This window comes from Lissotriton vulgaris, chromosome 9 (assembly GCF_964263255.1).
Source record: "Lissotriton vulgaris chromosome 9, aLisVul1.2, whole genome shotgun sequence".
In the NCBI taxonomy this organism is placed as follows: domain Eukaryota; kingdom Metazoa; phylum Chordata; class Amphibia; order Caudata; family Salamandridae; genus Lissotriton; species Lissotriton vulgaris.
This window is the reverse complement of record NC_141697.1, coordinates 1,179,474,704-1,179,546,792: the sequence shown is the minus strand read 5'-3', so window position 1 is coordinate 1,179,546,792 and position 72,089 is coordinate 1,179,474,704. Positions and strand designations below refer to the sequence as shown.

The 72,089-nt window shown below is 42.4% G+C and overlaps 1 protein-coding gene across 1 annotated transcript; it reads left to right on the top strand.

The window, feature by feature from the left end:
• The first annotated feature begins 17,687 nt into the window (after positions 1 to 17,687).
• LOC147692980 (uncharacterized) lies at positions 17,688 to 36,987 on the top strand. The gene is made up of 5 exons (XM_086936862.1): positions 17,688 to 17,759; positions 25,006 to 25,076; positions 33,393 to 33,830; positions 35,216 to 35,431; positions 36,727 to 36,987. Exons 3-5 carry the CDS (start codon positions 33,393 to 33,395, stop codon positions 36,985 to 36,987), a joined length of 915 nt encoding a protein of 304 aa, XP_086792988.1. The 5' UTR covers positions 17,688 to 17,759; positions 25,006 to 25,076.
• Positions 36,988 to 72,089: the final 35,102 nt, after the last annotated feature.

Below are 72,089 nucleotides of genomic sequence, written 5' to 3'. Positions count from 1 at the left end.
CGGACCAACTTAAAATCCGCACTCTTGGGGTTCAGTGGAAATGAACTAGGACAACTTCCAAAGCCTTTCGCTTCGTAAATGAGGCACGTGGTCATTCTAACCACCTTATTGATTCTACGCTGTTATATAGCACGAACCTGAGGGCAGCGCCGAAATAGTTCCACGTTTTTAGGCGGAAAGGTTTCAGGGGCTTTCACAAGATCACAAAATGCTGAGCAGAGGCCGGGATTCGAACTTGGTTTTCGAGTTTCATAGGCGGGAGCTCTAACCACAAGGCCGTACATCTTTCCTCTCATATACCACAGTCTGCGCGTGCCCTGCAGTGTGAGAATGGGACGGGCACTACAGCATGAAAGTATATGAATCGGTGATAATTGATTACAGGTACGGGTTAACATGCGGGCCCTGTTCGTAAGGCATCTCATTGCCTCAGGGCAGATTGCGGGACACTTCGTGCCCAGTTTATTGTGATTGCGGGGTATATTGCTTGGCAGACTGCTTACATACAACAGGCGTGTGACAAATTGAAACTCCATGTACCCGACTGAGTCTTTAATGTATAAGTATCCCACGGAGTAGCGCGCGTTCTCCTTGTTTTCAAACTATCCAGCGCCTCGTCAGTGATAGCGCTATGTGAATGTAACTACAGAACAATTTTTAATTATAATCGCAGACCAGAGGCGTTTTGACTGGGAGGGCAGTGCGTGCATTGTCTTTGCGTTCGCCCATTAGGATACATTTCCTCCCTGAACGCCGTGCGCCAGCCTTTTGTCCATACGTGGAATCCGTAGGAAACTGGAACAGTGAATCGTGCCGTGTTATCAAATCTGGCCCTCGGCCGCCCGAACTAACAAAGTGTCTCTTGACCCTGCAGCTGGCAGCGCCGACATTGTTGCCATAACAAGAATGTCTGATGCTTCGACACACGTTGGGTTGGGCAAAGGCATTTGGGGAGGACTGCCAGCTCCACATGTGGTAACAGGCGAAGTTTTTGTGTCCACACTACATTCCTGCAGCAATTTCCAAGTAAAGTCGTCTTTGTAAGCCGGCTCTTGTGTAAGCCCTCCCGTTCAGAGCAGACTCGCTACAGTACAAGGTGAAACAGCCTGATGATTCTTCTTGTGATCTTGAGCAATTACTATGCGTGGACCAATAAATGGACTGGATTTTCACCGCTCTCCAGTGTTGCTGATATGGGGCACTGCATGGTAACTCTGGGGATACTAACATCCATCCATTTGCAAGTTGTGCACACAGGGTCCACTGAGGAATTAGATTTACCAGCGTAATTCCAAATTCGAATCGTCCGGTAATCCCCCTTTTTTAGGTTTCGCCTCGCCAAAGATGCGCTCTGCGCATCTTTTCGGCGCAGGCGAAAACCTGATGAGAACTGTAGTGTGGCTTTGTTCGGCCCTCGTCATTGATTGGCTGGCTCCGTAAACGGAGCCTTGCCATTGGACGAGGGGCCTGTCCGTCAATGCCGGACCAGACACGGGGGCGTTCCCGACATTCTTTGGCTTTTGGCGACGTCCCGGGACGCCGGGAACGCCCCCGTGTCTGGTCCGGCATTGCCGGCACTGTAGGGAACGGGACGGACATGGAGCTCTCGGCTGTTGGGGAGCGAGTGTTTGCAGGCGCTACTTAGTCTTGTGCATTGGCACTTGTGGGAAGGCGACAAGCCGCTAAGTCTACAATTGGTGCTATTTAATGGATTTGCGCCGTGTACTTTGAATAAAGACCCATCTGACACCACACAAAAAAAAAATCCGTTCGGGTGTGTCACGTGACCCGGAAATAGACGCATTGTAGACCGGAAATGACGCGCATGCTGGCCAGAGGCAGACACAACAAGACAGAGGAGCGGTCCCGGCCACAGCCTCCGGCGCGGAGTGGTGGAGGCGGCGCTGCGGGGTCTCCCGGGGGCGCTGCAGGGGCGCAAGGAGCTCGCGGGCTCGAGAGAGGTAACGGCGCGCGCGCGGGGGTTGCAGGCGGCTCGGTAGGGACGGGATGCCTTCAGACATTGTGAGTGGACCGTATCACAACCGGGGGAGGGTGACAGCCAATGGGGAGGGGCTGTCAGTGGGGCGTGCGGTCCACCTGCCAATGAGGAGCCGAGGGCCCATGAGTGTCTGCGGGCAGCAATAAATGACAGGAATTTATGGCCCCTCTATCAGCATGTTTGTTTTGCAGCTCCAGGAGGGAGGGCGCCCAACACCGTTCAGCTAGTCGCACTTGGGTTACTTTCTCCTTAAACCGTATATTCACTCCTTACTCTACTAATGTCCCCAATAACTCATTCACCCAGCATCCTTTTACTTTTCAATCCACCCCCGTAACCAGTCGGTTATTGTCCGGCCTTTGAGGCCTCATCTATTCCTCAGTGTTTCCCATACCCAGTGGTTTATCTCTGCATCCACCAGAGCCCCAGCCCAATCGTTAATCCTCTCGCCTATAAGAACATCTTTCACCTCTTTTCTTGCCATGAACACACAGGTTCATTATGTGTTTACACAACCATCAGTTCACCCACCTGTCCTTACGTCCTCCATTTCCTCTTCTCATGAATTTATTTATCAAACTTTCGAACTATAAATACCTGTTGAGGGCAATTCGTTCTATCAGTCCAGAAACTCATCGATTTATCCCTACGTGTGCGTGTATGCTCTTCCATCAGTTTAGCTGCATGTCAATCTGTCCAGCTGTCTGGTCTGCCCATTCGTCCATCCAATCACCGATTGTCCTGCCACATATTACCATAACCATGCAGCGCAAACCAGTCTCACCCACTCCTGTTGGTTAATTTGTCTATTAATCTGTCATTTTATTCGTCAGCCCATCTATTTCATTTGCTTCTTTGTGGAATTGCTTGCTGGATCAGCGCACTCATTGGTATGCCCAAAGGTGTCCTCCTCCTTGCACCAGTGCATTCATTGATTTTGTTGGCTGGTTGCCGGTTTGTTTGCGTGCTCCTTGATTTGTCCTTCTGCTGTTTGTCTCTTTGTCAATCACTTCCCTATTCTGTTTGCTGCCCCCCCCGCCCCCCAGTCTGTCAGGTGGTTTTCTTGTCTGTCCTTTCATTGATATACTTATGTTAGCTAGCTAGTATATACATTGATTCTCAGTGCTCTCTGATTTTTAACCTGCCACCTTTTTAGGTTTCGCTGGGGGGCGGAGCCGTTAGGCTCCTCCTCCAGAGAAATCTATTGAGTACAGTAAGGCACTATGGAACACGCCCCCCGTCCCATTGGCTAGCTCCATAAATGGAGCCTAGCCATTGGACGAGGGGCCTGTCCATCAATGCCGGACCAGACACGGGGGCGTTCCCGAGATTCTTTGGCTTTTGCCGACGTCACGCGACGCCGGGAACGCCCCGGAGTCTGTTCCGGCATTGCCGGCACCTCCCTTGCTGCTCGGGACGGGTCTCCTTATTATGCCCAAGTCTGCAGGTGAGTGACCTTCCCCCTCCCTCCCTTTCTCCCCCTCCCTCCCTCCCCCCCTCCCTCCCTCCCTCCCTGCTCGATCCCCGCCCGGGGGTTTCTTCAGCCGGCCGGCCAATCCTAGCGCGGCCGGCCGGAAGTGCCCGCCCCCCCCCCCCCCCCCCCCCCCCGCCGCCCGGGGGAAGAAGGAAGACGGCGGCCCAGCCTCTACCAGGTGTTGCTGGGAGGCTCGGTGGGGCTCGTCCCCGAGCTGGGCCGGCGGCGGTCCGACGACTTCTGCTTCCAAAACTTGTCCCGGAGCTCGGGGAGGGACGCCAGCTTTCTGCGGAGAGGTCTCAAGTTACTGGACGTGTCTTCCTCCCTCCGCAGGGAATGGGGAAATCACTCGCAGCCCAACATTATTGCATTTCGCCTCGTGCGGGGTGATGCCATGTTTGCAGAATGCCAAGAGCCGACACGCTACAAAATAAGCAACTTTAGACAAACCGGCTCAGTTTATCCCCCGCCCGCCAACGCCGTGGCCTCCGACTATCATTTACAATAAGTGCAAATGCTGGCGAAACACGCCCTGCATCATCTGGTCGCGGCGGCATAAACTCGGAACTGTCTGCACAATTTCTCGCTTGTCCCTTGTAGTAAACTTTTCAGAGCCAGATGAGTCATTTTCCAAAGCTGAGCGATTGAAGAAGGGCCCTGTGTTTAAATAAACCGTACATCAACGAGGCACTTTCAACCAGGGAGTTAGCTGTGAGAGCCGGAGAGCCAAGGGTTCGACACGAGGACACGCTAACCTCGAGGTCAGAGGGACAGAGCGGCCTGCCTGCTGCAGGTGAGTGGGCGTGATGGTGGCCAGGGGGTGTGGGAGCAAGGGCTGAGGCCCTGTGGCAGAACGGGAAGAGGACTGCTTGGAACACGGAATGGAAGAGACGGTCTGTCAACCTCTTCTATGTGACCCAGACACTCTCTCATTTAGACCCATTCCCATTTTTATTCATAAGCGGCCTGCTGTCTTCCTCAAAATATCTCTCCGTTCCAGTGTATTTCCCTGGAAAGTGTCATTATTTATGAATTTTGAGCGGTCTGGATCCCCCCTGCTTCTTCGGGGGGGAGGGGTTTACTTTTATGTTTCTAAGTTGTAGTAATATGTGCATGCTTTTGTGTCATGCAGCGGGAAAATGGGTCCATAACGTGCATGAAGTATTTTTTTAGTAGTATTTGATGCAATAGCCGTGTGTCAACAGGGGCCTCTCTCTTAAGATATGCATTTCTATAATTAACACTGCACCTCTTTGCATTCAGGCAGAATGCTTAGTTGTTTAATATAAAGGACATAGTTTCACCAACGTCTGAACAGATGTGTCAGGAGTGATTTGTGGGCGCTTTATATTTTATCTGTTTAGGTTGGTCCTTTCTTGGTGTGATGTACAATCCTGCAAGGGCTGCGCCAGTGTTTACTTGTATGTTGACAAGTTTGTGTATTTGACCAGTGGTGAAAATCATAGCAGTCACGTGGTCTTTACTTGTAGGCCAAAATAAAACAACGAATGGGCGGTGGCGCAAGGCCTTCATAAATATGGCCCCAAGGTTCTTTAGTAGGCGTGTATTTTTTTGCACTTTGACGTTTTGGGATTTCAGTGCTTCCTTCATTGGTAGTGGACTGGGTTTTCTCCTCCTTCCTGCTCTCTCTCTCCTGACATCCCTCTCTTTTCTGCCTTCTTACTCCCTCCTGGCCTCCCTTTCCACCTCTCTCTTCTGCTCTCTTTCACCTTCTTGTCCTCCATCTCTCTCCTGTTCTCTCTTTCCTGTCCTCTCCTCCTCTAGCCCTCCTTCTCCTTCCCGCCCTCTCCTACCTGCCGCCCTCTCCTTTCTGTCCTCTCTCACACACTCCTACCTTCCCTCCTGTCCTCCCACTCCTTCTTGCCCTCCCTCACCCTTCTGCCTATTTTCCTTCTTGCCTTCCCTTTCTCTCCTGCCCTCTCTTCCTTTTGACCTCTCTTCCTTCTTACTCCTGCCCTCCCTTTCCCTTCTGTCCTCTCTTGCTCTCCCACTATTTTCTGACCTCCCACTCCTTGCATTTTCGCCTTCCTACCCTACCTCTGTATCCTCCCCACTCTTCTTTGCATATGCCTTCTCAACATGCGCTATCACTGCACACAGCCTCTCAACACACGGCCTCTATGCACATGCCTCTCTCCATATGATCTCTCTGCACAGGGCTGTGTGTAGAGAGGGCAAGTGAAGATAAGGCATGTGTAAAGAGGGCGTGTGCAGAGAGGGTGTTTTCCAGAGAGGCACTCCATATTTCTGTGTAAAGTAAAACACATCAACTTTTTACACATAATTCAAAGAAGTTAGAAAAGACCATTTGTCAAAAGCAATACCAAAAGCACAAACTTTAACAAAGGCGAAACCATTGCATTGTAAATGCTTGTTGTTAGGTTTTGCCTAGCGAAAGCTGCGCTCTGCGCAGCTTTTTCGCGCAGGCGAAAACCTGATGAGAACTGTAGTGGGGTTTGGATCGGCCCTCGTCGTTGATTGGCTGGCTCCGTAAACGGAGCCTTGCCATTGGACGAGGGGCCTGTCCGTCAATGCCGGACCAGACACGGGGGCGTTCCTGACATTCTTTGGCTTTTGCCGACGTCACGCGACGCCGGGAACGCCCCCGAGTCTGGTCCGGCAATGCCGGGACCTGCGTTTGCTGACGTGTCGGGTTTCTTTGTCTGTGGCGGAACAAATTGCAGGTAAGCGATGGTGTCTTTTGTCATCTAAATGACTGTCTCTTTTGAATGCCCCAGCCGAAATTTTTAATGACGTATTTTTGTTTTTCTCTGCAGGTTGCCGGGACCTGCCTTTGCTGACGTGTCGCGTTTCTTTGTGTGTGGCGGAACAAATTGCAGGTAAGCGATGGTGTCTTTTGTAATATAAATGACTGTATTTTTTGAATGCCCCATCCGAAATGTTTAATCACGTATTTTTTTTGTTCTCTGCAGGTATTTTGCGACTGCCCGGTGGGGTGAACAATTTCCGGTCGGGATCCTTGGCTCGCTGTCTGTCTCCGTCTCCGTGCTCCAAGGGATTTCTTGCAGGTAAGCGATGGTGTCTTTTGTAATATAAATGACTGTATTTTTTGAATGCCCCATCCGAAATGTTTAATCACGTATTTTTTTTGTTCTCTGCAGGTATTTTGCGGCGGCCCGGTGGGGGGAACAATTTCCGGTCGGGATCCTTGGCTCGCTGTCTGTCTCCGTCTCCGTGCTCCAAGGGATTTCTTGCAGGTAAGCGATGGTGTCTTTTGTAATATAAATGACTGTATTTTTTGAATGCCCCATCCGAAATGTTTAATCACATATTTTTTTTTGTTCTCTGCAGGTATTTTGCGACGGCCCGGTGGGGGGAAGAATTACCGGTCGGGATCCTTGGCTCGCTGTCTGTCTCCGTCTTCGTGCTCCAAGGGATTTCTTGCAGGTAAGCGATGGTGTCTTTTGTTATATAAATGACTGTATTTTTTGAATGCCCCATCCGAAATGTTTAATCACATATTTTTTTTTGTTCTCTGCAGGTATTTTGCGACGGCCCGGTGGGGGGAAGAATTACCGGTCGGGATCCTTGGCTCGCTGTCTGTCTCCGTCTTCGTGCTCCAAGGGATTTCTTGCAGGTAAGCGATGTTTAATCACATATTTTTTTTTGTTCTCTGCAGGTATTTTGCGACGGCCCGGTGGGGGGAAGAATTTCCGGTCGGGATCCTTGGCTCGCTGTCTGTCTCCGTCTTCGTGCTCCAAGGGATTTCTTGCAGGTAAGCGATGGTGTCTTTTGTAATATAAATGACTGTATTTTTTGAATGCCCCATCCGAAATGTTTAATCACATATTTTTTTTTGTTCTCTGCAGGTATTTTGCGACGGCCCGGTGGGGGGAAGAATTACCGGTCGGGATCCTTGGCTCGCTGTCTGTCTCCGTCTTCGTGCTCCAAGGGATTTCTTGCAGGTAAGCGATGTTTAATCACATATTTTTTTTTGTTCTCTGCAGGTATTTTGCGACGGCCCGGTGGGGGGAAGAATTTCCGGTCGGGATCCTTGGCTCGCTGTCTGTCTCCGTCTTCGTGCTCCAAGGGATTTCTTGCAGGTAAGCGATGGTGTCTTTTGTAATATAAATGACTGTATTTTTTGAATGCCCCATCCGAAATGTTTAATCACATATTTTTTTTTGTTCTCTGCAGGTATTTTGCGACGGCCCGGTGGGGGGAAGAATTTCCGGTCGGGATCCTTGGCTCGCTGTCTGTCTCCGTCTTCGTGCTCCAAGGGATTTCTTGCAGGTAAGCGATGGTGTCTTTTGTAATATAAATGACTGTATTTTTTGAATGCCCCATCCGAAATGTTTAATCACATATTTTTTTTTGTTCTCTGCAGGTATTTTGCGACGGCCCGGTGGGGGGAACAATTTCCGGTCGGGATCCTTGGCTCGCTGTCTGTCTCCGTCTTCGTGCTCCAAGGGATTTCTTGCAGGTAAGCGATGGTGTCTTTTGTAATAGAAATGTTTTATGTGTTCTACTTTTTATAACTTTGCAAAGTGTTTTAGAAATTAATTTATCTCACTTTCGTTGCAGGTTTTTTTCGGCGTCGCTGCGTGGTCCTGGTATCTGGGCGTGGTCGCGGTTTCCGGTCGCCATTTTGCGCTCGGTGTCTGGCTTCGTGGTACGATGGATTTCAGGTACGCGATTTAAATTTGTAAATAATTGTAATTTGTTTTATGTGTTCTACAGTCTTTAGCCTATTTGTTTTATATATTTTGCGCCTGTTCTCTCTAATGTTTCCGTGTCGGGTCTCCTCCATGGCGTGACGACTTGCAGGTAAGCGATGGTGTGTTTTTTAATTTACATTTTTATGTCGCTGTAATTTCTTTTATGTCTTCAGCCTATTCGGTTTTTATTGTAATGTATTTATTTTTTGGGCCTGTTCTCTCTACTGTTTCCGTGTCGGGTCTCCTCCATGGCGTGACGACTTGCAGGTAAGCGATGGTGTGTTTTTTAATTTACGTTTTTATGTCGCTGTAATTTCTTTTATGTGTTCAGCCTATTCTGTTTTTATTGTAATGTATTTATTTTTTGGGCCTGTTCTCTGTACTGTTTCCGTGTCGGGTCGCCTTCGTGGCGTGACGACTTGCAGGTAAGCGATGGTGTGTGTTGTAATTAATAAATGACTGTCTCTTTTTAATGACTGTGAGTTTTTGTAACTTTGTAGAGCTTTTTTTAGAATTAATTTATCTCACTTCTTTTGCAGGTTTTTTTCGGCGTCGCTGCGTGGTCCCGGGATCTGGGCGTGGTCACGGTTTCCGGTCGCCATTTTGCGCTCGGTGTCTGGCTTCGTGGTACGGTGGATTTCAGGTACGCGATTTAAATTTGTATGTAATTGTAATTTGTTTTATGTGTTCTACTTTTTATAACTTAGCAAAGTGTTTTAGAAATTAATTTATCTCACTTTCGTTGCAGGTTTTTTTCGGCGTCGCTGCGTGGTCCCGGTATCTGGGCGTGGTCGCGGTTTCCGGTCGCCATTTTGCGCTCGGTGTCTGGCTTCGTGGTACGATGGATTTCAGGTACGCGATTTAAATTTGTATATAATTGTAATTTGTTTTATGTGTTCTACAGTCTTTAGCCTATTTGTTTTATATATTTTGCGCTTGTTCTCTCTAATGTTTCCGTGTTGGGTCTCCTCCATGGCGTGACGACTTGCAGGTAAGCGATGGTGTGTTTTTTAATTTACATTTTTATGTCGCTGTAATTATTTTGATGTGTTCAGCCTATTCTGTTTTTATTGTAATGTATTTATTTTTTGGGCCTGTTCTCTTTAATGTTTCCGGGTTGGGTCGCCTTCGTGGCGTGACGACTTGCAGGTAAGCGATGGTGTGTGTTGTAATTAATAAATGACTGTCTCTTTTTAATGACTGTGAGTTTTTGGAACTTTGTAAAGCTTTTTTTAGAATTAATTTATCTCACTTCTTTTGCAGGTTTTTTTCGGCGTCGCTGCGTGGTCCCGGGATCTGGGCGTGGTCACGGTTTCCGGTCGCCATTTTGCGCTCGGTGTCTGGCTTCGTGGTACGATGGATTTCAGGTACGCAATTTAAATTTGTATGTAATTGTAATTTGTTTTATGTGCTACTTTTTATAACTTTGGAAAGTGTTTTAGAAATTAATTTATCTCAATTTCGTTGCAGGTATTTTTCGGCGTCGCGGCGTGGTCCCGGTTTTGGGCGTGGTCACGGTTTCCGGTCGCCATTTTGTATTTGGATTCTTGGCTCGCTCGGTGTCTGTCTCCGTGGTACGATGGATTTCAGGTATGCGATTTACATTTTTATGGCATTGTAATTTCTTTTATATGTATTCAGTCTATTTTGTTTATATTGTTATGTATTTATTTTTGGGGCCTGTTCTCTCTAGTGTTTTTGTGTCGGGTCTCCTTCGTGGCGTGACGACTTGCAGGTAAGTGATGGTGTGTTTTTTAATTTTCATTTTTATGTCGCTGTAATTTCTTTTATGTGTTCAGCCTATTCTGTTTTTATTGTAAGGTATTTATTTTTTGGGCCTGTTCTCTCTACTGTTTCCGTGTCGGGTCGCCTTCGTGGCGTGACGACTTGCAGGTAAGCGATGGTGTGTGTTGTAATTTATAAATGACTGTCTCTTTTTAATGACTGAGTTTTTGTAACTTTGTAAAGCTTTTTTTAGAATTAATTTATCTCACTTTCGTTGCAGGTTTTTTTCGGCGTCGCTGCGTGGTCCCGGTATCTGGGCGTGGTCGCGGTTTCCGGTCGCCATTTTGCGCTCGGTGTCTGGCTTCGTGGTACGATGGATTTCAGGTACGCGATTTAAATTTGTATGTAATTGTAATTTGTTTTATGTGTTCTACAGTCTTTAGCCTATTTGTTTTATATATTTTGCGCCTGTTCTCTCTAATGTTTCCGTGTCGGGTCTCCTCCATGGCGTGACGACTTGCAGGTAAGCGATGGTGTGTTTTTTAATTTACATTTTTATGTCGCTGTAATTTCTTTTATGTGTTCAGCCTATTCTGTTTTTATTGTAATGTATTTATTTTTGGGGCCTGTTCTCTCTACTGTTTCCGTGTCGGGTCGCCTTCGTGGCGTGACGACTTGCAGGTAAGCGATGGTGTGTGTTGTAATTTATAAATGACTGTCTCTTTTTAATGACTGTGAGTTTTTGTAACTTTGTAAAGCGTTTTTTAGAATTAATTTATCTCACTTTTGCAGGTTTTTTTCGGCGTCGCTGCGTGGTCCCGGGATCTGGGCGTGGTCACTGTTTCCGATCGCCATTTTGCGCTCGGTGTCTGGCTTCGTGGTACGATGGATTTCAGGTACGCGATTTAAATTTGTATGTAATTGTAATTTGTTTTATGTGTTCTACTTTTTATAACTTTGCAAAGTGTTTTAGAAATTAATTTATCTCACTTTCGTTGCAGGTTTTTTTCGGCATCGCTGCGTGGTCCCGGTATCTGGGCGTGGTCGCGGTTTCCGGTCGCCATTTTGTATTTGGATTCTTGGCTCGCTCGGTGTCTGTCTCCGTGGTACGATGGATTTCAGGTATGCGATTTACATTTTTATGTCATTGTAATTTCTTTTATATGTATTCAGTCTATTTTGTTTATATTGTTATGTATTTATTTTTGGGGCCTGTTCTCTCTAGTGTTTTTGTGTCGGGTCTCCTTCGTGGCGTGACGACTTGCAGGTAAGCGATGGTGTGTTTTGGAATTAATAACTGACTGTCTCTTTTTAATGACTGTGAGTTTTTGTAACTTTGAAAAGCGTTTTTTAGAATTAATTTTTCTAACTTTCTTTGCAGGTATCTTTTGGCGTCGCGGTGTGGTCACGGTTTCCAGTCGCCATTTTGTCTTTAGATTCTTGGCTCGCTCGGTGTCTGTCTCCGTGGTACGATGGATTTCAGGTATGCGATTTGCATTTTTATGTCATTGTAATTTATTTTATATGTGTTCAGTGTATTTTGTTTATATTGTAATGTATTTATTTTTGGGGCCTGTTCTCTCTAGTGTTTTTGTGTCGGGTCTCCTCCGTTGCGTGACGACTTGCAGGTAAGCGATTGTGTGTTTTGTAATAGTGTTTTTGTGTCGGGTACGCAATTTACATTTTCATGTAATACTTATTTTGTTTACAAGTGTTTTTCCTATTGGTCTTATATATTTTGGGCCTGTTCTCTCTAATGTTTCCGTGCCGGGTCTCCTCCATGGCGTGACGACTTGCACGTAAGCGATGGTGTGTTGTGTAATTTACTTTTTTAGGTCATTGTAATTTCTTTTATGTGTTCAGCCTGTTTTGTTTATATTGTAATGTATTTCTTTTTTGGGACTGTTCTCTTTTGTGTTTTTGTGTAGGGTCTCATTCGTGGCGTGACGACTTGCAGGTAAGGGTAAGCCATGTTGTGTTTTGTAACAAATGACTGTCCCTTTTCAATGCCCGGGAGTTTTTTAACATGGAAAAGGTATTTTTGAGTTTATGTATCTTCCTTTCTTTGCAGGAATTGAATGGCGGCGGCGTGGGAACGATTTCCGGTCGCCATTTTGTCATGGGATCTTTGGCTGTCTGTCTCCGTCTCCTTGGTCCAAGGGATTTCAGGTACGCGATTTAAATTGTAATGTAATTAGTATTTCTTTTACATGTGTTCAGCCTTTTTTTTGTTTATATTCTTTTAATGTTTCTTTTTTGGGCTGTTCTCTCTAGTGTTTCCGTGTAGCCTGCGGTGACGTGTCGGGTTTCCTTCCCCGTGGACGAACGACTTTAAGGTAAGCGCTGTGGTCATGTCTTAGTGCGACTCGGTGTAGATAGATTCAAATGTAATTTGTATTTTCTTACAGGTGTTGTAGATTTAATGTAACAGGTGTTCGGGCTATTTGGTTTATGTTCTTCTGATGTTTCTTTTTTGGCCTGTTCTCTCTAGTGTTTCCGTGTCGGGGCTCATCCGTGGCGTGAAGACTTGCAGGTAAGCGATGTGTTTTGTAACTAAACAATTACTGTCACTTTCGAATACCCGGAGTGTTTTTTTACGTTTCAAAAGTAATTTCTAACTTCATTTCTTTTCCTTTATTTGCAGGAATCTGTCGGCGGCGTGGTGTCGTAATTCTATTATGCTTACTTTAATAGTCATTTTATATCGTGTGCTTTCTGTGTAGGGAATTATTGCAAAGAGCTATCGTGTTTTCCTACTTTAACAAAATGATATTCACCAGCACTTCTTTTTTTTGTATTTGCAGGCAGCGTGGCGCCAACTCGTCTACCACTAAGCTTTGATATTCAAGATCGGCAAAAGTCGCACATAGCCACTAAGTAGTCTAACGAGGCACAGCATCCACGACCTTTTCATTCGGCCAGACAGCCTCCTATCGCCAATTTACATATGTCGAGACAGCAACATCCTAAACAACATCTCACCTACATGTTCTTAACAACAAACTTTGCAAGTCTTTTGTTATTTAATGAACTAACTGCGTTTTTTTTGTCTTCCACAGTATGTAAAGGACTACAGCCACGGAAAGAAACATTTCTTCGAGCGAGCTCAGAAGGTATACTTCGTGACAGTGGACTGGAGCCTCTCGATTTCTCGACCGATCTCAGGAGGTATACTTCGAGACAGCGGACTGGAGCCTTTCGACATAAACTGTAAGTTCCTTCCTGTCTGTGAAAGTAATTTGTCCTTTTGAGCAGCGGTATTACGACCACAATTTTCAGTTTTACACGCGCAAACAAAGCAGTAATAATATGAATCACTTTAGAATTAAATTGTGTTGCCTATACGTTTGTCCAATTTCACCATGTTTTTGTTTAATGCGCTTGAGTTCTTTTTGGTACATCGCCAATAGGTACATTTACGATATAAATGTTGGCGCAGTCTCCTTTATTCATGAACTTTTCAAATTCAAACAAATGCTTACATTGTAAGGACCTCTGTTTATTCAAATTCGCCATTATGTACATTTTGGATGCCTTGTTTGTGCGATGCCACATTTTATTTAATATGCAGAAATCGTGGGGCTGAGTTAGCTGACCACAAGCATGTATTTGTCGCAACACTAGATTTAGTCAAAGCATGAAGGCCTGTTACATTTACTGAGAGCATAAAGAACAGTTAGGATAAGGTGAGACCGACGACTTTCAGTGCAAAGTTATACATCGGCAAACTGTGCATGTAGGAGGAAAATGTAGGTAGTTTTAAGATATAAATGTTTGCGCATGTCTACTTTATTGATGGGCTTTAAAAATTCGAACACATGCTTACTTTGTAAGGCCTTGCTGTTTAATCCAATTCGTCACTATGTACATTTTGGATGCCTTGTTAGTGCGATGCCAGATTTTATTTCATATGCTCAAATCGTAGAGCTGAGAGTTAACTGAACACAAGCATGTGTTTGTCGCAACACTCGATTTAGTCAGAGCATGAAGGCCCGTTACATTTACTGAGAGCATAAAGAACAGTTAGGATAAGGTGAGACACAACGACTTTCAGGGCTAAGTTATACATCGGCAAACTGCATTTAGGAGGAAAATGTTTGCGCATGTAAGTTTAGCCCTTTCTGTGAAAGTAATTTGTCCCCTTTTTTAGTTAATATGCTCAAATCGTAGGGCTGAGAGTTAGATGAGCACAAGCATGTGTTTGTCGCAACACTAGATTTAGTCAGAGCATGAAGGCCCGTTACATTTACTGAGAGCATAAAGAACAGCTAGGATAAGGTGAGACACGACGACTTTCAGTGCAAAGTTATACATCGGCAAACTGCATTTAGGAGGAAAATGTTTGCGCATGTAAGTTTCGCCCTTTCTGTGAAAGTCATTTGTCCCAGATTTTATACTGAGAGCATAAAGAACAGTTAGGATAAGGTGAGACCGACGAGTTTCAGTGCAAAGTTATACATCGGAAAACTGCATTTAGGAGAAAAATGTAGGTAGATTTACGATTTAAATGTTTGCGCATGTCTACTTTATTCATTGCCTTTGAAAATTCGAACACATGCTTACTTTGTAAGGCCTTGCTGTTTATTGCAATTCGTCATTATGTACATTTTGGATGCCTTGTTTGTGCGATGCCAGATTTTATTTCATATGCTCAAATCGTAGGGATGAGAGTTAGATGAGCACAAGCATGTGTTTGTCGCAACACTAAATTTAGTCATTGCATGAAGGCCCGTTACATTTACTGAGAGCATAAAGAACAGTTAGGATAAGGTGAGACACGACGACTTTCAGTGCAAAGTTATACATCGGCAAACTGCATAAAGGAGGAAAATGTTTGAGCATGTAAGTTTAGCCCTTTCTGTGAAAGTCATTTGTCCCAGATTTTATACTGAGAGCATAAAGAACAGTTAGGATAAGGTGAGACCGACGAGTTTCAGTGCAAAGTTACACATCGGAAAACTGCATTTAGGAGAAAAATGTAGGTAGATTTACGATTTAAATGTTTGCGCATGTCTACTTTATTCATTGCCTTTGAAAATTCGAACACATGCTTACTTTGTAAGGCCTTGCTGTTTAATGCAATTCGTCATTATGTACATTTTGGATGCCTTGTTTGTGCGATGCCACATTTTATTTCATATGCTCAAATCGTAGGGATGAGAGTTAGATGAGCACAAGCATGTGTTTGTCGCAACACTAAATTTAGTCATTGCATGAAGGCCCGTTACATTTACTGAGAGCATAAAGAACAGTTAGGATAAGGTGAGACACGACCACTTTCAGTGCAAAGTTATACATGGGCAAACTGCATTTACGATGGAAATGTTTGCGCATGTAAGTTCAGGCCTTTCTGTGAAACTAATCTGTTCTTTTGAGCAGCGGTATTACGAGCACATTTTTCAGTTTTTATACGCGCAAACAAATCAGTAATAATACGTATCACTTTAGATTTAAATTGTCTTGCATATACATTTGGCCAATTTCCCCATGTTTTTGTATAATGCCTTTGAGTTCTTTTTCATACATCGCCAATAGGTACATTTACGATATAAATGTTTGCAAACTGTGCATTTAGGATGAAAATGTTTGCGCATGTAAGTATGCCTTTCTGTGAAACTAATTTGCAGTAAGAATACGTATCACTTTACAATTCAATTGTGTTGCATATACATTTGGCCAATTTCACCATGTTTTTCGTTAATCCATTTCAGTGCTTTAGGTAAGACTAATCTTTCACACACACATATATATATATATATATATATATATATATATATATATATATATATATATATATATATATATATATATATATATGTTCAGTTACAACTTTAGTTCACAAACTGCTTTGCACAATGCGAGAAATTAAATAAAACACTGACAACATTGCTTCTTTTATTTTCACTACGTGCATGCGCGGATTTCTATATTTTTAAAGGCACATACAAACCAGTAACGTGACACAAATAATTGCCATACTATTACATTAGAACGCATTAATCGCTAATACGCAAAGCTTTAGCTAAGATTCAATTTGCACAGTTTGCATGAGAAAATCACTGCTTTTTTTGCCTGCACTCATAATATTTTGCTAATGCTATTTTTGTTTTGTAGGGTAAAAAAAGTACACGTTTGTTGCAACTGACCCATCGACTACACAATTTGAAATTCGTTATATAAACACGGTATGTTAATACTTTATTTATTTTACTTAATACATTTCTTTTTTTAATAATTGCTGTTTGAACTGAGCATTCTTTGCTGTATACTTATACAAAAAAAATTTCGCTCATAAAGCACATCTTATGCTTTTGTACAAGAGCGGCACTGGTAAAGTTGTAGTCAACAGAGAAGGAAAACTTATAACAAACACTTTTTTACAGGTCCCTGTAGGAAATGCTTTGACTCATTTACCACACGCAATATACATAGATCTCTTTCTTTCCTGCCTTCCCATTCAATTTCTTTCTTGCCTTTCCTTATGTCTCTCTTCTGCATTTACTCTGCATCTCCTTCACAATTTTACATTCACTGGCCTTTCTTTCACTCTCGCATTATTCTTCTCTCCTTTTCTCCTACTTTCTCTTTCTTTTGCTCTCCTTCTCTCTCCTGCATCCTCACTCTTCTGCCCTCACCCTATATATTCATCCCCACCTTCTTTACAGGTCCCGGCAGCAAATGCTTACATACTAAGCTAGCACATGCAACATACATACATTTCACTCTCTTGACTTCCATTTCAATTTTGCATTTTTGCCTTTATCTCTTTTGCATTTACTCTGCATCTCCTTTCCCATTTTGCCATCAGTCTTTCTCTTTTATTTACTCCTGCTCTATTCTTCCCTCACTATTACACCTACTTTCTTTCTTCTTCTCTTCTCCCTCTTTTTTTCATCCCCTCTCTTATACCTTCTCTCTCCTGTTTTAATCTTCTTTCCTTCTATCATGCACACTTTCTTTTACTCCCTCTCTATTCAGCTCTCACTTTTACCCATCCTTTTCTTCTCTCTCCTGCTCTCTATTTTTTGCGTCCTCCCCCTTCTGCTTGCTATCTCCCGACTTATCTATTATGCTTATCTCTTTTACCTTCTCTTTTCCTATTCCTTCTATCTTTATTTCTCTCACTCTCTTGATATCTTAACCTTTTGCCCCTCTCTTCTTCCATACACTTTCCACCACTCCTTCTTTCTCTCCTCCTTATATCTCGCTCTTTTGTATTCCTTCTTTATTTCTCTCAATTTTGCACACTCTACCCATCTTACTTTCACACTCTTGTGCTTTTCTTCTTTATATACCCTTTTTCACATTCTTTTGTCAAAATCAAGTTCCTCCCGTTCTCTCTTGCACTCTCTCTTCCTTTTTTCAATTACCAGCTGCTCTCTCCTTCCTTCTTGCTCCCTCTCTATTATGCTTCACTCTTTATCTATCTATCATACTTCTATTTCCTGCACTCTCTTACTTCTTTATTTTTGTCTTTATCTTTGTCGTCTTTTCACTTCTTTGCGTTCTCTCCTTATCAAGCTTCTTTTTAACTTGCACTGTTCATCATCCTTCTCCTTTTTTATTTTCACTCCTTTTCTTTTTGCCTATCCTCCCCTCTTTCTATCCATCTCTCTCTTCTTCCTGACCTCTATCTCTTTCCACCTTGCTACTTTATAGTCTTTACTACTATACTAGTTACTCTATAATACATAGTGCTTCTAATTCTCTATTTACAACTTCTAATATACTTCACACAAATGTCCTCACTCTTTTCAATCTTTTGCTAACAGTATATTTTACTTTTACAGGACAAAAAAATTGCCATTTGGTGCAACTGCCCCATCGAGGACACATCTTTCAAATTCGTTCATTCAACACGGTACGTTCATACTTGAAACTTATTTTACTTTAGACTTTTTTGGGTAGTACTTCCTGTCTGTACTGGGCATTCTTTGCTAGATAGTTATACACAAAAGTTTGCCTCATAAACAACATTTAATTTAGTTTGGAGATGAAAGCAGCACTGGTGAGGTCGTAATCAGGAGAGAGGTCAAAGGTAAAGGAAAACTTATAACTAAGACTTTGTTCTTTCTGTCTGTACTGGGCATTCTTTGCTGGATATACACAAAAGTTTGCCTCATAAACAACATTTGATTTAGTTTGGAGATGAGCAAATGCTTAGATACTGAGACAGCACATGCAACATATATACATCTCCTTCTCTTGCCTTCCCTTTCAATTTTGCATCTTTGCCTTTCCTCTCTCTTGCATCTCCTTCATGATTTTGCCAGCACTCTTTCTATTTCATTTACTCCTGCTCTATTCTTTCCTCACTTTCTCCTACTTTCCTTCTTTTTTTCCTCTCCCTCTTTTGCATCCTTTCTCTTCTACACTCTCTCCTGTATTCCCCTCTTCTCTTTCTTTCTATCATGCACTTTCTTTTACTCACTCTTTTTGCTCTCACTTTTACTCCTCCTTACCTTCTCTCTGATGCTCTTTCTATCTTGCGTCTCGGCTTGCTCTCTCTACTTATGCTTGCTCTCTCCCTACTTATCTATTATGCTTATCTCTCCTTCCCTCTCTTTTCCTATTCCTTCTATCTTTATCTCTCTCCCTCTTGCTCTCTTACCTTTTGCCCCTCTCTTCTTGCATACCCTTTCCATCTCTCTCCTTTCTTTCTCTACTTCCTAAATGTAGCTGTCTCTTGAATTCATTCTTTATCTCTCTATTTCCTGAGTCCTTTCTCCTTTCTGCTTCCTCTCTCCCTTTTCTATCATGCTTATCTCTCCTGCCATCTCTTTTCCTATTCCTATCTTTATCTCTCTCCCGCATGCTCTTACCTTTTGCCCCTCTCTTCTTCTTGCATACTCTTTCCATCTCTCTCCTTTCTTTCTCTCCTCCTTATGTCGCTATCTTGTATTCCTTCTTTATTTCTCTTTATTTTGCCCACTCCATCTTACATTCACACTCTTGTGCTTTTTTCATCTATACTCTCACCTTCTTTCTTCCATCACAATCTGTTCCCTCCTGCTCTCTTTATCGCTCTCCTATATATATCTCTCCTTTCTGCTCTCTCCTTCTCCCTACTACCCCCTATTTCAACTGCTCTCTCTTTCCTTCTTGCTCCCACTCGATTATGCTTCTCTTTTTATCTCCCTCCTTTCTGCTCTTTTCTCTTTGTCATCAATCTCCCTCTTGCACCCTCTTCCAACTGCTCCATTCTTACTTATTTCTTGCTCATGCCCTCCTTCCCACCCTCTCTTTACCTCATGCATTTTCTCTCTCTCCCTTGCTCTCCCTTTTGCCCTCTCTTTTACTTTCACTTTCTATCTCCTTCCCTATGTTGTTCTCCATTTCCATCTTGCACTCCTTCTCTTTCTTGTCCTCTGACTCCATTCTGCACTCTCTTCTCTCTCCTTTTTGCTCTTTTTTCTCTCTCCTGCACCCTATTCCATCTCCTCTCTCTCCTTCCTTCTTCCTCCCTCTCTATCATGATTATTTTTGTATCTCCCTTCTGCTATTTTCCCTTTGCCATCACTCTCCCTCTTGCCCCCTCTTCCAACTGCTCCCTTCTTAATTCTTTCTTGCTCATGCACACCCTCCCTTTAACTCCTGCTTTCTCTCTTTCTTGCTCTTCCTTTTGCACTCTGTGACTTTCACTTTCTATCTCCTTCCCTATCTTGTTCTGGCTTTCCATCTTGCACTCCTTCTATTTTTTGCCCTATGCCTCCATTCTGCAGTCTTTTCCCCTTTCTACGTTCTCTCTCATGATCTCCATTATCTTGCATCCTCTTTACTTCCTTATCTATCATACTTCTATCTCCTGCACTCTCTTCCTCTTTCTCTATCTTCTTTTTACCTCCTCTCTGCGTACTCCGTTCTTTTTTTTGCACTCTCTCTTCTTTTTTTAAATTACTTCTTTATTCTTTCTTCTCTATATATCTCTCCTTTCTGCTCTCTTCCTTCTTCTTCCTGCCCCCTATTCCATCTGCTCTCTCCTTTCTTCTTGCTCCTTTTCTATCTATCATGCTTCTCTGTCCTGCACTCTCCTTCTTTTCTAATACTCTCCGTGCTCCTCTTCCTCCCTATCTTTCATTCTTCTCTCTATCTCTTTTATGCTTTCTTTTCTCTCTACCATCCCTCTCTCCTGCACCCTCTTCCATCTGCTCTCCCTCCCTCCTTGCTCATGCCCTACTTCTTACTCTTCCTTTACCTTCTGCCTTTCTTCTTACTCCTGCGTATTATCTGCTTCCTGCCTTCACTCTCCATCTCTGTCCTTAAAAGATACCATCTCTTACCTGCAAGAAATCCCTTGTACCATGGAGACGGAGACAGACAGCGAGCCAAGGATCCCAACCGGAAATTCTTCCCCCCACCGGGCCGTCGCAAAATACCTGCAGAGAACAAAAAAAAATATGTGATTAAACATTTCGGATGGGGCATTCAAAAAATACAGTCATTTATATTACAAAAGACACCATCGCTTACCTGCAATTTGTTCCGCCACAGACAAAGAAACCTGATACGTCATCAAAGGCAGGTCTCGGCAATGCCGGGCCAGAATCGGGGGCGTTCCCGGCGTCGTTTTGTCGGCAAAAGCCAAAGAATCTTGAACGCCCCTGAGTCTGCTTTAAATTGACGGACAGGCCCCTCGTCCAATGGCTAGGCTCAATTTATGGAGCCAGACAATGAATGACGAGGGCCGACCCAAACTCACACTACAGTTCTCATTAGGTTTTGGCCTGCGCAAAAAAGCTGCTCCCTTTGCGCCCTGCGTCCTTTCTCCTTTCTGCTTGCTCTCTCCATCCTTTTCTATCATGCTTATCTCTCCTGCCCTCTCTTCCTATTCCTTCGATCTTTATCTCTCTGCCTGTTGCTCTCTTACCTTTTGCCCCTCTCTTCTTCTTGCATACCCTTTCCATCTCTCTCCTTTCTTTCTCTGCTCCTTATGTCACTATCTTGTATTCCTTCTTTATTTCCCTTTATTTTGCCCACTCCATCTTATATTCACACTCTTGTGCTTTTCTTCATCTACCCTCTCACCTTCTTTATTCCATCCCTCTCTTTACATCATGCTTTTTCTCTCTCTCCCTTGCTCTCCCTTTTGCCCTCTCTCTTACTTTCACTTTCTATCTCCTTCCCTATATTGTGCTACATTTCCATCTTGCACTCCTTCTCTTTCTTGCCCTCTGACTCCATTCTGCACTCTCTTCTCTTTTCTCTCTCCTTTTTGCTCTCTTGCTTCTTACTCTTGACCCCTATTCCATCTGCTCTCTCTCCTTCCTTCTTCCTCCCTCTCTATCATCATTCTTTTTTTAACTCCCTTCTGCTATTTTCCCTTTGCCATCACTCTCCCTCTTGCCCCCTCTTCCAACTGCTCCCTTCTTAATTCCTTTTTGCTCATGCACACCCTCCCTTTAACTCCTGCTTGCTCTCTTTCTTGCTCTTCCTTTTGCACTCTGTGACTTTCACTCTCTATCTCCTTCCCTATGTTGTTCTGCCTTTCCATCTTGCACTCCTTATATTTTTTGACCTCTGCCTCCATTCTGCAGTCTTTTCCCCTTTTCTACGTTCTCTCTCATGATCTCCATTTATCTTGCATCCTCTCTACTTCCTTATCTATCATACTTCTATCTCCGGCACTCTCTTCCTCTTTCTTACTTATCTTTCTCTAACTTCTTTTCACCTCCTCTCTGCATACTCCGTTCTTTCTTGGCACTCTCTCTTCCTTTTTTTAATTACTTCTTTATTCATTCTTCTCTATATATCTCTCCTTTATGCTCTCTTCCTTCTTCCTGCCCCCTATTCCATCTGCTCTCTCCTTTCTTCTAGCTCCTTTTCTATCTATCATGCTTCTCTGTCCTGCACTCTCCTTTTTCTTTTCTTTTCCTCTTTCTAATACTCTCCGTGTTCCTCTTCCTCCCTATCTATCATTCTTCTCTCTATCTCCTTTATGCTTTCTTTTCTCTCTACCATCCCTCTCTCCTGCACCCTCTTCCATCTGCTCTCTCTCCCTCCCTCTTGCTTATGCCCTACTTCTTACTCTTCCTTAACATTCTGTCTTTCTTCTTACTCCTGCGTTTTATCTCCTTCCTGCCTTCACTCTCCATCTCTGTCCTCATCTTGTCTTCTCTTTCTATCTTGCACTCTTTGGCTCACTGTCTCAGTCTCCATGGTGCAAGGACCCCCATAGAGAGAGATGTAGATGGAGGGCAGTAAGAAGAGAGCAGTTGGAAGAGGGGGCAAGAGGAAGAGTGATGGCAAAGGGAAAAAAAAGCAAAAAGGAGAGGGAGATAAAGAATAAGGATAGATAAGGCAAGAGAGAGAGTATGCAGAGAGTGAGCAATAGAAAAAACAGATAAAAAAGAGAAAGTTAAAAGGATAAGAGGGAGCAAGTGCAAGAGAAAAATAGTACATAGGGAGGAAGAGAAAAAAAAGACAAAAAGAAACGTAAGGGTAGAATGAAGTCAAAAAATCCTTTTCAAACTTAAAAAAAAAAACGATTCAAAAGAGACAGTCATTTATTTGTTACAAAACACATCGCTTACCTGAAAGTTGTTACGCCAAGGAGGAGACCCAACACGGAAACACTAGAGAGAACAGCCCAAAAAAAAACATATTATAAGAATATAAACAAAATAGTTAAACACCTGTAAGAGAAATACTAATTACATTACAATTTAAAACGCATACCTGAAATCCCTTGTGCCATGGAGACAGCGAGCCATTTATCCCAAGACAAAATGCCGACCGGAAATAGTTACTATCTTGCACTCTTTGTTTCCTATCTTCTCGCTCCATTGTTCACTTACTTTTCGTCTTCCCTCTCTCTTCCTCCCTCTCTTCCTCCCTATCTACTATTCTTCTCTCTTGCACATTCTCCCTGTTTTCCCTTTAACTTTCTCTCTTTTCTATCTTTTATCTGTTTTTTCCTCTTGCTCACTCTCTGCATCCACTCTTTCTCTCCTTCTTTATCTATCATTTTTTTTTTTTTTTTTTTTTTTTTTTTAATCTGTTTTATTGATACACTTGGTATACAGTTACATTTCTTGTGTGCATAATTCAAAGGGGAAACAACAATTGGAGCAGCTCGTACATCATCAATGCGAATGTTGGCGACAGTTGAAAGTTGATAATTGCGCCCGTTGTTAAAGAACTGCATACGTTGTCATGTGGTGGTCACTGCATTCACCAGACCAATTTCTTTATCTATCATTATTCTCTTTATCTCCCTCTCCGCTTTTTCCCCCTTTGCTATCACTCTTCCTCTTGTTTCCCCTTTGCTATCAATCTTCCTCTTGCCCACTCTTCCAACTGCTCTCTTCTTTACTGCCCTCCATCTACATCTATCTCTATGGGGGTCCTTGCACCATGGACACTGACAGCGAGCCAAAGATCTCAAGACAAAATGGCAACAAGAAATACTTGCCCAACCCTGCTGTCAAATACTGCAACAAAAGAAAAATAAATTTAGTCACATTCGGCGCATTCAAAGTGACAGTATTATCAGCTTTACAAAACACAACATTGCTTACCTGAAAGTCTTTACACCACTGAGCTGGCCCTCTTGCTCCTGCACTTTCTTCCATCCATTCCTCCTTCTTGCTCATGCCCTACATCCTACCCTCCCTTTTTCTCTCTCTCTCATGTCCTCTCTCCTTCCTGCCTTCACTCTCTATCTACGTCTCCATCTTGTCTTCACTTTCTATCTTGCACTTTTTTTACTTGCTATCTTCTCACTCCATTCTGCACTTACTTCTCTTCTTGCTTTCTAGCTCTCTTGATCTCTTATGTGTCTCCTCTCTTCATCAACACTTTCAAGCTACTTTGTGTGCTTTACACACATTTTTCCACTTCACTTTACTAAGTTAGTGTGAGCATCCCTATAAGGCTATATAGATATATAGATGATGTTAACTATAGTGTTTATTTAGGAACACTATGCAACAACTATAGAACACCCTGGACAAACGCAATGACTTATATTTACAACTAATTGTGTGAAAGTTTTATATGTTTGTCTGTTATTTCTTTTACAGGTGCACAAACACTCCGCAATTAGGAGTATTTTTGGAATGAGCAATTGCTCTTCCCCCTTTTTTTTATGCACTAAATCATTTTTTGGATATTTTCACTTTCACGCCCCCAGGTCAGGGTGGGCGATTAGAGAGTCCATACCGCCGGGGTATAATTCTGTCATTATAAATGCCTAAGTAAATGTAAACAACTGTAAAACATGAAACATGTTGACTGACTAATTAGTATTTTAATTTAACAAATCCATTACCTTGGGCATTAAATTCAGACACATAACTCTTTCATTTGTGTACTAAGCATCAAGAATTATAGATTTTTACTTACACATTAGGCAGTTTTAATTATAAAACTCACAACATGCCTTTTTCACAAAACCTGCTCCGCAGTCTTCTGGCGTCGTAGCACACCAAAGAGGCATTCGGCCTCTTTGGTGGGGCCCAATGATGAAGCATGACACTGACTAGGTCGGTGTGTGAGGGCTTTCTTTTCCACCTAAAGTGAGTGTGCAATTCCCCAGTTGCATCACTCAGTCTCTGTGGCAATTTCAGATTTATTTAACGTCTCTTCTATTGTTTATATAGATTTAACAAGGGATTAAGTGTTCCTTAATCTCACTACCTCTCCTATTCCTTTGTACTTGCTTAAAATTACAAACAATGCATCTAATACACTCTTTACAACTTCGCATAAAAATCACATCATGTAATTTACATTTCTATTTTTTGGTAGCTTGCATTCTACACCTCTATATCCTCTCTTCCTTATCAGACTTCTCTCTTTTCCTTATCTTTCTCTTCATCTTTCCACTACTCTCAATATTGCCTAACCACCCCTCTTTATTAACATCTCTTCTTCCTGCCCTCCATCTCTCTCTCTATCTTGCTCACTTTATCCTCCTTACTACTATACTTCACTAGTTACTCTATACTACATACACTTCTAATACTCGATTTACGACTACTAATATGCTTCACTCAGTCCACACACATACTACATATACAACTTCTACACATAGTCTTGAGTATCGAACCGCTTTTATTATATTAATATGTCAACTCAATATTAATGCTTGTTTCATTCTTCCTTAGATTGCCAATTGATTGAATAACATCAGACGTTCATAATTGTTTGACACAACATCAGTGAAAACATCATCACGGTAAAAGTATCTATTTTGCTTCTGTATTGACTTGTAAGTATAGAAATAGCAAAGGAAAAAACAAGACACATATCAACACACACACATATATATATATATATATATATATATATATATATATATATATATAGTATATACTTAGAATTCGAAAAGATCATATAGAAGATTTCCATAGGTAACATTAATCTTAAGAAAAAAAATTAGTTAACAAAAAAGTAAAAGTAATTGCTTTTTATTTTGCTACCAGCTCCAACTATAAAACAATTCCAAAACAATAGAGTGGATTTAGAGAAAAAAAACTAGACCAAATCAGATATATAATTAGTTATTACAAAAATTATATATATATTTATATACTTACCATTGAAAATTATTTCTTTTATAAAGACAATTGCTAATTGTTTGGAAATATATACAATTAGAAGTATGTTTTTTAAATAAGCTATCAACCTGTAACTTGGAATATATTTAACAGTAAAATAACTATATATATATACATATAAATATATCCAAATATATATATATATCCAAATATATATATATATATATATATATATATATATATATATATATATATATATATATATATATATATATATATATATATATATGCTAATAGTATAACTTATAGCTAGTACATCACTAAAATTGTAAACAAAATACATCTAAATCGGCTATCTAAAATACAAAGCAAAAAAATAGTGTTCAATTAATTGCCTTGCATTATAGTTAACTACAAAAGAAAATATAAATTAGCAATATATATATATATATATATATATATATATATATATATATATATATATAGATTTAATAAGAGAACGAAAATAGACTCGCCTATAACAAAAAAATCTAGCAATACTGTAGCGATATCAAATTATTTCATAAATTAGATTAGCTAAGATGCAAATACTAGCAGCAGATTATCATCAAGGTCATGACAAATTTACATGCAATTCTAGAGGTTATCAATGCTTGCCAAATAGTACTTTTGCAATTATACACAACTATTACAAAGATGCACATACATGGACTAAAGAAGACTTGCATTACATTATGAAATTAGGTGATGCTTTATATATAGATATGCATTTACTTAATAGCGAACAACTTAGGCATCCAGATGAGTTACCAAATTTTATTGAACACAATACTACTATCTATTCTCTTAAACTTAAAGAACCTTATTATGGAGACATATTACAACAATGTGACCCTTCGTTTCCAAATCTCAACAAAATATTAAAACCTGCACTTGATTCCAACTCCGGTGTTATACTTTGCATGGAAATTTATGTTATTTCCATTTTTAAGAAAAATGATTCGTACTTTGTATTTGACTCACATAGTCGTGATAAGACTGGAATGCCTCATCCAAATGGAACATGTATTACTATACAGTTCACATTTGAAAAACTTCTAGAGTACATCACTAATCTGGCACACTATCTTAAGAAACCAAACCTGAATTGTGTGCCGTATGAATTAACTCCAATACAAATAAGTACGATTACAAAAGAATCACTTCAAAAAGCAATGGTGCGTCATGAAAAAAATAAGAATGCAGTAGCACCGAAATTTTTTTATGTGTATTCTACTAAAGGTAGTGAAAATTTTTTCACACAAGCATTTGAAATGCGTATAGAAAATGCCAAAAAAATCATTCAGAGATGTCAATCTAAAAAAAATACTTTTTGGAATAAGGAACAGCCATTAGCATTTTTAGATAATACTCCTAGTACTAGTACGTATTCCTGTGCAATTCTCACTACAACAGGGCCTAATAATCAATCTAAAAAGAACAGCAAGCAGATCAGCACAACACAATATACTAATACACCAGAAGAGACTACTCCTACTGACACATATGCAAGTATACTTAAGAAAACACTTAAGAGCAACACAGAAAGACGACATATTAATAGCACACACATAAATGTACAACAAACAATACCAGCAAGTAATTTAAATACCAACACATATTCTACTAATGTAATTAATAACACACACATAAATGTACAACAAACAATAAACACAAGTAATGTACATACAAACACATATTCAAGTGATTACTATAATACATATAAACTTATTACTGGAAGTAATGACAGTTTACTACATGATAATATACACAATAGCACATTGCAGAACAAGGAAAGTAGCACAAATAATACCAATATAGATTCAAATATTTTAACACAAACGCCACAAAAAATTCCCTTTTTACATAACACACATCCACAGGAAAAAAATACACATAGTGATAAAACTATTCACTATACACATTGTCTTCAAAATAGTATATTTGCTATTCTAAAGAACTACTGTAAACCAGCATATATTTGGGATAGTGTAGACTTGCACTGTATTATGAATCTTGGAGATGCTTTGTACACTGAAATGCACTCTGTCGATGAACAAGATTGTATGCAACCTCTAAAGTTACCAAATTACATAGTTAGCAATGCCATAATCTATTCTACAAAGCTCAAAAAATGCTTTAGCGAAGAACTAACAAAATCAGCACAAACTTTACATAGTAAATTTATATCTGCATTAACTTCTACAATTAATTCACAAACTGGTATATTGATCTCTATAGGTAGATATATAATTTCAGTCTTCAAAACTATACATACATACTCTCTATTTGATTCACATAGCCAAAATGAAAATGCAATACAACATCCTAATGGAACATGTATTGCTATCCAAATGGACTCTATTAATCTTATTATAGAATACATCCTAAAGTTAGGCAATAGAGAACAAATTACAAATTCTGAGAGTATTACTTTAGATTTAACTACAGTGAACATAACAACAATTAGCAAAAAAGGATTACACCAAACACAACGGAATCATAAACAAGGAAATGTAAAGTCTAGAAAAAACATATATGTTCATACGACACATATATCTATAAATGCATTAGGGGAAATTCCTTCAAATAACTTACAAGTAGAAAATACAATAATAAACACACAAAACAGCAATAGTCAGGACAATAGACTGCATGTAACAGAAGACAGTTATTTACCTTCACACATAGCTCTTAACAATACAGAGATAATAAACACATTAACAGCTAATGTTGAATCACTAATTCAACCAACCAATATAGAAATTCTAGAAATAAACAGTAATAGAAAAAGAAAACGGACACAAAACAAAGAGAATGAACCTAATCATAGACATATAGCAGGTCAAACAACAAATGAGATAATTAGGATATTTCAGGAAGAAATACGATATGGACCCGAGTACACTTGCACTATTTGCAATCAACTATGGCATAAGCAAAGTCTTCAAAATACACACAGTATTAGTAAGAGAGCTAAATTCATAGAATGTAATATTAGCAAATACAGAACAAATGAGATATGCAGAACATGTTACACATATATATCTAAAGACAAAATACCTCCATGTTCAGTATATAATGGGATGACATTTCCTGATATCCCACCAGTCTTACACTTGCATAACTTAGAAGAAAGATTAGTATCACCAAGAATACCTTTTTTACAAATTAGAACATTACCACGTGGATTCCAAAAATCTCTATCAGGTGCAGTAGTAAATGTCCCTGCAGACGTTATGACAACAGTAACTGTTTTACCAAGGCAAATTAATGATAACATGACAATTCCAATAAAATTAAAAAGGAAATTAAGTTATAAATCTTATACCCATTATGAAAATGTTAGACCAAATAAAGTTAAACGTGCAGCTTTATATTTAGCCACTACAAGCACTTTGTTTCAAGAATATGGAATCACTATTAATAAAGATTGGGATTATACAACACAAGATATACATTCTTGTGATGAGACTTCAGATACAAGTAATACGTCAGATTCCTCAGACAACATTCCAGCAGGAAATTTAGATACTATGTTAGATAATGAAACTATTACTACAGAAACAAATAATATTTTAAGTTTAGCACCTGCAGAATATAACACACCAAGAGGCCTGTATGAAGACAAAGATTCTGAATATTTGGCATTCCCAACTATATTTTGCGGAAAACGAAGGCCGACTAATGAAGAAAGGCATGTCCCAATACATTACAGCACAATCTGTCAATCAGAAGTAAGAAGTAATGATCTAAGAGTAGCAAAGTGTGTTACTAATCTTTTCTTTAAATTAAAAACCTTACACATTAAACAATTACAGAGCAAAATATTTATATCTCTTAGGAAATACTTTAATAATGGAAACATTATAACTGCCAAAGACATAAAGAATAAATTAGATACAATTTTGCAGTATAATGAAGGATACAAAATACTTAAAACTATCCGTAGTTCACCACCATATTGGGAGCAATGCAAAAAAGACCTCTTTGCTATGATTAGACAATTAGGATTACCAACATTTTTTATAACTTTATCTGCTGCAGAAACAAAATGGTATCACTTAATTAACATATTATTACGTACAGAAAAGAGACCAGAATGCACAAAAGAAGAATTTAACAATATGTCATGGGAAACAAAATGCAAATTAATACAGCAAAATCCCATTACATGTGCAAGACATTTTGACTTCCAGGTTCGGAAATTATTTAATTCTGTTTTATTGCATGAAAGTAATCCAATTGGCAAAATTATTGATTACTTTTATAGAGTGGAATTCCAACAACGGGGATCACCACATATACATGCTATAATATGGATAGAAAATGCTCCATTATATGAAACTTCTGATCGAAATGAAGTCACTACTTTCATAAATAAGTATGTTACATGTGCAAAAACAGAAGAACCAGATATAGAGTCTTTACTACCTCTACAAAGACACGGCCATACCAAAAACTGCCGTATCAAACATAAAAGAACATGCAAATATCATTATCCCAGATATCCAATGCCTGAAACTTTTATACTAGAACCAATAGAGCTAGACAAAACAAATAACGAGCTCTTACAGCAAATTGAACTAATACATCTAACTATAAATAGCCCAGAATTTTCAAATTATACTTTTGAACAGTTTTTACATTCAATGAACATAGATCTAAAACAATATACTTTATGTATACAATCTATTATACAAAAAAATACTATTTTCTTGAAAAGGACACCAGCTGAATGCTTTATAAATAACTACAATCCAACTATTTTGAAAGCATGGCAAGCAAACATAGATATACAATACATCTTAGATGCATATGCATGTGCTGTGTATATTGTTTCATACATTAGTAAATCACAGCGAGGAATGAGCAAACTAATTGCCCAAGCTGCTAAAGAAGTACATGCCAATCCAAGTATTAAAGAACAACTTAAGCATATAGGGAACAAATTCTTAAACTGTACAGAAATAAGTGCCCAAGAAGCAGCATATCTAATACTACAAATTCCTTTACGGAAAAGTTCAAGATCTTTTGTATTTATCAATACAAGTCCTAATGAAAAGCGTACCTACTTATTAAAAGACATCGAAACTATCAATTCTTTACCAGATGAGTCTTGTAAAATACAATATGATAATATTATAGTCAGGTATAGTAAACGCCCTGTAAAATTAGAAACATGTACATTAGCTGACTATGCATCTATGTATAATGAAAAGAAAAAATGTAAAGGAAAAGAAGAAACAGGCCATGACAATTTCCTTATTGAAAATAACTTTCATAGCTCAGATGACGAAGAACTTGAGATAAATTTAGTAGACGAAACAAACTGCATAAAAAGAAAAAAAGCAAGAGTAATTCGCTATTGCAGATTTAACATCAAAAATGACTCAGAAAATTACTATAGAGAATTGCTCATGCTTTTTTACCCATGGCGAAATGAACATAATATAATTAATAACAAGGAAACTTATTATGAACGCTATCTAGAACTTAAAAATGCAGTTGATTCAAACCATAATAAATATAATAAACATAATAAACCACTAACAACTAATAGCAATGAAACTAGTATATTAGATACATTGCTACCACCAATAGATACAGAAGAAGAAAACACCATATTCCATGAAGTGCAAAATAATGAAAACCCATTGTATGACCTATCATTTGATTTAGGGATTAGAAGTACAAGTAGAGAAGAATCAGTAAGCAATAACATAATGCCAAAAGAACAATATGATAGTATAATGCAAAATCTAACAGCAGAACAACTTAACTTTATATATCATCATTTGCATTGGGTTAAAACAAAAGAAACACCATGCTACACATTTTGTACAGGTGGTGCAGGAGTAGGCAAAAGTTTCCTTATAACAGCACTTTACCAAACATTAGTACGTTATTACAATACAAAAGCAGGAGAAAACCCAGATAACATATATGTATTGCTTACAGCTCCAACTGGCAAAGCAGCACATAACATTCAAGGCCAAACACTACATAGTACTTTTAAAATACCTATTTCACAAACACTAACTCATAGACAGCTAACTCATGAGAATAGAAGCACACTACAAGGTCAGCTAATGCATCTTAAATTGCTAATAATTGATGAAATATCAATGGTAGGGGCTAATGTATTCAACTTTATACATAATAGATTGCAAGAGATAAAAATGTCTGATCTCCCTTTTGGCGGAATATCTATTTTAGCAATTGGAGACTTTTACCAATTGAAGCCAGTTTTTGACCCATACATATTTGACAACCCAAAACATTCATATAGGCCAGTAAGTACTAATTTATGGCAGACACATTTCAAGTTATTTGAGTTGACTAAAATAATGAGACAACAAAATGACTTGCCATTTGCTCAACTACTAAACAGATTAAGAGAAGGGAAACAAACAAATGAGGATATTATACAGATAAAAACACGAGAAATAGAGCCACCTGAAAACATTAGCAAAACGATCCCTTACATTATGGGAACTAACAATGAAGTCAATAGCATAAATAATGCAGTTTTATTAGAACATATAACCCATTACCCAGTTTACACAGCTACAGCAATAGATACAGTTGCAGCAGACTTAAGTGAAGCAGTAAAAAAAAAAATACTCAAACAGTTGCCCACAGATTCTACTAAAACAATGAGCCTGCCATCAATATTACATATTGCATTGCAATTAAGATATGATTTAACTAACAATATAAATGTCAATGATGGTTTAACAAATGGTGCAACTGGTATAGTAGAATTTGTAGAAACGATCAATAACAGCCCAAATGTAATTTGGATTAATTTTGATAAAGAAACAGTAGGCAAATTAACAAGACAAGAAAACAAACACATATATCACAGTAATATTTTGCCTCATTGGACACCCATTCATGCTATTACACGGCATTTCCAATATACACAGAAATTTATAACTATTATACGCAAACAATTCCCATTGCGACAATCATCTGCAAGAACTATACATAGAACACAAGGAGAAACAATTGAGCCCATTTACATTCACTTTAACAACAGTAAAGTACATCATCTACATTATGTAGCTTTAAGCAGAGCTAAATCTTTAGACAACATATACATTAGAAACTTTCAGCAAGACAAAATAGCTGTACATCCAAAAGTGCATGAAGAAATGACACGTTTAAGAACACACATGCAATTACAAATATCAGTACCACAATTAGATAGCTATAGACAACAGTGTAATATAATTGTCCATAACATACGGTCCTTGCAAAGAAATTACACTGCTATTAAATCAGACCAAAATATCATGAACAGTGATATTATATGCCTCACTGAAATCAACACAACTAGAAAAGCAGATAAGAATACGTTCTTAATAGAACAATATCACCTAGTATTATTTGATAAATTTCACAACCAGCACACAAAGCATGGTATTGCCATTTACTACAAAAAAAACATGCTTTTATCGCCAATATATCAAACACAACACGATATTGACTTTTTATTTTTCACTCAGCATCTTAATGATTCAGAATACTTATTTATTATACTGTACAAACCACCACATGTACTTTTGCAGACATTACTACAAGTTTTAAGTAGCATAATTAACTTGTATCCAAATTCAAAATATGTCATCATGGGAGACTTCAATATAGATTTAACACAAATGTCACCAAACAGAACTTTGCTATTAGAATATATGCTGCAGCAATTTCAATGCCAGCAAAAAATACAACAATACACAACAGACTACAATTCTACACTAGATCACATCTATACTAATGACAACATCATGCACTACGGTACATTAGAATCATATTATAGTGATCACAAAGCATTATGGGTGGCAGTTTAAAATGCAACAACTTCATTAACATGCTATTTTATTACAGGTAATAGCAAAAGGGGAAAAATTTATGCTCAGAATGTGTACTAACATTTTCTCTCATTTCAGATGATTTCCATACAAGACCTCAAACAAATGAAACATGAAGACAACAAACCTTACCAAAAAACAATCCGAGCCAACGTAATAAAATGTTCGACAAAAACAAACTATACAAATGCAAAACAAGAGCACAAAGTCATGTATCATCTAGCTCTAGCTGATGAAAGTAGTTGCATTAAAGCAACGTGCTACAATGAGCCATTTTACCAGCAAACTAAAGAAGGACAAGCTATTATGATTCGCAATTTCTTAGCCAAAAACAATGTGATTATCATCACGAAACAAACGAAACTATCACGCATGATGCCCTTATCTATACCTCAAGAAATAATACAGGAGGCAGAATATATCCTACAACCCCCTGCTCCACCAATATCACCAATAAAAACAGTTAAAGCAGCTTCACTACGCTCATTAATGAGCATTTCTGGGACTATTGCTGAGGTAAGCTTATAAAAAAAAAAAAAACACTCACCCTTTTACAAACTCTCCCTCTTTGACAGACTCTGCCTCTTTGACAGACTCTCTCGCTCTTTGACAGACTCTCTCTCTCTTTGACAGACTCTCTCTCTCTTTGACAGACTCTGTCTCTCTTTGACAGACTCTCTCTCTTTGACAGACTCTCTCTTTCACAGACTCTTTCTCTCTTTCACAGACTCTCTCTCTCTTTGACAGACTCTCTCTCTCTTTGACAGACTCTCTCTCTTTCACAGACTCTCTCTCTTTGACTCTCTTTGACTCTCTTTGACTCCCTCTCTCTCTTTGACAGACTCTCTCTCTCTTTAACAGACTCTCTCTCTCTTTGACAGACTCTCTCTCTCTTTGACAGACTCTCTCTCTCTTTGACAGACTCTCTCTCTCTTTGACAGACTCTCTCTCTTTGACAGACTCTCTCTCTTTGACAGACTCTCTCTCTTTGACAGACTCTCTCTCTTTGACAGACTCTCTCTCTTTGACAGACTCTCTCTCTTTGTCAGACTCTCTCTCTTTGACAGACTCTCTCTTTGACAGACTCTCTCTCTTTGACAGACTCTCTCTCTTTGACAGACTCTCTATCTCTCTTTCAGCAGACTCTCTCTTTGACAGACTCTCTCTCTTTGACTCTCTCTTTGACTCTCTCTTTGACTACCTCTCTCTCTCTTTGACAGACTTTCTCTCTTTGACAGACTCTCTCTCTTTGACAGACTCTCTCTCTTTGACAGACTCTCTTTCTTTGACACTCCCTCTTTCTTTGATAGACTCTCTTTGACTATCTCTCTTTGACTCTCTCTTTGACTCACTCTCTCTCTTTGACAGACTCTCTTTGACACTCTCTCTTTGACAGACTCTCTCTTTGACAGACTCTCTCTCTTTGACAGACTCTCTGTCTTTGACAGACTCTCTCTCTTTGACAGACTCTCTCTCTCTTTAACAGACTCTCTCTCTCTTTGACAGACTCTCTCTCTCTCTTTGACAGACTCTCTCTCTCTTTGACAGACTCTGTCGCTTTGACAGACTCTCTCTGACAGACTCTCTCTGACAGACTCTCTCTGACAGACTCTCTCTCTTTGACAGACTCTCTCTCTTTGACAGACTCTCTCTCTTTCACAGACTCTCTTTCTCTTTGACAGACTCTTTGACAGACTCTTTGACAGACTCTCTCTCTTTGACAGACTTTCTTCGACAGACTGTCTCTCTTTGACAGACTGTCTCTCTTTGACAGACTGTCTCTCTTTGACAGACTCTCTCTCTTTGACAAACTCTCTCTCTTTGACAGACTCTCTCTCTCTTTCATAGACTCTCTTTTTGACAGACTCTCTCTAATTTCTATTACCAATTTTGTCTTACAGGAAGAAGAAATAAAAACAATTGTTATTGCTGGACAAGATACAAAACTTAAATCAATAACTGTGAAAGATACAACGGACTCAGTAAAAATAACTCTTTGGAGAGATGCCACTGACTTTCCCATAGAAATTGGATCCTACATAAAGATGACGCACCTGACAGTGCATGAATTTAATCACAATAAAATGTTAAACACAACAAGAAATACACAATTTCAAGTAAGTACAAATTATAAAAATATTAATAACTTGCTCTACTACTTATCTATACTATCTACTTTTTAAAACACCATCAAACTCTATATTCACTAATTACAATTCACTCAAACTCTCGCTTCTAATACTCTCTATCTAAATCGATTAAGCTATACTATGTATTCTACTAATCACTACTATAAAACTCACTAATACTCTCCACTAATAAATCTACTACTCAATCTTAACTACTCTCTCTTTATTACTCTCTCTCTTTGACAAACTCTCTCTCTTTGACAGACTCTCTCTCTTTGACAGACTCTCTCTCTTTGACATACTCTCTCTCTCTTTGACAGACTCTCTATTTGACAGACTCTCTCTATTTGACAGACTCTCTCTCTTTGACAGACTCTCTCTCTTTGACAGACTCTCTCTTTCTTTGACAGACTCTTTCTTTGACAGACTCTCTTTGACTATCTTTGACTATCTCTCTTTGACAGACTATTCGCTTTGACAGACTCTCTCTTTGACAGACTCTCTCTCTTTGACAGACTCTCTCTCTCTTTGACAGACTCTCTCTCTCTTTGACAGACTCTCTCTCTCTTTGACTCTCTCTCTTTGACAGACTGTCTCTCTTTGACAGACTGTCTCTCTTTGACAGACTGTCTCTCTTTGACAGACTGTCTCTCTTTGACAGACTGTCTCTCTGACAAACTCTATCTCTTTGACAGACTCAATCTTAACTACTCTCTCTTTATTACTCACACCATAAAAAAACACTATTACAGAAAAATATCATTCACTATTTCACAATAACTTACTAATAATGCCCAACTATCACTTACAAACATAACTTTAATACTAACACTTAAGTACACAATTTTTGGTAGTTTTCAAATTAACTTTATACTACTACGCCAATAAGTTCAATACTCCAAAAATACTTAACAATGCACTCTAAATCATACACACTCTACTAATAACTCAGTCTACTCACACTGCACTATTAACTATAATCACTATTTACAATACTATTCTAAAACACAAAACTAGCACCTAATACTCACTATTTATTAAAACTTACTTTTACTAAAGTAGCTATAACATTACAAAACAGTTTCTAATCCTCTATTATACACACTATATTATACCTTTTCACTATACCTACTCACAATCTATCCTTTCTTAAACTATCTTCACTACTTATTAACATTATTTAAAACTGCATATAACAAGAAATTTTTCCGTAGGTCATCACAAGAAAAGAAATAAAAGAACTTCATAAATATGAAATTAACTAAATTCTTTTTCCTTCACAGAAAATACAACCACCAGAAGAAGAAATAAATATGACTATATATGGCCTAGAAACTGCGAATCAGGAACACAGTACACTAAATGTACATATTGATAATGCAGAAAATTTACAATCTGTAGAAATAAATAACAATATTCTACTGGACTACTTCAATATACCACCGGACATTGACGACATTCAAGAAGCTCTAATGCCAATCTTGCCAAAAAATGTAAATGTAATATTACAAAATGGATACATACGAAAAATACATGAGTTGTAAAAAACAACACAATACTTTACTGTAAATAAAAGTACTAAAAGAAGATATTCAAATTATGATTCTGTAAAAAGGCTAAAAATACAGTATTTTAATTAAAGTTTAATTTTTTTGCAAACAATAATACTAAATATATTTACTTAAATAAAATTTTTAAAGCTTTTTATCTTGTATTTGCATTATTATTTACAGAGTACATAAGATATGTTAATAGACAATTTTACTTTAAAAATACTACAACAAATGCAATAATTCTATAGCAAATTGAGCAAAATGCAAAAAATGTTACTGTGCTAATTTTTTTTTTTACAGAGGCTACACCACATGCACTCATTCGATGTTATGTAGCAAATTCATCTGTCTTATACATTGTGAAAAAATGGTAACAAAAAAACATCCAAAGTTCATTGGAAATGCTACTCCCATGATAATGCTCATACGCCCACATTTTCATCCATCCACCCATCATTCACCCCACCACCTTTCCATACATCATTCATACATGCAACATTTTCTCCATCCATACATCCATCTTCCATACATCCATCTAACATTTCATTCTCCCAAATATACATCCATCCACACACCCTTTCATCAACTATCATTCATCCACTTACCTTTTCACACATCCATCCATGCAACTTTTTATTTAGCCTTTCAACCTCCAATCCATACATCCTTCATCCATCCACGCTATCATCTATACATCCATACGCCCACACTTTCTCCATCCACACATCATTCATCGCATCCACCCATCATTCACCACAGCACCTTTTCACACATACATACACCATTCATACATGCAAGTTTTAGCCATCCATACATCCAGCCATGTTTTCTTCCATCCATACTTCATCCGTCCACCCTTTTATCCTTTCATGCATCCTTTCATCCACACTTTTATTCATCCATCCACACTTGCATCTTTCTATCCATACATCCATCCTTTTCACATCCACCCTTCAATTCATACACCCACCTACATTTGCACACATCCATCATTCATGCAACATTTTTATTAATACAACCATCTACCATTTATTATACTAACAATACATCCATCCACACTTTCAGTTTCCCATCCATACATCCATCTTTACACATAACACTTCTATCCATCCACTCATCATTTGTCCAACAGCAGTTTCACCGATCCATCAATCATTCGTCCATGCAACATTTTTCACATCTATCTTAAACATTAATTCCCCAATCTATACACACATCAACGCATCCATCCAGCCACACAATACTTATCCACCTACATTTTCACTCATACATCATACATCCATGCAACATTTTAACTATCCATCCTTTCATTTTTCCATCCATCCTACATGCTTCATCCATTCAATCTTTCATCTATACATCAATACACACACACTTTCATCCATCCACCCATCATTCATCACACCACCTTTTCACACCTCCATACATCATTCATCCATTCAACATTTTATACATCCATACATCCACCTTTTATTACATCCGTCCTTCTTCCGTCCACCCTTTCATCATTCCACGCATCCTTTCATCCATTCACACTTTCAACAATACATCCTGCATCCAACCACACTTTCATCCTTCCATCCATACATCCATCCTTTACACATCCACACACCTTTTCACACATCCATCATTCATCCATGCGACATTTTATACATCAATCTTCAAATTATTCGAAAGTTATGGAATTGTTCAAACTAGTAAAGTCACTATGCAATATAGTTCCTATGCATAGTTCAGTGGCATCCTAAAATGCCTTATTGATGTTTTACAACAAAACGTGGAATCACTTTCTAAGACCTTGACTTCATTGTATATGTTGTTTAAAGAAGTTTCTAAGCAACTGCCTGCATCCATCTAACAGTGCCATGCATCCTTTCATACACACTTTTATTCATCCATCCTTCATCCAGCCACACTTCCACATTTCCATACATCCATCCTTTACTCATCCACCCTTCAATCCATACACCCATCATACAGCCACATAAATTTCAACACATCCATCCATCACATTCATCTACCATTTCATTCTACTAACAATACATCCATCCACTTTCAGCTTTCCATCCATACATCATTTACACATCCACCCTTCTATCCATTCACTCATCATTTTTCCAACAACTTTCTCAACTATCAATCAATCATTCATCCATGCAACATTTTCTACATTCATCTTAAATTTTCATTCCACAATCTATACACACATCAACACATCCTTCCAGCCACACATTATTTATCCACCTAGCTTATCACACATGCATCATACATCCATGCAACTTTAACTATCCATCCTTTCATTCTTCCACCCATCCTTCATACATCCTTCATACATCCATCATTTCATCTATACATCAATTCACCCACACTTTCATCCATCCACACATCATTCATCACACCACCTTTTCACACATCCATCAATTCACCCACACTTTCATCCATCCACCCATCATTCATCACACCACCTTTTCACACATCCATACATCATTCATCCATGCAACATTTTATACATCCATCCACCTACATTTTCTTTGAACCGTCCTTCCGTCCAACATTTCATCCATTCACACTTTCAACAATGCATCCTGCATCCATCCACACTTTCATCCTTCCATACATCCATCCATCCTTTACACATCCACACACGTTTTCACACATCCATCATTCATCCATGCAACATTTTATACATCAATCTTCGGATTCTTCAGAAGTTATGGTTTTTTCAAACTAGTAAAGTCACTGTGCAATATTGTACTTATGCATGGTTCGGTGTGACATCCTCAAGTGCCTTATTGATGTTTTCCAACAATACATGCAATCGCATTCTAAGACCTTCACATCATTGTATATGTTGTTTTAAAAAGTTTCAAAGCAGCTGCCTGCATCCATCTAAAAGTGGCTTGTACAAGATATGTTTCCATAAGTTGAAAAAAAGTACACAAAACTTTACTGTAAATGGAACTAAAAAAACATAAGTAAATTATGTTTAATACAAAATGTAAAAGTATTTTCAGTACAGTTTAATTTGCTTACAATAATAAATATATTTACTTAAATAAAAAATATAAACATTATTTTGTCTTTGCATTATTATTTACAAACAACATAAATGTTACTATGCAAATCTAGTTTAACAAAAATACAACAAATGCACTCATTCTATGTTCTATAGCAGAGTGGAGCTTCAGAGTGGAGCTTCAGAGTGCAGAATGTTAAAAGCAATGCCAATAGCTCTAACTTTAACAAAGGCAAAACCATTGCATTGTAAATGCTTGTTATAAGGGGCTGCCCGCTCTGACCAGTCTGGCCCTGACCACCATGCCTGTGATTGCTTTTAAATAAAGTGATATTGGGGGAAATGCAGCTCGTTTTCCTTACTAAGAAAATGGGACTTGTTTAAACAAAAATTTCAAGTTTAATTTTTTAAGAGTAGGCACTGGTCTGTGGGTAAGTAGCAGTGCTCAAAATGGGCTGGTACCCACCGTACCGGATTACCTTGAAGTTTTCATTTTCTCCAGAACTATCGGAATTCCTCCTTGGACATGGAAAGTACCAGTGCTTATAGGGGCCTGGCTTCAAAGCAGGTGGTGCTGGTTTCATGAACTCCTACCTTGTCAGCACCTTCAGCACATCCTGCGGTGTGCCTTTCAAACAGGATGGAAGCCGGGCTGCCCTGGTACAAGAGCGCCTGAACAGCAGCTCTTGTCTCCAGGACACAGTGATCTCTCTGTGCTGCTGTGGAAGGTATGAGAGGAAGGGTGTTGCTGCAGGGAGTTTCCTTTGTCTTACACAGTGGGGGTAGAAAGGTGACAGTAAAACCTAATGGGCGGATCAGGTCAAACCTAATGGGACACATTGTTCAGGTCAATACAGCATTTAATCATGCCTTTTGTTTCCAATGCCTGAAAATATTCATCAGTCAGCAATTTAAATGAAAGGTATTTGCTTGAAAAGAAAATCCCTTCAGTCTCCACCTGTTTCCTGATTGACCTCCAAGAAAAACCATATAAAAGGCAAAATAAATGTATTTGTATCGTGTTACAAGTGGCAAATTCTTGTTTTAGTTGAAAAACCCAAATGTGGCAGGAGGTTACGTGGAATGTGTGACACTTTCATACATTTTGGGATTCCAGCTGCTAACCTAAACCTTTGCATTCTGGGATTCGTAGTTTATTTTGACATTGTAAGTAAGAGATTTTAAAAATCCCACCATGTAAAGCTTTGATCGCAACAACCAGGGACAGAATGATTCATCATGCCACGTAGCATGGTGCCAAGTGGAAGCTACCAAGCCCCTGCTCACACACACTGTGAGAGTCCACACTCATCTTGCATAGAAACAGATATCAACAATGATTATTGTTTTGTCTTTTTTATGGTGAGTAAGAAATCCTTTCCGGACATTGCTTCTGACGTAGGCTCTATGCATTCATCCGGGCTGTCAGTGAATGCTTCTATCTCCTGCCACCTGTTCAGTAAGGGATAAGATCCATTCAGGCAGAGTGCACAATTCCCAAACTAGCCGCTCCTCTGATGTGGAAATATTATGCAAGAATATAGGGTCAAATCAATGTATGACTGATATAAAAAAAAACTGCAGAGCTAGTAGTGATTCATTTGGAGTGGTCAAATCACTTACTAAGCAACTGCTCCAATGAGACACCACCCTGACAGCCTCTGAAAATGTTTTAAATGCAAATTCACGCATCACACAAAATACGACCCTAGCCTTGGTGTTGTATGTGTTAAAATGTTTGAGAGCCACATGTGTGCGTGTGTGTCAAAAGGGGGCAAATGCATTTAGGGGCAGATTTACAAGCTCCTTGCACCACTAGCGTGTCATTTTTTGTGCCGCACTGGCAGCGCATTACACTGCCCCATAGCAGAGTGGCTTTTCCTGTCCTTGTAAATACGGCCCCTCCTTTACACGCAGCACTTTGCGTGAAAGGGGTGTTCTATGGGTGTTGATGTGGGTGTTCCCAACAACACCCACGGAACCAGACACATTTCCAGATTTACGAGGATTCGTAAACTTGGAAATACGTCTGAATGCTATGCCAGGGTGGCGTAGCGAGGCGCAACGAGGAGAAATGTTTTCATTTCTCCTCATTTCTTTCCTCTTTTAATGCGTGTTGCATTCCACAGCACGCATTGAAAGTGGAAAATGCCTGTAGTGATTGTTTTTGTGCAGGAAGGTGCCCCTTCCTGCACAAAAACAATATCCCCATGACACAGACACCCTTGCACCATGGTGCAAGGGCGCCTGCGCCGGCGCATGGCAGCTGTTTGTGCACCAGCGCAGGGGAGAGCACAGGAATGCAACATATCATTGAAAATATGTTGCATTCCTGTGCAGTGAAAGAGCTGCAGCGTGGCGCAGCAAAAGGGCTTGTGGTGCCACGCTGCGGCACCTCCTTGTGAATCTGCCCCTTAGACTTTTTGAGTGAGTAGAGTATGTGCGTGTTAACAATCTGACTCTGTCTTTTCCAGAGTAGCCAAGTTACAGTCTTTATGGATTCAGCACTAATAATTACACCTGCTACCTTGCCAGTGAAGGTTAGAAATTAGATGCTTGCAGCAGCACTCCAGACTCCAAACATTACAGTGCCTGGGTGTAGAAAGTGCTTTTTAATTTCAAGGACCGAGGACCTTAAATTGACTGTTATAATTTTGTGATGTAAATTCCTTTAAGAAAATTCCAGCTTTGTGAACAAATGATGCAGACGGTTTACCTTTGTGAAAACAAAATATTTAATGCCTACTCATGAATCCAATACTAGTTTATTCATTGAAAAAGGGCAAGGACCAAGGGTTGTCAGCAGAAAGTGGGCGGAGTCACAAAGAGCAAAGTCTGAACATGTACATTTGTTTATTTAACGTTTAGTATTAAATCTTTTTATTGAAAGCCAATATACCGACCAATGCTTTGGGAGCAGGGGCCGAACTAAGACAGTACAGTTGCTGCCAGCGGCAATGCAGGTGTCACACGATGCAATTTTAACACAGCAAGCCGCCTACAACCCAACTGGGCCGGCCGCGAATGAAAGACTGATAAACTGTCGGGTGCAACAACAATGCAGTCAGTATTTGTGAAAAGGAACCCCCCCCCCCAACTGCCTCCCCCACCCCTTCCCCCTCCCCCTTTCCCCCTTGTCCGCTGAGGTAAAAGAAAGGAAACGCCAAAGGAAAACAGTGACCGTGGTCAGGACCCCATGAAATGAGCTTTACTTCCGGGGAGTCTTCTTGCTCTGCTTTGTCTTAGGCTCTGTGAGAGGTGTGTCTGCCAGATGCAACAGTCGCAGGTATCTGGGGCAGCTTAATTCCCTATATTCCCCAGTGAGAAGCGCCAGAAAAGGCCGCCAGAGTTCTGCAAATTCATCTCCTCTACCTGCTGCAGTCAGAGAAAGTTTCTCCATTCCCAGAATGGTCCATAGCCTATGCAGCCAACCCACCTGCAGAGGCGGTTTAGGGTCTCTCCAGCGGGCCACAATGTTCTGTACTCCTGCCCCCAGTGCTAGCGCTATTAACCTCCCTCTCATAGACTTTAGAGGATACATCAAGGTATTGGGGAGCCCCAGTAATACATAGGCAGGGAATCGGGGGAGTTGGGTGTCTAAATGGAGGTCAATCAGGTCAAGGATAGGAGTCCAATATGTCCGCAGGTGCTCGCAACTCCACAGCAGATGCTCCAACGTGCCTAACCCTCCACAACCCCTCCAGCAACGGTCTCTGACGCGGGGGTCCCAGCGATGTATGCGTTCTGGGGTGTGATACCAATAGGTGGCCACTTTTGTGAGTGTCTCGGTGAGGCCTGTGTGGTAGGCCGAGTGCCGGGCTCTATGGTAAATCCCTTCCCATTCTTTGTATGTGAGCTGCCGTCCCAAGTCTTTTTCCCATCTAGCCTGTCCCGCGCTGTAGGTGTATTTGTTAGTGAGAAGCAGGTGTTGGTATATGTCCGATAGCAGCTTCTTTTCCGACGTGCGCGTAAGCAGCCATTTTTCGTAGGGAGTGAGAAAACGCTGCGCCCCTTCTTTGACCGACGGCTGCAAGACCCAGTGCTGGACCTGCAAATAGGGCATGCGGTCCGTTTCCGGGATGCCATAGGTCTCCTTCACCTTCTGAAACGGGAGGATGCCCTGAGGATCAAACATGTGGCCTATCTCTTGGCACTGCGTAGTCCTCCACTGCGCGAATGCCTGTGCATCCAGGCCAGGGGTGAGCTCCGGGTTGTCAAATATCGGTGTTAGCGGAGAGGGAAAGGAAGTGAGTTCTCTCCGGACAGCCACTCTGTCCCAGACTCCCATGACCGTGCCAGTGATATACGATTTAATGTCTATATGGCTCCCCTGGAAGACGTAGTGGCCCCCTACGGTATAAAAATAATTAACTACGCTGACGACACCCAACTTGTCGTATCCCTGTCCCACCTGGATAAGCATCCTGATAGCCTGCTGCACTGCCTCCAGGACATCCATACCTGGATGTGTGACTCGGCCTTGAAGCTGAACGGCGCAAAGACCGAGATCATGCTCCTGGGCAATAAATGGACGACCTTTCCACCTACATCTTGGCCCGACACCTTCGGCGAAATCCCCTCTCCTAGAAGTGAAATCAAAACACTAGGAGTTTGGTTGGAACCTGACCTTACCATGAAAACGCAGGCAGCCAAGACAGAAGGCACCTGCTTCGGTCTCCTGCGGTCCGTACGCAAGATCCTGCCCCTTCTTCCCCTCCCATTCAGGAAATTACTTGTCCAGGGTCTTGTCTTGGCCCGGCTTGATTACAGCAATGCCATATATCTGGGGGGCCCTGAATACACCCTGGCCAAACTCCAACGCACCCAGAATGCGGCGGCCAGGCTCATTATGAACCTCCCCCCCAGAGTGTCGGCTAAGCCTGCCCTCAAAGCCCTACACTGGCTTCCAGTCCGCCAGAGAGTAGAGTTCAAGGCCCTATGTACCACCCACAAGCTCATCAATGGAGCTGGCCCTGCCGCGCTTAAAAACATGGTCACCCCATATAAAGCCTCAAGACCCCTTTGCTCCGACGCCGAACACCTTGCTACGGTGCCCAAATTCAGGAAGGCTCGCACCGGCGGTCGCCGCTTTTCGGTCAAAGCCTCCACAGCGTGGAACTCACTCCCTCTCAGTCTACGCCTGGAACCCTCCCACATGGTGTTCCGCAGGAAACTTAAAACCCTCCTTTTCCCCAAATAAGGCACTCCCCCTACCCCCCTCTGTATCTTTACAGGTTGAATAGCGCGGGGATGCCTACGGGTCACCAGGCGCTTTAGAAATCGCAAAATAAATAATAATAATAATACGATGCATATAGATTGGGCGGTCTGTGGCGTCGCGGTAGGAAGGGCACACCCTGAAGCGTCCGTCTGGCCACTGCCTGATCCTGAAAAAGCCAATGCTTGCTAGATTCCAGCTGATACCACTCTACAAGTGTGCGTAATTGTGCCGCTTGAAAGTACAGGGCTAGGTCCGGTAGCCCCATTCCCCCGTATGCAGGAGGAAGCGTGGCGATCAGGCGTTTAAATCTGGGGTGGCGGCCATTCCAAACATAGCGTGACAAATCCCCCTGCATTTTCTGGAGCCAGCCAGGCGGGGGGTGCAGCGGCAGCGTCTGAAAGACATATAAGGCCTGTGGAAGTAGCGTCATTTTAATAGCCGCAATGCGGCCTAGCCAGGACAGAGTGAGATGTTTCCACCGTCGAAGAGTCTCGGCGAGGCGTGCGCCAAGTCTGGCATAATTGGCCTCCGCTGTGGCCTGTATCGTGGGTGCTAGTAGCACCCCCAGGTAGGGGACAGTAGACGTAGACCACCGGAGGTCAAACTCGGCCTTGGCCTCCGCGAACACCTCTGGGGCTAGGGATATGTTCAATGCCTCCGATTTATCCATATTAATTTTAAAGCCCGAGGCCTGGGCAAATGTATGCAGCTCAATCATGAGTGCCCTCAAGGATTGCACTGGGTCCATAAGTGACAGCAGTATATCATCTGCGTATAGAATGATTTTATGGGTGTCTCCGCCAAAAGGGATGCCTCTAATAGATTGGTGCTGCCTGATTCACTGCGCCAGTGGCTCCATGTAGAGCGCAAATAAAAGGGGGGAGAGCGGACAGCCCTGCCTGGTCCCTCTGCCTATCAAAAATCGTGGAGAGGTATGGCCATTCACTCTGACTGTAGCGCTGGGTTGCCTATAGCAGTTGAAGATGCGGTTTCTGAGAGTAGCCCCGAAGCCAAATCGCTGTAACGCCAGGTCGAGATAGGGCCAGTGTACTCGGTCGAATGCTTTCTCAGCGTCAACCGTGAGGAGCATGCAGCCCGGCTTTGTCCGGGAGCCGGCCTCGATTAGGTGTAGTACGCGTTTGGTGTTATCGCTTGTCTGCCTTTGGGGGATGAACCCGGCTTGGTCCGGGTCCACTAATTGTTGCATGTATGGGCCTAGCCGGCTTGCTATGATACTTGTATAGAGTTTAAGATCGATATTTAGTAAGGATATTGGCAGGTAGGAGCCGCACCTGGTCGGGTCCCTACCCGGCTTGGGTATCACCGAAATTGCGGCCTCCAGCAGTTCCGGAGGGATGGCTCCGGGATGATCGAAGGTATTGAACAGGTCCCGCAACAAGGGGGCTACCTGGTGACAGAATATTTTATAAAAGGCTGCAGGGTAGCCGTCCGGTCCTGGGGCCTTCCCTAACTTGAGGCGAGAGATCGCTGAGATGACCTCCTCTAGGCCAATGGGCCTATCCAAAAATTTTGCCTGCGCTTCGTTCAGAGATGGGAGAATCGCCCCATCTAGGTAATCGCTGCCCGCCCGTATGTCCAGGGTATCTGCATCGTACAGGTTGGCATAAAAGTTACCGAACTCCGCTGCTATAGTCGCATCCTCAGTGATCGGGTCCCCTACGGTGGGTTGAATAGTTCGAATGTGTTGTCGCTGACGCTGCTCTCTCAGCTTACTCGCCAGCAGTTTCCCACAGCGATCCCCCCCGGTGTAGTAGGCATGTTTCAGGCACATGGCGGCGAACTCCGCCACATCCTGATCTAAGGCCGCTAGCATCTTCCGCTCCGCACACAGTTGTCGCCAGGCTCTGGCAGCTCCTGTGCGCTGGTGCATTTGCTCCAGTTCTGCCACTTTCTGCGTAAGTTCAGCCCTCTTCCGCGTGCGTTCCCTATTGTCGGCTGCAGCCACCGAGATGAATTCGCCCCTAATGACCGCCTTAAGTGCAGCCCATTGAGTGGCTCTGGAGGTGTCGTCATTAGCGTTGTTAGCAAGAAAATGGCTGATGGCAGTTGTTATGGACTCTACCGTGGCAGTGTTGTGTAATAGACCAATACGCAGGCACCAGTGTTGTTGCGGTTGGGGGGCATCTGGCACCAGAAAGGACGCCACCACCGGGGAATGATCCGACAGTGAGGCCGGTAGGATTTCCATGTCCTGCGCGCGCTTTGCAAGCTGGGTAGAGCACAGGAAATAGTCGAGCCGTGCGTATGATTTACGGGCCGCTGAGTAGTGCGTGTAGGCTGTAGCGCGGGGATGAGATAGTCGCCACAGGTCAACTATGCCCAGGTCTTCTAGATGTGTGTGTCCTGCCGCTGAAAGCGCCCCTACCTGACCGAAGCGCTGATTAGAGCGATCTGTTGCGTTGTGAAATACCAGATTGAGATCTCCCCCAATCAGTAAGTGTGGGTGCGTGTTGGCCGCGGCTGCTTCTAGCGCCGAGTGTAGGAAGCGCTCCTGCCCCTCATTAGGTGCGTATGCTGAGCCGATTAGCAATGTCTGCCCCGCCACCGAGAAGCGATGAACCAACAGCCTACCCTTGAGCTCTGCTTCTTTTTGCAGTACCCGGCCTCTAAAGGATCTCGCTACTAAGATCGCCACCCCAGCCACCTTCTTGGATGCAGATGAAAAGAACTGCTCCGGGAAGAAGCGAGATTTGAGCCTGTGGTGGTCTTTGGACAGCAAATGTGTCTCCTGTAGGAGGCAGATGTCTGTTTGCGAGTGCTTCAAGAAAGAGAGGACAGCTTTGCGTTTGTTCGGGTTATTAAGCCCCCTCACATTTAGCGAGAGAACCGTTAGGGGTCGAGTCATCCCGTGAGTGCTGCAAGGACAGGATCGCTATGTGAGCAGCCAAATAGTATGCTAGAAAAGAAGGATGGAGGGAAAAAATGGTACCTCTCAGCGCTAGTGGACAAGGGGGCCCCTCCCCCCACTCCGCCCCAAACCCCAACCCCAAAAAAGAACCCCCCGCAACCCCAACTGCGCCATACCTCCCCCCCCTAAACCCACCCGCAAACCCCTCCCCCCCCAACCCAACTAATGTAGTCCAAAGGAGAATCATAGTCCCAGGCCGGTCAACGGAGCACCGGCCTGTAGAGTGACCGAAGTCTGATGAGACCCAAACCTGTGGAGTCAAAAATAGACTGGGGATGTGGCAACGGCGACCCACGTGGCCCCCCGCCCCGCCCCCCGACTTATTGCTACTGTCCAGTTATGCCCCCGAAGTTTGTTCTAGGGAGGCCCAGCAGTGTCTTTCGCCACCTCCTGCACTGCGGCAGCGTGCTCTTTGGCTATCGTTGTTTGGTCTGGGCGGGCGCGTGATTTGTTCTGCCGCTGCTTGCGAACTTTCTGCCAGCCGTCACTCCGAGAACGAGACTGATTTTCTTGCGACGATTCCGTGCTAGCATCTTCACTGTGGTCCTGATCCGGCAACTCGATCCCCAGGAGAGCGCAGGTGTCCTGGAGGGAGCGCATCTGATGTAGGGTTCTGTCCCACCGAAAGATGAGGCGGAACGGATGTCCCCAGGATTAGGGCACCTCTTTATTTCTCAGAAAAGTGGTGACAATTTTGAACTCCCTTCTCTTTTGGAGCGTTATCACGGAGAGGTCCTGAAAGAGTTCCACAGACACATCTTTGAACCGGAAAGGCTGGGACTGGCGTGCTTCTCTGAGAATCCTCTCCTTGAGTGGGAAGTCCGGGAGGAAAGCTAGTATATCGGGAGGAGGGGCAGGGGCCCTGTGCGGCAGGCTCACTCGGTGCGCCCGGTCTATGTGGATGGGGAAGTCCGCAGGCTCCTTGAGTATTTCTCGGAACAAATCTTGGAGGTACATGGTGACGCTGTTCCCCTCCGCTTTTAATGGCACACCCCGGACCTGGAAGTCGTCCCTCAGCGTGCCGAATAGGGATTCAAGGAAGGACCTCGTGACTGGGGCCTCCTCTTGTGGCCCACGGCCGCTCGTGGCAGGTGTGGGCGACGACGATGCAGTTTGGATCTTGTCTCCCTTCTGCGGTGGTTTTACCAGGAGGTCAGTGATGGAGCGACCCCCTCTTCGGTTAGCGTTCACCATTGTGACGGCACTCGCTGTATCCAAGTTCTGTGTGCACAACTGTGATGCAGTGTTCAGGCCAGCACCCTCGTCCTGTGAGAGGCCAGTCTGCGCCAGCACTCCCGAGCGGTCGTCGCCAGGCGCCCGGAGTGTTCCCCAGCCGCGCAGGCTCCTCTGTGTTGTAGCTAGATGTCTCTCTCTACGCAGCTGCTGGGTCTACTGTCTCCCGCCCCCGTGCTCGGGGTGCCCTCTGCGCCTCCACGCTACGCCTCTGCACCTCGCTCTGCGGCCTGTAGCACCCCCGGCACCTCGGGCTATCACTACCAGCCTCCCAATGCGCTCCGTGGCATACCTGTTGGTTCCTGCGTGTCCTGAGGCCTACTGCTAGCGCCGGGGCAGAGGGTCCACGCCTGGTCCGTCACAGGCCGGAGGTTGCAGATCCCGGGGGCCAGGAGGAAATGCACAGCCCCCGGTCACCCGATCTCGATCGGTAGGCCCGTTTAGTCAGGCAGGCCAGTAGCACCCCTCCGCCTCCTCCGCGTATGTCCCAGGTGCAGCTTTGCCCTAGGGGGACACCGCCCCCGTGCCTCTGATTGCTGTATCGGCGGTGCCAGTCGGGATATCCTACAGTTGGCGCGTCGCGCCCCTCTTGTTTCAGCACTGTGCCTCAAGGCACTCTGTGTCCTCGGCGGGGCCTCTCACTATGGGGGTCTTCCAGCGGCCGCCTAGCTGCTCCCCTCTGCGGGCCTGCCGCAGCTGCTGCACCACACCGTCCGCCCTGTGTTGCGGCGCCCCCGCCGATAGGCGCAACTCACGAGACCAGGTCCTCGCTCTCTCGGTGTCGTTTGGGCTGCTCTCTCCCGTCTGGTGCTCCCAGGCTGTGCGACCGCTCCGGGCCTCGAGGAACTCCCCAGGCAGCTTGCAGGCCTGCCTCGCCGCTCCCGCCGGGACGTCCGCAGTGTCCAAATGCTGCTAGTCTATGGCGGGTGTGTGTGTCTCCGGGGGATCGGGCCCACCTCAGCTCGGTCTGCACCAGTCTGTTAGGCCCCGGCCGGGCCCGCGATGCACTGGTCCATAGTATGCTCCGCCCTCTCCGCCATCCGGACTCGGGGCCACACAAAGCACGCCACTGGGAGCTACCGGGGGCCGGCAGTCACCACCCGCTGTCCCAACCGCTCCGCAGCCACTCCGGGCGCTGCCGCACAGGCCCAGTCCCGGCACTTGATTTTCGCGCCACCCGTGTCCGGCAGGCAGTCGCCCGGGCCTCCACGCTCCAGTCCTGTTCCCAGACCCCCCACGTCGTCAGGGGGGTGGGGGGGGCACGCAGCTACCTCCGATCCGGTCCCCTTGGAACCAGCACCTCCGTGGTCCGCCCGTCCAGGCCCAGACCGGGCTCTCGATTTTGGCGCCAGCCGCCTTCCTCCAGCCCCACGTCCGCAGCCGCGTTCAGCCAGATCAGATGTCGGGATCCCGGGCAGCAGGCAGCACCGCCGGACACCTCGCTACTCCGGGGGCACACCTGGTAGCAACGGACAACAGGATCCTCCGGAGCCCAGCAGTTTGGGGGCCGTATGCTTCGTTTAGATGAGCTATGGGGGATCAGGGCATGGAGCCACGCAGACCTGCGTCCGTTCAGGTCGCCATCTTGGCCACCTTATTTAACGTTTAATGGGGTGAGACACCACGCGCAACGAAGCTTGGGTACTTATAACACATATACTAATTGCAATTACTGGTACTGGAAACAATTGGTTACAGAGATATACGATGAACATGAAAGAATTGGAAGAATGTGTTTTGAACTATTTGTCTTGAGAAAGCCACAATGTGGAAAGATGTGTCGGCTGCCAATGATTTGATTTGATGTGAAATGTTAAATGAATTTAGAAAAATTAAGAGAAAAAAGGACATATGAAAGCAAACGAAAATATCATGACTGGAACAACATCTTTTCTTTGAATGTGATGCCATACAAGGGATTAATTTGTAGTATAATGTTATGATCATTACTGAGTGAGTGCACTGCAAACTAATAGACCCTACCGTTTTGGAATAGGTTGTGGATGTAAAGCTGCTAATCCCGCTGTGATTCCACCAGTGTTGGACTTTAGGGATGAGGTTGAGTACAGGATTAAGGTGCTCAGCAGCAGTGAATTTCTATGGCTTTTTTTTAAAGTAAAGTCACCTCAATATATAAAAAAAGGCATGACTTTTGGCTTTCTCAAAGGGTGACTAACTCAATATACAAGACAAGCCTATTAGTTATGTCAAAGATTCAGGACCTCATTGCAATGTCTGTCAATAAACACTTAAATAAAGCCTTTGTAACCACAGCAACATTTGTCAGAGACTTTTTTTTACACTGCTCAAGTCATATAATGCAGCCATGAACCAATCACAAGGGGTCCCTACATTCACGAGCTGAAGAGTAAAACCACCAGCTCCGGTAATCAAAGGAACCAACCTTTCCTGGCATTATTGTTATATAGACACCAGGAAGCATAGAGTTATTTATTTATGATTTCTGGAATCAGAAACAAATCAATCACACTACATGTTGATTAGCCCATGAAGGGCGTTATTGGATGTTCCTTGCAAGGAGCAGTAAATAATATAAAAGCAGTTCCGGCTGGGAAACAACATTTACAACTCTACCATTACCGCGCACTACACTTATAACACAGGCATTACATCGCAACATCCTTTACAACGCATGACACGGAATGCGTTGTAGTGGATGTTGCAATGTAAAAACTGCGTTGTAAGTGCATGTGCTGTGAATGTATGCGTTGCAATGTCATACATTCCAGCTACTTTATTTTAGGAGGGCCAATGAAGGAACCCTAGGGGCCCCATGGTCCCGCCAGCACCCCTGGCAGCACCCATCCCATGTGCGGCAGAAGCAGGCCTTTCATTTTGTTTCGTGGGTGCCCATGTCGCACCCAGAGCACCAACATTTCCCACCACTGGGGGCCAGAGGAGGAGGCCCATCTCCCCAGCAGCCCTGCTGTACCTCCTGCCAGCACCCATCCCTTGCACGGTGGGAGCCGGCCCCAGTAGGTTGTTCCTGAGAATGTATTCCCTGCCCACAAGAGGGTGAGCAGGGAGTTGAAGTGCTCCCTCTCCATGCTCTCACAGGTAGAGAACAACAGTGTCCCGGGGATGGAGTCCCCGGGACACTTTTATGCTGCAGGCCCCAGGGGATGGGTAACTGGGCCATGTAATGGTTCGGGGTGGGAGGGAGCGAACACCATTCATATGTCTGGTTGCCTGTGGCATCTCTAGGGCCGCATTGCTGTTAGTACCTGTTCGGCCAACACCGCTATGTACTACATCTGGCAAAGTGCACTGGCTGGGAGCTGGAGGTAAATGGTGGCTTAAGTGCCAGCACCATTTCCATCTGTACCAAACAGTGCTCTGTGCTGAAAATTTTCCTCTGGGACATCTCCCAGCAGCCTTGAGCGGTGGCCATCTTGGGTGGGGCCTGAGGATTCTGGCAGAAGAGGATCGCCTCCCCAGTCTCCCAGTGCAGCAAAAGTACAGATTAAAGCACTAAGGACCCAGTGAGCGCTGCAGTCTTTACAAACAGATCAGCCCAATCTTGGTGGTAAGATCAATGTAGAGTTAGCAACGCAGAACAATGCCCCACTGTGTTGGGGGATTTTGGTCAGGTGCTAACAGTAGGTCTCAAACCTAGGCCTGGTAAAATTCCTATATCGCTTCTTGTCATTGATGTGATTTTTTGGATAAAATCCTTGTGAACTTTTGTGAGTACAGATAAAGCTAACCCTTTCAACACAGGGAGTTTCCCTCATCGAACTCAGAGGGGAGCTTTGTAACGGACCCTGTAATTTGTTATTCTGACCAAACCCAAGGGTACAAAGACTCCTTGAGATATGATTGAGGGACTCTGATTAAAAATAGCCGCTGTAGCAGCATTGAAAACAAGGCTCGAGGCTTTCAGAGGATTTATGATGTGGTATGTAGTCTGGTCTAGAATTCCAAAACTATTATGCTGATTGTTGACCATTGGTGTCCATTGCGGGTGAATAACACTAGCCTCTGCTTTCCTATCTTGTCATTAATGCCCAGCTTCTTGACATCCACACATAACATCTCGATTGTAGCTGGAGGATCATTAATTAAATCCAGTCAAGTGATTAAAGAGCAATTTAAAATCAAAGATGTATAAGGAACGTCTGGGCAAGATTAGAACCAGGTTAGAATAATATGTCTCTTCTTTTTAAGATCTCCCTCCCCTCTGTTCTTTCCTCCAATTCCTTTCCCTCGCTTGATCACTCCAATAGTCTATGGCATCACGGTAACCAGATTTGGTGGTACCTGGTGGTGGACCCCTGAGTCATCGTACAAGCCCTGAGGAACTCCATAAGCATTGTGACAACACCCCCTCCCAATTAAAAAAACAAAAAAAACACTAAGGACCCGGTGGATAGGATCCCCAGGCCCATGAAAGGGCTTGAGGAAGTGTCTGCCACCCTCCGCTTTATGTATTAATTATGAAGGCCCTGGGGAATGGGGTCCCTGGGGCCATTTACTGACTGGGGAGGAGGACTAAACACCACCCCTTTCATTAAATCTGAGTCGACCAACTGAGCCCAGCCCACCTCAGGGAGGGATCCCATCCTTATTTTCCTTTATTAATTTTTCCACGGCTCTGCGGATTCATACCATGCCCTCTATATTTTTATAATGGCTGCTGTAACATCTGTGGTGATGTTGCGGCAGCCAATCAGAACTTATCTTTTGATCTGTTGGGTCCATGAATCCTCCGTAGTGTTAAATATACATATATTTTTAACCTTTGTTTCTCAAACACTACTAAACGGGTTTACACCAAATCACATAATGAACTCTTTCTGGGTAAAGATCTAGCTTTCTGCCAAATTTGGTGTAATTCCTTTCAGTTGTTTTTTCTGTTTCACTGTTAAATTTTCCTATGGAAATTGCATGGCGAAAACATGTTTGGAGACCCCTACTTTTTGCCATACGCTGTTGGACAGATCACCCCAAAACGACCAAGGTTGATCTGAGGTGGATGAGGCTATTTTTTTGGAAAGTGTTGTAAAGATTCGTCAAACAGCACCAAAGTAATCAGCAAACCAAAAAATTCAATTCCTTTGGAAATGTGGTGCCAATTAAAACTACTCATTGAATGCAGATTGCTGGGGTGGTGGGGCTCCATTTGATTCTCTTCTGTTGTTGCACATTCTCCATCTCTATGAGGTGATGTGCAAGATTGGTGAAGTGTGTATAGCTTTATGGTGACAATAGTGAAAATGTATGCAGCTACTGGAGGAGCAATATCTTTTGCAGTTAATAATTTTTAGGTCAGGGAACTATATATATTTTTTTAAAGGAAGGAAAAGGATTGGTTACTTTGGCTAACAGTAATCTCAGATCTATTAGGTTATGTTTTTTAACCTGTGCAAATACTGTGGTTGGTAGTGTTATCCATAAATTAGGGTCCCTTTTTTTGTCCAGAACCTACTTAGGCCAACACAGCAGAGGCGGGCGAGGCCCAGGAGAACAAACCTGTAGAGGAGAAGGGGGAGGAAGGTGCCGCTTCTGGGACAAGTAATAAGTCAATTTCCTCTCTTACTGACAACTTCTGTTTTTGTTAAGGTATCCTTTCCTTCCTTGCTCTAAACCTAGTCTACAATTCATTGTGAATATCCACCTTCTTTGCTATATTTTTGTCACTGCCTCTCTGCTATTTAAATTAAAGGATAGAGGACCAGTGACCACTGCACACTCATACCTTTTACCACCTACTATTGTGTTCCTTTCCACACCCTTCCCAGCACATGTCACATTTCTCCCACAACTTTTTCTCTTATTCAATCTCCTTTTAAAAACAATAACATTTTACTGAGCCAAACAATGTGAAACATTAAAGAACATTGCAAATACAAAAGTAGGAATTTTAAGTTTTATCACTCTTAGATATAGGCTAAATTCATCAAAGGAAAATAGTAAAGTGTGAGCTTAAAAGGTGATGTAGGTTCAAGCAATGAGCTTTTTGAAAGGGGGAAATTGGTGAATGGAGAAGATAGAGGAAAAAAAGGGAGAAAGCTATAAAAAAGTTGACTTGTAGCCTAATAAATGTAGTAATGAAGAACAGTAAATATGGCATAAATGGTAACAAAAATCTAAAGGCATTTATTAGCGAGCGTAAACAAATTGTTAAAATCAATGCCAGAATATAAAGTATAAAATTTGGTAAAGGAGAATGGTACAGATAATTTAGAGGGCCATGTTAAGTAGGTAGTGAGTGGATTCCATAGCTGATTATGCATGATAAATAATTGCATTGAGTCAAGTTTGTAGCTGTTGAGTCTGTGAAGATGACCGACTAAGTTCCACAAACGTAGTAGAGTGAGATTGCGTACTGATTTCCAGTTGTAAGTGATAACAGATATAGCTATGGAGAGCAGGAGGTCAACCAATTTCCTGATCATTTTATGTGAGGTCCAAAAATTTTGTAAACTACCCAGAAATAGTAAGTCATGTGAGAAAGGTATGTGGATCTAGGTGATGTTGGTGATGTGATCCATATTGAAACCCAGAAGGCAGAAAGAGCTGGACATGAATAGAGTATGTGGAAATTTGTACCAGAGTGAATGTGGCAGCACCAGCAAGTACGATGGTGAATGAGTTTGAGTTTAAAAAGACCAACATGAGTGTAGAAAAGCCTGTTATAAAAACAATATAGTGTTAGAGTAAGATTAGTTAGCAGTGTGAGTTGTGGAATGTATTTTGCTCCAGAGTTTGTCCCACACAGAGGATGGCCAAGCGAAACCAATCTCTGTTTCGCTTAGTGTCTCCATAGGTGTTTTAGTCCTGTCTGGATCAGGCGTTCTCAATAGTTTACAAATGTACGTTACTTTACGTTGTATGGAGTGTGGAATTGAGTGAGGAGATGCGCAAGAATGAAAGGAATCAGAAGGGAAGTTCTGTGTAGGAGTGGTTTGAACCAGGTTACAAAGTTCATGGAATTGGGAGTGCACATGGGGTGGGAGGGTGTGTGTGATGACTCAGAAAATGGAATAGGGGAGCCTGAATTGTATATTGAGAGATAAGTAAAATGCCTTTATTCATCCATGACTTCCAACATAAAGTCCTTCCTTGTTTCTTAAGGAGATTATTGTACCAAATAGGGCTGTTGAAAAATTGATCAACGGGTGAAAGGGTTAAAGCAAAATAGGATTTCAGGTGGGTACAAGCATTAGAGACAGTATTGGGGAGCCAAACTTTGGGAGGATTAGACATAAAAAGAATGTGGTTGTACGAAAAGGGTGAGAGCATAGCCTGTTCCAGTGAGAACTACAGCTTCTGAGGAGTGTTAGACATTGGAGATCGATATATTTGCAATCGCATGATGCCAGAAGCTCGGTTTTAGGTAATAATATCAGGAAAATTAACACCCCCCTAGGGATTTGGGAAGTTTTCATTTTGATAAAGATATACCAGGGGGTTCATCATGTCAAAGAAATTTTAAGAGAATGTTGTCAATTGATCCAAAGAAACTCTTGAGTATACATATAGAAAGCATCATGAGAAAGACATTACTAATTGGGAAAAGTACCATTTTAACTGTATCTAGACGGCCCCACCATGAGAGATACAATGGAAACTATTTCAGAGAAAACATTGGGCGTTTGCCCGATAAAACAACCAAATTAAGTTTGAGTATTGGGCAGCTGGGAGATCAATTAAAGGCCTTAGATGTTCTTCATGAGAATTTGAGACAGCTGGCTGGAGGGAGGGTGCTTTCAGTGATGCAGCAAAGCTTTAATGCCCTGAATTGTGCCAGGTAAAGGCTGCCGCCTTACTGTTACATTCAGCCAGGTGTTTGATAGCCGTCCCTGATAAAACCTATGGCTAGCAATCCCCTAACATGTCTCCCTGATGTCCTACATCTATTTGTCCCCCAGCCGGAAGTAGTGATAAATTTCCCGCCAGAAGCAACTCCTTATGTTATAGTACTGGGGAATATCCCTCCTCTTAAAAGCCCAATGCCAGAAACCTTTGAGGAAATTGAAGAACAAGGTAGTGTACTGTCGTAGGGTGCACACTGTTATAGGAAAGGAAATTTATGATTCAATTATCATGGTCAGGAGGGTGGGTGGGCTCAGACCAGGTTTAGAGAGATGGACAGGTGACTGCATAATGGGTAATTTTAATAATCCTCATCTAGCAGTGTGCATCATAACCATGGTTGGTTTTAACAAGTGTCCAATCCAGATAGGTATCAAGGCACTCCCTTAGGTTTCTTCTACAAGCCAGATATTGTATGTTACACCCCATGGGTCACATGAAAATGTGGTTCAATGTGTCCTGGTTTTTCCATACAGTGTCCAGTTGGCCCTTTCCCGTGCCTGTGAAGAATAGGTTTGCTCCCTTGAGTCATTTAGATTCTATTGATTGACTCCCAGTCACTGAGATTCAACTAGTCTTGGCTGCATCCCTGGCGGCTTATCAGTATATCAATTGTCGAAATGAGGAGGCATTGGGGTTGTTGTCCTGGAACATTGCTACCTTGTCTGTAAAGTTTAACGATAACAACTAGGTGCAGTTTGTTACCAGGTGATTTTTTTTACAGGAAACCTGGGAATTAGATAATTATTAATTGTATTTCTTTATTTATTTGGTGTTTTGTATAGCGCGGATATGACCCAAGAGGGTATCAGAGCGTTTCGCATTTACATATTCTTAATGTTGGTACAGTAAGTTTTACATGATCCTAATCACCAACAGGCGTAAAACTGTTTTAGAGATACAATTGAATTATATAAAACCTACTTTGTTTCAGCTGTAGCAACAGCATCGGGAAGAGCAAAGGGCAGTCTGGTGATCTTTGTGACATTAGATCTCTATAGATATGTTAAAGATTTAAAATGGGACTAACATTTATTTCAGGCCCTTAAATTGTTTGCTCTGGGATCTACATCGATTGTTTTGATTAATTTCTATAATGTAAAGTCATCTTCAAGTGGGTTATTTAATTTCCATAGTTTATGTTCGGCCATTAATTCTAAAGATGGGTGGGGCTCGGGACGGAAGAAGCTTGCATTGGTAGGTGAATTTAATTGTCATCTATGTGCTAGCCTGCTATATCCTGGCAATGTGAGTTCGAGATTCATGATTGAGGAGGGTCTCCATATGGCACATACGCCCGAAGGCAGTGCACTTTATACTTTTTTCCATACTTATATGTTGGTCTTTGCTCTAGAAAAGCTGGAAACTCAATTAGCCCCCAACATTCAAAGGGAAGGGTTGTGCTTCTAGTATAGATTTTATTTTTGTATCAGAACCTTTATTTTTGGTTATTTCAAGTTTTAACATAATGCACAGCCCCTTTAGTGATCAGAATCCTCTGGGATTATGTATTGGGGGTGGTAGGTGGAGGGTCCAGCCAATACCAGCGACACAGGTTGCGCCCACCATCGTAGATCAAGGGAAAAGGCTAAAATGGTCTCTTGTGTCCCCCAAGGCATTACATTTGTCTCTCTTTAGCGAGTGCAGGCAGGAGATCTCCACTTGTCTGGATCCGGGTGTCTTGAATGAGGAGATTTTATATACATTGACAGGGATTGCACAGAAGGTCTCAGTCCTGCTTACGGTTCCAGCAACTAAGTCTAACTCTGATCACCCCAGATGGTTTGACCAAGTCTGTTCTAAGTGTCTTCACCTCCTGAAAGTTGCTCTTAAACAGTCCCCTAGAGATTAAGAGCTTGTTCTTAAATGTCGGAAAGACTATAAAATGACTCTTATGAAACATAAACATATGTTGTGTAAGGCTGCTTTGGAGGACTACACCCAGGCGTGCAAATTGAAAGATACCGCTCTCTTTTGGCGGGTAATTAATAACCTTTTTTTACTGAGCCATCAGGTCCTGCTTTGTGCCATCATATTTCAGAACAGCAGTGGGTGGTTTACTTTAAGGGTGTATAAAATGTAAGCTTCCAAGATGGTATGGTGGACCAAACACGCTTTACATTGGGGAGAGCTAACCTGGTCTTTACCCTTAAAATGTTCCCAAGTTATCTTGGGCCTATCTAGCAATAAAACCCTAGGCCCTGATGGTATTCCCTATGACCAATTTCGAGATAATATTGAAGTATGGGGGCCTGTCTTAGCCTTGGTTTTAAATGCTGCAATTAGGGACGAGTGTCCACTTTCGTGGTCTTCTGCATCATTGTACCGATTTTTTAAAAGGTGGACAAGGATAATCCATAGTGCTACGGTCTAATATCGCTTATAGATGCTGTTGTTAAAGTGCTTGGGAGGATCTTTTGAAACAGGCTCTTATTGTGGGCAGACGAGAACAACATATTGTCCGAGATCTAATATGGTTTTGTGCTGGTAGGTCAACCACTGATCAGTGTATCAGTCTACACCTACTTATAAACAAATTCACCGTTGTTCATTCTGATTCACAGCCTTTAGCATTCATGGACCTCACGTCTACATTTGTCAGGGTAAATTGTAGTAAGCTCTGAGATTTGCTTCTCTCGATGGGGGTGGACCAAGAAATTATTTCTCTCCTCTCGAATCTCAATGCCAGCACCTCAGCTACGGAAAGGCATTCTCAGTGGATGGAGTTTATGGAGTCTTTTGTCACTAGCAGGGGAATTTGCATGGGCTGTATACTCGCACCTTTTTTCTTCACCCTTTATATTAATGGGTTGGAACAAGCCGTGGTATCAGTGCAGGTGGACTGCCCAAGAGAAGGTACAAGACAAATGCTGGTATTATATACAGACAATGCAGTGCTTACAGCACACACTGCGGTGGGTTTGCAGTCCTTGTTGGACAGGTTCACCACCTATATAGATAATTTACACCTGACTGTTAATTTTTCTAAGTCATATGTCTTTGTAACGGGCCCTCTGTCCACACGCTCTAAAACTTTCAGGGTTGGGAATCATATTCTAGCTAAGGTCCCAACTTTTCCTTACCCGGGGGTATTATTTGAAGCCAAATTGAACTGGAAGCCCCTGGTTGAGGACAAGATCTGTGATTTGACCAAGACCATAGGTGGGGTTGCCAACTTTGCCCAGAGGCTGGGCTTGTGGCCACCAGCTACCTTAATTAAACTTTATCAGTCTAAGTGCATCTCTAAGGTGTTATATGGAAGGGAAGTGTGGGGCCACAGGCAGGTGCCGTAAAGCACTCCAGCATTCTCAGGTGACCAAGGAGCTGGGTCTGAGATACATTAGTAATCTTATAGCTCTTAGACTGTTGGGTTAGGATATTGACTAGCGTAGGTTTACAGCTTCGCTTCACAAAGGAGGGGAGAGGGTCAATTATTACACTCCACCACCCCGAAACCCCTATAATTCACATATAAACACAAAGAGGGGTGGGAAGGAGAAATAAAGCCAAATAAAGACCGTATAGGAAAAATAATGAAAAAAAATGCCCTCACTCACACACAAATGTGTGTGACATGCTTCATCATCGGGTCTGCTTACAATACGCCCCCGCGTAGCCACACTGGGGGCGGAGCATAGGGAGGGGGAACACTAAACATACGTCACAACACACATAAGGACAAATGCAAGAGTTACTCACAATAATCACAGAAGAAAGTGTTACCCTTCAAGATTGGGTTACAGATAGACAAAATAGTGCAGTAAGGAAGTGCTCATTAAAACTGGCTCGTGGATACCTGTAGAAACCCTTTACTAGTAGGTTCTGAGTGAGCGGGCACGAGAGGTGTCGGTCCTTCCCTACGGAACAGTTTTGCTCTTTGGAAACCTACCCGCCTGTCGCCAGTTCGAGCCTTATGACAAAATAGACTCGTAATATTGTTCCATGCTGGTGGAAGTCCCTCCACGTGGGCTGCCTCTAAATATGCCTAAGTAACGTAAGAGGTGGGTTAGGACTGGGACAGGTTGACTGTCCTGACGAAGACCACAGTGACCCATTAAAGAGAGGGCACTTAAAGATGGTCGAAACATGTTGACCACCGCAGTTCAAAGGGGGTCTGTTTTAGGATCTTAATTTCCTGCCTAAACATTGTCCATCCTTCACCTATTTTTTAATCCTGGCCGGGAACCTACTAGTAAAGGGTTTCCACAGGTATCCATGAGCCAGTTTTAATGAGCACTTCCTTACTGCACTATTTTGTCTATCTGTAACCCAGTCTTGAAAGGGTAACACTTTCTTTTGTGATTATTGTTAGTCACTCTTGCGTTTGTCCTTATGTGTGTTCTGACGTGTGTTTAGTGTTCCCCCTCCCTATGCTCCGCCCCCAGCGTGGCTACGCGGGGGCCTATTGTATGCAGACCCGATGATGAAGCATGTCACACACATTTGTGTGGTAGTGAGGGCAGTTTTTTCAATATTAACTATTTTTCCTATACTGTCTTTATTTGGCTTTGTTTCTCCTTCCCACCCATCTTTGTGTTTATAAGTAGGTTTACAGCTTATTAAGTCGATTTTGTTGGATTGCTTATCTCTTAACAACATGTATAAAATCCCCTGGCTAGCATATGTAAAGGCTACTTTAACTAGCCTAGAGAGGCCAGACATGTTTTATAATCAGCATTTGTTGAGAAAAAATGGCTAATAGATCTATTCTTTGCAAGTGTCTTCATGCAGCATGAACAGCAGGATTTGGGAAAACCTATGGTCCGAGGGCATTTATTATTAAAGTCGGTGCAGGGCATGGAACTTAATCTCTCCTAGTTAGCCAACAATAATGACATATTTGTGGTGTCTCAATTTAGGTTTAAATTGTTACATCACCTATTAACCTTTCCGATTGGCTGCTTCAGCCAAGGCGCATTATGGCCCTGTGGCTGCGACAATGTGTCTCCACGGGATACCCTTCATTTTGTATTGTTGTGCATTTTCTTTTACCAATTCTGAAAGCTATGGATTTTGCCCAAGCCCGCCCGGCACTCATATGTTTACAACTACTTCCTATATATTCTTGTTTCAGGTTTTTTGCGTGCTGCTGTAAGATCTAGGTGCTCCAGGCCTGATTCTTCTGGTTAGGGCCCTAAAGCTGCATTTCTAATCTGTATATTAATGTATTTAAATTTTAAATTATTTTTTATGCTGATGTATTTATGGTTTTATTTTCTTTTATGATTATGCTTACAATCGAATAAGGATTTTATGATGACAAATTTTGAGTGTTTCTTTAAGGGTGGTGCCATACCAAATGCCTAGGCATTTAATCTTGGAAGAGTTCCAGGCAAGGCCTGCAGCTTCAGAGATAGTTTTAGGGCAGTGTTTATTCAACAGTAAAACTTCAGTTTGATCTGCATTTGGCTTATACGTCAGAGTAGAGGTCAATTTCCTGAAAAAAGCAGGAAGAGAATGATCTGAACAAGACATAAAGAGGAGAATATCAATCATCTACATAAGCTGTACACTTGATGTGTGTATTTTTAGTTTTGAATCCTGTAAAGTCATTGGAGGTACGAATTGGTGAGGAAAAGGCTTAAAGGCTAAAACAAATATTAAGGGGTGCAGGGGACACCCTTGACGCGTTCCTCTACTGAGAGGGAAGTAAGGATATCATATACCATTGTTATAACTGAAGAGTGAGGGGAGGAATAAAGCAGAGAGATAAGTTGGATAAAATTCGGACCAAGACGTGCCATTTCAGAGCCTTCATTAAGAAACACCAATTTACCCTATCAAAAGCCTTTTCTGCATCTAGAGATAATGCTGGTAAGGGATCCTGGACTTTGTGAGCTTTGTTGATGATGTTCAGAAAAGTTCAGGAATGATCTGCAACATTTCTATTAGGGATGAACCCGGTTTGATGAACATCTATGAGGTCAGGCACTATAGGAATTCATCGACATGCTAATGCATTGACAAAACATTTACATCTGTGTTAATCAAAAGATGGGACGACAGGCCACGATCTTTTTAAAACATTTTTTTTTATTGAGCATTTGAGCATTAAGTACATGATATACATATTAAGATTAAAATAATTATTGAAACCATTCTTTACAAAGGTACAATAGCTTCTTCTTTCCATGACAAGATTTAAAAAGCTATGGCTTGACAATGTGCAAAAACATGCAATACAGTGCAACAGCAAGAAAACGTGCTAATGCTTCTAAAGTGCAACAGCAGAGAAAAGTGCTAGTGTTTCTAAAGTGCTACAGCAAAAAAAGTGCTAGTGCTCTTAATCACAATAACTGCTACAACTTCTGCATCAATATCGAGTGTTAATTTCCCTCCTTTAGCTTTTCTGCATTACTAAAAAACTTCCAATTGTTTTCAAATCTCTTAATGGCTCCCACCCGTCTTGCATATGCTTCTTTGAAATTTTGTGTCCTTTTCATTTTATTAAACCACTTCAAATGAGAGGGAACATCACTAGATTTCCAATTCTGAGGAATTAAAGAACGGGCTACAGTACAAGAAATGAATCGAGAAACTTCTTCAGCCTTTGTTACATAATCAAAACAGAGCAGCCTCTGCATCGGGCTGAACCCTCTTCCCGATTGCCAGCTCTATATCTACAAAAATTGCCTCCAAAAAGGGCCCCAACCGTGGGCAGGTTAAAAGAAATATGGTACACAAGTCACAATCTTGAAAGCTGAGCAAAGTGAAGCTCAAATTCAACTGTGAAGCTGTCAGGGCCAGGTGCTTTACCTTTAGGAAGAGTTCTTACGGAAGAGTGTAATTCTTCAATTTGGGGTGGTTGTTGTAAAATGAGAGATACATAGGTGAAGAGATTCTACATTTAAAACGTGTTAAGGGACTCCTCTGATGGTGTAGTGTCTGGAGTGTAAAAACCTTTATAATAAGAAGCCTAGCATGCTGCGATATCATGGTCCCTGAATAGCTTATCGTCAGACTGATTAAAAATGGATTTGATTTCTGTCTTCTCATTTCTACATCTATATCTATACTAATATAATAAAGAGAGAGCCCAAACCTTTGAGGCGGGTAATCTCAGGAACCACAGCACCAATCACAACACCCAATACAGCGTTGGAAAGGGTAGTTGCAGCAGAAGGACATAGGCTATGCAGACGCCCACCATATACATTTAAAAGGTAAAAGAACCGTGCCAGCAAAGTAGTCCCTTGTGGGCGTGTCTGCGTTGTGCTGTGGGCGTGTGCTGGGGGCGTGACAAACGCTGGGGGCGTGTGGGACGTTCCGCCCTTCATGCCATGTCTCATATCGTGTGCTGTGGGTGTGTGCTGGGGGCGTGGGCGTGTGCGGGGCGGGGGATTACGGAAAAAAAAAGCGAGCATTGTGCCCAATATTTCATTGTTTTTTCTTCCCAGGTTCTGTACATTCCAGCTCCGGGTGTCCACCCTGCTCCCTTTAAATACCCCTGCACCCCATAATCATAACCCACCCTTACTCCTTAAAATACCCCAACACCCTTAAACACTAACCCATCTTAAACCTATAAATATACCCTGTACCCGAAAACCCAAACCTATCCCTAAAATACCCCTGTACCCTAAAACCTAGTCCTGAACCCTATAAATACCCTAGTACCTCAAAACCCAAACCTTCCCCTGAACCCTAAAAATACCCCTGTAACCCTAAAACCCAAAGCTAGCCCTGAACCCTAAAAATACCCCTGTACCCCAAAACCCAAACCTACCCCTGAACCCTAAAATACCCCTGTACCCCAAAACCCAAACCTTGCCCTGAACCCTTAAAATACCCCTGTACCCCAAAACCCAAACCTACCCCTGAACCCTAAAATACCCCTGTACCCCAAAACCCAAACCTAGCCCTGAACCCTAAACATACCCCTGTACCCCAAAACCCAAACCTAGCCCTGAACCCTTAAAATACCCCTGTACCCCAAAACCCAAACCTACCCCTGAACCCTAAAAATACCCCTATACCCCAAAACCCAAAACTAGCCCTGAACCCTAAAAATACACCTGTACCCCAAAACCCATACCTATCCCTAAACCCTAAAACTACCCCTGTACCTCATAACCCAAAACTATATCTGAACCCTTAAAATACCCAAACACCCCAAAACATATACCTCAGTACCCCAAAACATATACCCCTATATCCATACTTACCTTATCCAAAAAAATTTAAAAACATGCTTTTACCATTCATGCATTTACAACGAATTTCGTTGTAAATGTATGCGTGGTAAAAGCATATAAAATGTAATGCCATGCGTTATAATGGTATTGCGGAGTCATGGTACTTTCGTAATCAAAGTATGCGGAGTAATGGTATGCGGAAAGAAAGTTGTGGAATAATGGGTGTTTACCCTCCCCCGGAAAGTACATTGGTGGCACGGCGGCCCACATCTCCAGCAACATACTCATATTTTTTAACCACCGATTTGAAAAATGCACAAGTCTCTCTCATTGATGGCCAGCACCGACATACACTTTTAGACACACCCCCCACCACAAGTTCTAGAATTGCGAACTTTAGAGCTGGGGAGCTACGTTCGAATCTCGGCATCAGCTCAACATCCTGTGATTCCAGGCAAATCACTTTGTCTCCCCGTGCCTACCACAAATGAATGTGTTCATCTGTAATGTAAATTGTGGTCATGCCATGTTGTCGAGTTCGTGCTATATAATCTTGCAAGGAAAAATAAAGTAGGGAAACTCGAGTTCACACACTACTGAACGCGCACCCTTAAGTGCATCAGCAGTGCACTGTGAATCGGAGCATTTCACAGGCGTGTCACAGATAAGAAATGCTATCAAAACAAAATCCTACAAAACAATATACTACTGGCCGGCAGCAATTCATACCTGGAAAACGTCGGGACGGGCTGCTATTTTAAATAACGATCTAGGAGGGAGCCAGCTATATGGTTACCACCATAATATTTGGCATTGAGTTGAAGGAGGGTACCACAGCAACTAAAGCGTTCAGATCAGATTTGTTATTTCTGCAGGTATACTACTTATCTTTCAAAGGATAGAGTCATTGGTTTAAGGACTGGACAGAACTGCAGTTTGCATAATATTAACACATTGTCTGTATTCCATTGATTGTTGTAGGTAGTATTCCTTCTTAGTGGTGACTAGTAACTATGCAGTGCACAGATGTTAATACTGCTGACTGATGGGAGGGTGGGTGCTCTCAGGTGACATCAAGCCACAAGTCTGCATTATCATAAACAACTCACCCCTTTCTATTTCCAGTCCTCTTGTAACCCATAGAAGTAGATAAGCTTTGTTTCTTCTTCTGAATGTTGTTGTTGAGACTTTGTAGAATGTGTTTCTTCTCCCAAAAAAAAAGACAGACCTTTTGAACAAGAAAATAAAAAGAAGTTTAGTTTAGTCTTTATGTACAGGAAGGGACACCTTCCTGTACATAAACAAACCTCCCTGCTCGCAGACACACTTGCACTTTGGTGCAAGGGTTCCTGCCTTGGCGCAAAGTTGGAAACGCGAGGCTGCATGACATCCTAGGTAATATGGTGCAGCCTTGCGTTTCCGAAGTGGCGATGAGAGGCATTAAGCCAAGGAGGCTGACGCCTCTCACCGCCACTTCCTAGATAATACGCCCCTTTGTGAGATAGATGGAAAGGCTGGAACTGCAGAGCGCTGCATTTCTAACTCTTGTAGCTTTTTAAGACTGTAAGTGTTAGAAATTAAAATTCAACACTAGACAGTTGTGGTATTTGGCACGCTGATTTTTAGTAGCGCCGACTGAGGCTTCTGAGCACAGCTTTGGTCACTGGAACTCATTCTTTTACTATTTGAGCCCTGGGGGCAGGTATATTTTTGCATACAGAGAAATAACTCAAAAATGCAGAGGTTCTGATTCATTTATGGTTTAACCTAGTCCATTATTTCTGGAACCTGCATTTTCAGATCCAGAAACACTAGACCATTCATTGTACAGCGCAACTTTATCCCCTCATATCATACCGAGCCACCATACACATAATGGGCATATTTATCAAGGTGTTGCGTCGCCTTTGAGCCACACAAGGGTGCACAAGGGAGACACAAAACCTAAGTGAGATTTATCATGTCACTCTAGGCCCTGCATGCCTTGTGATAGACCTGGGAATGTGTCAAAATGCTGCATCTCCCGAAGTGAGGCGCAATGAGGAAAAATATCTTTATTCCTCCTCTTTTTTTCCTCTTTCAAATGCAGCACATGTGGGAAAATACCTTTCAGGATTGTGTTTTGTGCAGGAAGGTATCCTTTCTGCACAAAAACAATCATGTTGGTTGTATGTCACTACAACGCTGGCTATTACCACGCGTGCCATTACAACGCTGTTTTTACAACGCAAGTCGTTACAACGACTTGCGCTGTAAGCGTTGGATAGTGGAATAGTTTAATTTTTTATTCCAACTCCAGCCCACGTTACAGTAGGGAAGGTGTTGGAATAGAAAATTAAACTATTCCCTATCCAACAGCGCCCTCCAGCGCAAGTCGTTGTAACAACTTGCATTGTGAAAGCAGCGTAGTAATGGCAGCGCGTGGTAATGCCCGCGTTGTAAAGGCTGCTCACCATCATGTCTCCAACTCACGCATCCTTACAACATGATGCAAGGGTGCCTGCATTGGCTCCAGGCAATCAAAAGTACACCAGCACTAGGAAAGGACAGGAATACGCAGTAAAAAGTTATAGGTGGCTTGGTGCATTGCGCTGCATGAAAGATTGATCAATATACCCCATAATGAGTTTAAGAGGGCAATCTCAGAGCCATCAATCAATCAATCAATCAGGAGTTTGTTAAAGCGCAACTACTCACCCGTAAGGGTCTCAAGTCACTAGGGGTGGGGGGGTGCAGGTTCCATTCCATCAAGGAGAGGGTCTGTCAAAGAGCCAGGTTTTGAGGTTTCTTGCGAAGATGGGGAGCGATGTTGTCTGTCTGAGGTGGAGCGGAAGGGCGTTCCATGCTTTGGCCGCGAGGAAGGAGAAGGAGCGGCCTCCCGATCTGGTCTGTCTGGTGCGGGGGACCTCGGCATAGGAGAGCTGGGCTGATCGTAGGGTCCTTTGGGGTGCGTGGAATTTGAGCCGGCTGTTCAGGTATGCTGGTCCGGTGCCGTGGAGGGCCTTGTGTGCGTGGGTGAGCATCTTAAAGGTGATTCTCGCCTCGACAGGGAGCCAGTGGAGTGTGTGCAGGTGCTGGGAGATGTGGCAGTGTTTTGGCAGGTTGAGGACCAGTCTTGGTCAAGGGGATCCATACAAAGAACAAGGAACACCCAAAGTGGTAACTTTGAGAAAATTCAACAATCTTTTTAATGCCTTTTTCACACTGGTGCATCTAAATTTACACCTAAATAAACCAGGCGGAAGTGGAGCAGGACATGCATTTGACAAACGCCCATTTTCACCGAGGGCATTGGGCAAGAATAGACTGTTCATGAAAGAAGAGTTTCCATGTAAAGGGAAATCGAAAAATTAAATGTCTTTTTTTTTACATTTCTCCTAATTTTGCGAGTTTGTATTATGTGCTGTGCAAATTCTCTGCACATGCAGGATTACAACAAAAAATAACATAAAAACATTGCAGAAAAACGTAAGCATCCTTTGTGTATGCTAGAGAGTATTGTGAAAATTGCCAAAACCACACTGTCAGGCCAATCTACGAATGCAGAATTTACAATTTTCTGGTGAACTGGACCACTTTGTGTGTTTAGCCGTACCTAATCTGTAAACAAATGGCAGAAATCGGTTTCCAGTTCTCAATCTGAGCACTTCCACATGTGACAAAAGAAGAGATTGTTGGATTTATGTAATCTACGTGATCACATTCCTCTTTCTGGCCCACTGTGCAGGCAGTCATGCACAGGTGTTAATTTGAAGAGAATAGCTCCATTGCCAGTTCGTGTAAGTGAACATTACTACACCTTGCTGCTCCTGAGAGTTGACAGAAGCTTTCTTGAATGACAGCTCAAAAACTCAGATTGCAAAATCCATAAATAGCAGATATTGCGCAACTGAATTTATTGCTGGTAAGGAGCTTTGTTAGTGCCAAGAATGTGCCACCAGGGGCGGGGCTCCTCTGTAATGGCAGAGGAGCCCCGCCCCAAAGCCTGTGCTAGAAGGTAATCAAAAAAGTGATGATAAGACAATGGGCCCGATTCACAGAACTAACTTAAGACAAAATCCTAAACTTACTACTTTTGGTATTCACAGAAGTTAGGATTTTGTCTTAAGTTTGTCTTAAGACAGACCTAAGACAGACTTAAGACAAAATCCTAACTTAAGTCTGTCTTAAGTCTGTCTTAAGTCTGTCTTAAGACAAACTTAAGACAAAATCCTAACTTCTGTGAATACCAAAAGTAGTAAATTTAGGATTTTTGTCTTAAGTTAGTTCTGTGAATCGGGCCCCTTGTTATTATCATTTTATTTATGCTGCCTGAGCCCCGCAATACATTACGTATAGGTCAGGGTGGGGCCTGGTCGAGTCAGGGGCGAGTACTATGCACTTATAAGTGCACATGTGTTCATGGCTGGCTGTCCTATGCCGAACAAACACACATGCATACTTATGATTCTCCAACCCTGCTGTGTTAAACAGCAGGGTTGGAGAAACAGCACAGGCTCTAATGCAGCTGCAGCACCTATAAATATGAGCGGTGGGGCAGTGAGGCCGGGTGGTGGGGGATTTCGACAGACGACTACAATGAGGGAAAATTAATTACTTATTCATTTTTCCCTCATCATCGGGTGTCGAAATTCCCCCAGCCCCACCGCCCAACCGCTCTTACCTGTATGGGCAGTGGCTGCTCCAATACACCGTCTGAGCAGCAAACAAGGCCGCTCAGACCAATCTTGATGACTTCATGAGAGCAGCATCTGGATTCGGTGTGGAGCCTGTACCCTGTGGCACCATCCCCTTCCGGTTCGACGGCGACGAGATAAGCAGTGAGGCAGCAGCAGGAGCTGAGTGGTAGGTAAGTCTTTTTTTACGTATATTTTGTTCCCCCCCTTCACTCCCCAACCCACCGCCCTCTCCACCCGCGGCCGCCCTACCACTTTAGGTAGGCGGCGGCCGCGACTGTGTGCCAGGCTTGGTGATATCTGCTAGGTGTCAGTGAGACAGTGGGTTTAACGTATTTGAGGTTGGAGGATCAGAGTGCCTAGAAGGTTCAGTGCTATAGAAGACTTCAGAGAGACAAAAGGATCCAATGAACCAGGAGTTTGGACCCAAGGATCCTAAATGAATGTTTAGGAGAGAATGGAAAATTTACCCAGCTTTGTTTATTTGTCTATTACATGTCATCATATGGGTCTGTACCACGGATTTCAGAGTTGCACAATACCTGCTATTTGTGAATTTTAAATTGTAGTGCATAAAAAAACTGGTGTTTTTTTAAAATATGCTACCCCACTAATATGCATTTAGGCCTTCTAAGAGAGCCCGTCCATGTGCCGTCTTGGCAGTAGCCTCCTAAATGCGGTCTGCGCGACAAAGTCTAATTAATAACATATACTTATATATCCTTGTCATACATGTGTTTCTGTACACACGTTTTTGGCATGCATGGTTAACGCGCACATGCTTTCCTAATGTTTATAGTCTTCCACTTTCAGGTGTGACAGAATTGCATGTTTTTAGCCTGGAAACTGGACTGGGCTTACTGCTCACCTGAGACGTGGGTACATTTCAAATAATATATCATGTTTTGGCACTGGCCGCTGGTGTCTTTGTGGGCACTTTTCTAAGAGGGACATAGGACCTCATCTACAAGAAAATAATGCAGCGCAACGCCGCAAGCCATTTAGCTACTCCGTGATGCGTTTTTTTCAAAACATAGGGACAACAATGTGACGCATGCCTGTGCTTCCCGCTGCGCTGACGCACAATTGGCTGCAATGCACCAGCACAGGCACCCTTGCATCGAGTATGCCTGCACTGCAAGGAGGATTGTGTTTGTGCAGGAAGGGACACCTACCTGCACAAAAACAATAATGAATGGCATTTTCCTCTTTCTGCAGCACACATAGAAAGTGAAATAAACGAGGAGAAATTTCTAGGGAACACCCACAGCAACACCCTTTGGAATGCCCCTTTCAGACAGAGTAATGCATGAAAGGGGCTCATATTTACAAGGCTATGAAAAGTATCACATGGTGACTTTATGTGCCGTTCTTAATATGCGCAAGCCCATTGCGCGGCCGGTGTGTCAAAAAAAGTGTTGCACCTGCGGCTCAATGGGCATGTAAATAAGTCTCACAGCGCTTTGGGCCTGTTACGCAAAGGGGCACTTACCAGATCAGCTCCTTTATGTGATCCCTGAGTTTGGAGATTTGTTAGTCATTCACAAGACGTCTGAGCACAGCTCTTGGAAACCTCCAGGATTTTTCCACTGTGAAAACATGTGCATGAAGAGTTCTTCCAGCCCACTCCCTGTCCAAAAAATTGAGCGTTTGATTATCTTAAAATATATATCAGCTTGCCATTGTATGAAAATAAATATTATTTCTATTTCCTGTATTTTATTTGGGGTATTTATAGAGCACAAACTTGGCAAAGAGGAATTTAAAGCGCTTAACGTATAACAGAGTAATATGTACCAAGCAGGACACGTTTACATATTCGAGATCAAAAATAAAGCGAGTGCATGGCTGAAACAGTTCCACGTGAATGCACCCACCTCTGTCTTCAATTACACACATCAGCCAATGCTAAATCCTGCTCTCGGCTTCTTTCATATCTCTGAAGACTGTGCCAGTCACCTCTAAGCTCTTAGTCCATTAGCTCTATTCACTTGCGTTGATGATGCTCATTCCATTCCATGATCTTCACCCAGCCCCACTGTTA

Coding starts and splice junctions, on each gene's coding strand:
- LOC147692980 (XM_086936862.1), top strand. CDS start 33,393: ATGATTTCCATACAAGACCTCAAACAAATGAAACATGAAGACAACAAA. Junction 33,831..35,215: donor TTTCTGGGACTATTGCTGAG/GTAAGCTTATAA, acceptor TTTGTCTTACAG/GAAGAAGAAATAAAAACAAT. Junction 35,432..36,726: donor CAAGAAATACACAATTTCAA/GTAAGTACAAAT, acceptor TTTCCTTCACAG/AAAATACAACCACCAGAAGA.